Source organism: Rhipicephalus sanguineus, chromosome 5 (genome assembly GCF_013339695.2).
Source record: "Rhipicephalus sanguineus isolate Rsan-2018 chromosome 5, BIME_Rsan_1.4, whole genome shotgun sequence".
Taxonomy (NCBI): domain Eukaryota; kingdom Metazoa; phylum Arthropoda; class Arachnida; order Ixodida; family Ixodidae; genus Rhipicephalus; species Rhipicephalus sanguineus.
In genome coordinates this window covers 145,447,472-145,519,560 of record NC_051180.1, presented here as the reverse complement: position 1 = coordinate 145,519,560, position 72,089 = coordinate 145,447,472, and the positions used below count along the sequence as shown (strand labels likewise).

The window sequence follows — 72,089 nt, the reverse complement described above, 5'->3', positions numbered from 1 at the left end:
GGACTGGGACTTAGGACGGTTGCGATGACGAAGGTGCCGTCGGGTCGCCGAGGTATGTTCGTGTTCGGAACGAACTCCGTGGGACAGCACACGCCGATGTGGTCATTGTCAATGGCACACGTGTACTTTAGGAACACGTCCAGACTGTCTAGGAACACGGGCAACACGCACAGTCTGACGGGCGTGCAGCAGCCCTTGCTTCCGTTGGGCATCAGACAGGCGTGGTAGTCGGCGCGGCTTGTGAACTGCGTTGAACGCTCTAGAGATCGCTGCAGCTTGTCGACAAACCTGGCGACGATGTGGCTTTCTGTGATTGGAGCCTGCCGGTGGCTGTTGACAGTGGTGGTGCGGCTTGGAGCACGAGCGTAATTTGCTTGCTCCGGCTGGTCCAGAGTCGTCGAGGCCCGATCTATACAAAGAAATACCAGGGTGTTAAGTACAAACTCAAGTTATAACGAATAAAATTCCTGAACTCTTACAGGTGAATAGCCGATAAAGTCCAAGGAAGCATAACCTAACGTTGAAATAGGCCTGTAACGTCGACAGCTTTGTACTTGTAAAACGGATTAAAGCCCGCGGAATACACGAATGATTTTAGGTGAAGAAAACGACGGGACTAGCGGGACTTCATTGGAATCCCGCATATAATACCGTCTACATAACTCGTCATTTCATGATAAAATTTAGGAAGCACACTTAGCTTCATGATGACAACTATAGCACATACTTTTCTTTTTCTTTACGATTTAACTAAGCATATGTTTCCTCGGAGAAGCACCGACGAAATACGGCTCCTTTTCGGAAGTATTGACAAAACAGAGGTATTAAAAAGAAATGAAGGCGAGTACCGTTGAATAGGACTGACGAGTATTAAGGTGAAAGCCTTAGATGCCTCATCAAACGCGGAACGCGGATTGACCATCGACCGCGCCAACACTCGTGACGCAAAAAATAGTCATCACCTGATGACGTCTTGAAAGACATCACCCTGACGTCACACATCGCCAAAATGTGCAACGTCACGATGACGCCACTATGACGGCACATAACGTGACGGTACATCATGACATCATTGCATGGCATCACATGGTTTTTAGTTCAGCAAAACGTTTATATACTGGTTCATTAGCACAGAGCAAATCGAATTTTCTATGAACAATCAACTGCCGTGCGCAGGCTACAGTTGCGCGAAGTTCGCTTGCGCAGTTAGGGGCGGTCGAAGGCAATTGTGCTAAAATTTATAAGCGCTAGCTAGCTACACTCATAATGATGGCCCTAAGGGCCTTGGAGACGCTAGTGGTAATAGTACCTCCTAAAAACGGTATGGAGTTGCAATGGTGAGCTAGAGGTGGTAAGCTCGGTCCTGCATGCCGCTACCGCATGTTTATGCAGTGGAAACGTAAAAACATTCGGTTACATTAATTTAGCGCCATGTTAATTAAACCATCTCGGGAGGTCAAAATGAACTGTAAAAGTGAAATCCCAGCATTTAACTTCACTAGTGTTTCAGCTGCGCAGACCGACAAGGATGGGGTCAATAACAAGTCGCCGCATGTAGTTCAGCAAGACGTTAGAGCTAGGTATAGAATGGTGCAAACGCACTCCAGCGCTCAGATATTTTAGCTGTAGAAGAGTGGGAGCGCGAGGTTGTTCGATGCAGTAGGCACAGCAGTGCCGGGCACTGCGTACTTTTTTTTTCTTGTCTTTGACAAATGTAGGGCCACCCGTCTCTTAGACTGGCGCCCCGGACTCTCCGTGCCACTCAGCCTTATCTTCTGTCATTAGCCGCGTCCAGCTTTCTGGTCGATGTGGCCGCGCCGCCCAGTCCGCTGTACGTAAACAAAAGAAGCGTCGCGTTGACGTCTGCAACGCCTGAGCCAAACCGGCAAGAGATTTCAGGAATGCCGTCGTTACAACTTTGTTTTCGAGGAGGCGACCACTTACTGTCCGTGACGGGGGCTGTCGCCTGTCGCGCCTTCTCGTCAAAGACCACGTGGCGCGCTCGTCAAACGATCTATATCTAGGCCACTTGTCGCAGCCTAAGGCAAGGCATAGTTGAGTAATTCGACACGCACCTTCCGATGGTTCTTTCGGCCAGCTGGAAACAATCTCGACGCGGTGCTCCAATTGCTCCGGGTCATCTTCCGTTCTGCCATCTCGTCCAAAGCGTTCTTGGAAGAGTCGGTAGAAGGGGTGGCGTGCGTGAAGAAACAAGACGCGACAGATGACGAACGAGAACACAGACCCGTCATCCGTACTACAGTTATGCGGACGCTCTGTTCAAGCTTAAAATTTTTCCACTTTGTAGGTTCGGTTCGCCGCTGTTGCGTGCCCTTCGGAACAGCGGCAATATCAAAGCGAAGGCACTGGCATTGGCCTTAGCCTACATTCGGCTTGAAACCTGTTGGCTTACGTGGCTCTGTTGACATCATTTTGTAAATTGTGTGTTTTAGGTGTAGGAACTCTAGGAACTCTAGAAGACGCCCTATTGATATTTTGCTTACAATATGCAGCTATCCACGACACCAATATGTTTGCATTTCAGACTACAGTAGGAAAAAATAGACGGGGTTTCGTGATGCAAAAAATAAGCAACCGTAACATTTATTACGCATTTTAGAACCTGCAAGCCATGTAAGTTTCTTAAATGTGACATTCGCTTTAGCGCTGAAATATAGTTGTAAGATTATTGCTCAGGCAAGCTTGTCCGTAGGCCAGCTGATGTAATAGTTGGCAAGCTAACGTAAAGATAACGCTTACCTATCCACAAATTGAAACAATTAATGAAATCATAGGAACATTTGTTAATAATAGGACAAACACTTAAGGTACACACTGCCGAAACAAACACCGGTGACAGGAATTATTCACACCGTTATACATTGAACATGCTTCTTGTAGCTGTTCCAGCAGCAGCACCATAATAAAAGTCGCGGCGTTTCAGTAACCGCAGTATGTGATGCTCTGTTTTTTGTTATTCTTGAAATGTTTTAATAAAAAGATAAGGCTAAAGTCTAGCCTGCAGGAACGGAAGCTCAAATGTTATAACCGATTGCATTACGTTTCATTGTGATGTGTACAGAAATGGTCGAAAATTATATGGCTGTATTATAGCGAATTCTATATCTACGCTGTATAAAATGAAATCAGTACCTCTAGACGTGCAGTTATTCTGTGTTATACAATGACATGTAGCCCTTGTTCTGTTTAATTCAGCTAGCTCACAGGTAAGTGCTTAATAGCTATCACGTTGGACCATGGACTTCAAAACTGCACGTCGCAATTTTGAGGTACACTTATATACGAAGGTCTATGACATTCTTCTCACCGCTGTCATTTTTCTTCGCTGAACAGCAAGTACACAGTCACCGTTCCTACTAAACAAACCGCATCCAATCACATAATTTGATTTTGTACCGGTCAACATGAGCATAAACATTTTGAAGACAACACTACGCTGGATGAAATAATGGTGAGTAATCAGTATTTACAGATTATCAAAATCCTGCATATAAGTGCTCACTCGCATTTACAGTGCCTTGTCTGACCCTCGAGCTCAACCACTGGACGAATATATAAATAAAGGAACAGGGAAAAAAATGCAGAAAACAAAAAAATATGTCCTCACGCGTGGTTAACACGGAGGTGATCTAAAGTAATCAGAGAATAAGAAAACAGCGGATCAAAAAGAAAAATAGCAGAGCATCTTCATAATTCCTTACCATGCGTGTACGTCGGCTCGTTCTCCGATTGGTTCCACACGTATCCAAACGCACAATGTCCACACGCGACGAGTCCACATAACACGAAGACGGCCAGGAAGACAGCACGGGTCATAGCGAGCGTTTTCTTTCGTCCACGTTAAAATCCACTCGTGACCGAGCGACCTCTAGTTTATCTGTAACACGGATTACAGTCGTCACCTCGTTGCGTCGGGCGTGGATCCGGCCGAGTGGTCCACATCCAAACTTCGCGGCATCTTCTTGGGCGGCGCGCGCGAGCAGTCCTGGTTTCGGCGTCGAGCGCGACCTGTAGCCTCTGGCATCGGCCGCTTGCTCTCCGGATGGATGGTCCGCGCGACCGACCGGTCAAGTCCGGCGAGCACCCCGCGCTCGGTAGGGTGCCTTTCTGCCAAGGTCGCCGGAGGATATCCCTCGCCGTGGCGCGCTGCGTCGCGCTCGCCTGTCTGTACGTTGTATGTGTACGCGCGTGCGAGTACGCTGCGCTCCCGGAGCACGGTTTCCTCTGGCGGAGGCCTCTTCCTGCGTTGCTGCCTGCCGCTACTTGCTGCTGGTGTGCCTTCCCCACGTGGCTTGAGGCGCCTCTTTTATCGTTTAGGGCTTGTTTGTGTCTCGGTGATTCTCTCTCTCTTTCAGCGTGTACGGATAGACTCGTGGTGCTGGGGAAATTGCCCCGTGCACGCGCTCACCAGGCGAGATGTTTTTCTCATTTTTGTCGCAACCAGCGCGAGCCGCCTCGTGCGTGCTGGTGGGAGTATAACGCAAGTTTGAGCGGAAGTACGTCACTGGCTTACACCCTCGTCGCAAGAAAGGGAAGGGTCTGGACGTGCCTTAGCGTAGCGATAGGGGCTGGTGGGTTTAATGAGCACCGTTTCCGTGTCGAGTGACATGCCCCGGAACGGAACTTGGCGATTGGGGGAAGGACAGGAAATATTTCGTGTCGTAGCGGAAATCAGAGATGCATTGCACAGCGTCGGAACGCCTGTACGTATAGGGACTGGGCGCAGTGTGCGGAGATCTGACAGAAAGAGTGACAGGGGAATCGTTCCTTCGTTTTACACGCCTCTTGCAATCACTGGCTCTGAGAGAGGCAGCACAGAGCAGGTGTGTGGGATTCTTCTGGCGACATTGCACCTTAGTCTGACCACGACCTAAAAATTTTTGCTTGAAGCCACGTGCCAAGCCGGTCTCCCAAGCTATGGCTAACTTCGTGGCGGTTCGTGAAGTTGGTGTGCCATCAGAGTGTGAATGACCTTAGATACAGCACAAGTTCAGATGCTGGGCCTGCTAAGGAGTAGATAAAATACCAATTAAGCACTCAACCGCCTCTCGTTTGAAAAGATATACATGCGATCATTCGAGAGTAAAGAATTTTTGGTATCGTTATGGTCAAGTGGCTGATGATAAATATCTGGTGTATTAACAATACGTGTTGATTGGCGAGTTGATTGATAATGCTTAATATCTTAGCAGAGCACGAAAAGTGGCATGAATTTTACAGATATTAATTATTTATTTTATTATTATTTACAATAACTCAAAAGCGACGAGGTTAATATTTACAATAACTCAAAGGTGACGAGGTCTTACATGAGCGGTGGGTTATTACAATAGGCCTAAATGTGTAGAAGCCCGATCACTGCTTTGAAATTGATGATAATGGAGTGGCGCATAACGTCAGAAGGAAGGCCATTCCAATCTTGTACTCTCGTGGCGAAATGACCCGAAGGTCGCGGGATCGAATCCCGGCCGCGGCGGCTGCATTTTCGATGCAGACGAAAATGTTTGGGGCGCGTGTACTTAGATTTAGGTGCACGTTAAAGAACACCAGGTGGTCGAGATTTCCGGAGCCCTCCACTACGGCGTCTCTCATGATCACATCGTGGTTTTGGGACGTTAAATCCCGGCTAATATTATTGTTATGTTCCGGCAAAAAAATATGAAAGGTACGCAGCGGTGTTAGCAGTTGGCGAGTACACAGCTTTCCCATGGTTTATGCCTTCGGAATGACGACCAGTTAGCTTGATAACGGGAGTACAAGGTGATGCGGGATAGAATTTGAAGAACAGGCATAGATTAGCTATATGCGGGGGCGTGATGAAAGGCTAACAAGATTAGCGTACGATTTCAGTTCAGCTGCACTAATCTGGAAATATCAATCTTGCTGCATGGTTTTGCACAGTTTCTAATGTTTTAGGGGTGTTGCATTGGCGATGGTCCCAAACAACGCATGCGTATTCAAGTTCGGTTCTGATTATTGTCTGATAGGTGAGAAGTTTCACGGGGGTAGGAGCTAGAGAATGTTTTCGACGTAGACAGCCGAGAGTGCGGTTACCTCCGTTAGCAACGTGCGTTGTGTGAAGAGACCATGCTAAATCGGAAGACAAATTGACACCCAGATATGTATGCACTTGTATGCACATACAGACAAAATTTCCGAGTCGTGAATGAGGTGTCTTGGCGTTGAGTAGCGCTGCCGTCGATGAAAGCAGACTAGCGATTTTTTCTTTGTGTTTGTGCGCATTAACCATTTGTGATATGTGGTAGGTTCCATAGTTTCGCAATAAATATAGCCCAAATCATTACAGCATATTTTCCCGACACATTTTTTATAAATGTCAAGGTTTAAAGAGTTGCTCACCGAAGGAACTTCGAATGGATTTCGTAAGCATGTGACGATTCTGCATATCTTTTTCTTATCGTTTCAGTGTTACATTTATCAGTGACAATTGTGTATGATATTTTTGTAACCCTTGCACATAGTTTTCTTCTGATGTATCGAATATGTTTTCATTAGTGTTCATATAATTTTTGTCTTGTTCTGTGCACTTGTGTAAATAATTTATCTTGAGTGTCTAACAATGTTACTATCCTTCCATGCAACCATTCTGTATGCCTTGTAACGGACTATCGGCCCAGTCAAGCTGTTTTTCTAACAACTTTTAGGCAATGGTGTCCCCCAGAACTCTTGTATTTCTGGAAATAAGCCTGTTTTGTTGTATTGTTACACCAGATTTCGATTTAATGAAGGTCAGGCTGAAGTACATGAGCATCTGGTATGCTCTTAATTGGGTGATAATTCACGCAATCATATGCGAAAAGTCTGATGTTAGATGGCAGGTTATCCGGCAAGTCCTTAATATATATAAGAAAATTCAACGGACCTAGGACGGTGCCCTGAGGCACGTCTGAATTAACAGGGCGTAAGGAAGAAGATATATTATTGGCTTAAACGGTGGTTCTTTAAAAACTTACAAATCCATTCATAAACAAGGGGGTCGACATTGAGAGAGAACATTTTTAAAACCAGCGCTTATGAGGAACTTTGTAAAAAGCTTTCTCGTAGTCTACAAAAAAGTGCGTCGACCGGTATATGTACAGAAGGGTCCACTGTTAAAGGGAACACTTGCGTTTCGGGATGTCCAGATTTCGCTCTCCTACAAAAACACAACGGCTTAGATTTGCATAACACTACTGGTCGTTGACAGTTCCGAAACCTTATGATAGACTAGTAACGTCCAGGAACAATCTTTCCTCATCCACTAGCAGTTAGGGGGCCAAAAAGTGAAAGTTGCTCATTCGAATGTTCCTTTTCACAGTGGACTTTACTGTACATCAATGCTACAGCTAATATAATTATTAAACAGAGCTAGTAGATTATCGCAGGAAACGTCTTTCTGGAAACCATGTTGATTTTTAATGAAGATATTAAGAGGTGCGACGAATTCGACTTCGGGGAAACAGCTGACGTGTTCCATTATTTTTTACTAGATACTCGAGAGGGACGATAATTTTTCGGTGACGTGAGTTACCTTTTTTTATGGATTGGTAGGACCTTGCCTACCTTCTAGTTGTGTGGCACCACTCCTGATGAGAGTGACGGCTGATATATATGGGACGAAATCACGGCTGTTACAATTTTGGGGTTCTTCAGTAGGTTAGAGTTAGTGCCATCTATACCAGTGGAGGAAGTCAGGTTTATTGATTCGACGATTTTGGCAGTGCCGCTGGCATCAAATTTGATTTCTGGAAAATCGTGTGGTCAACAGGAAGAGCATCGGAAAGTTCGTCGTCTCGTTCTGCGGTAAATACAGAACAAAGCGCATAATTTAATACCTGTGCTACGTAGGGCTCTGGATTTCGAAGGTTCTGTTCGTCTCGTAGCATAATGTTTGACGATAGATTAACGGTTTTCCAGAATTGTTTAGAAATCGTTATACAATAGAGTACCAGTCCTGTTCTCATCTCGTGCGTGTGGCTATTTCGTGATGTGTTATACAATTAGGAATAATTAGGTGGAATTCAATTTCTTATACTGCCGCTATCTTTTTACCTCTCCACGTACCATGGCGGATAAGCGTTAAACAAACACCCGATGGTCAGTTCTAAAGGAAAATTCAGCAGGACCACGTTTCGTTGTGTATTTTGCATGCACAATACGCAACGAAACACATCCTCAATGTGCACGGTATCAGTTTCCTTGCTCCTTCTCATGCACATTCGCAGCCAACAGCTAAGCGGCTGTATCTGCTGTGTTTGTTCAAGCTAAGGTTCTGGAGCATTCACAGGACAGTGAACACTCAGAACGTAGCGCTGAACTAGCTCACCTAAGAACTCTTTTGCATTACATTTCTCGAGCACTTTCACTCACATAGCGGCGACACACATCGCGCGGCAAAAACGGGTTTCCTTTCTTGATTGGTGTCTAGTAGTAAGGCTTGGTCAATAAGACGTTCGTGTACTTTTTTTTTCCGATGACTGTTTCTAGACGTGCAGAACTATAATTAGGGTCTTTGCGCATCAATGTGCTGCCCTTCATTAGTCGGCGTTGACCTTCAGTGTGTGGGGCAACCAACCGGGAATAAACTATCGCCGACGGCTGAACGTATCCTTGAACTGTACGGCTAGTCATCGCCTTTAGCTCGTGCAAACATCCACGTGGCTGCCGCCGCGTTTCGACTAGCGGACTGCTTAGCCATGTCGATGCACTTTCATACTTTCAGAGAAGCGGTCGCTCTCCCTCTATGGCCGCCTGAAAGGTTCGCACGGTGTCATTTGGTGTGCACATTGTTTAATCTTTGACGATACCATTTATTTGCGATGCTACGGGTTCATTATCATGACCAGCCCACCGTTGTGTCCACTGCAGAACGGAGACCTTTCGCAAGGTTTATCTGTTTGTATATATTTGTTTTGAGTCCATGGACTCCAGTTTGTTCCTAGGGATTTCCTTATTCCACGCGCCACGGTAGATTAGTGGTTATACAGTGGTGCTGCAGCTGAGCACTGCGTCGAGGGTTCGATTCCCGCTTACACGGTCGAATTTCCATGGGGAGAAGTGCAAAAACGACTGCGTACATAGACTTAAGTGCACTTTAATATTCACAAGTGGTCAAATTTAATCCGGAGCACCCCCTTTTCTTTGTTATACGGCGTTCATCTCGTATCGTCGTTTTGGCAAGTAGACGTTTGTCAGATTAACTTTGCGCGATTTACTCTTTCTTTGTTAAAATTGCGGTGGGCAAGGAATAAGCTACATAGTAGAGTTTGAGAAATCAGTGAATAATTGTTGTAGTCCCGCGTTTACAAAATGCCAAGCGGCATCAGAGGAACTAATTCTTGGCCTGAGCAAAGTGCCCATATCTCCTAACTAATTCACCTTTGGGGCTTGCTGACTATGTTCAAGATTGTTCACTTACCCGATCAAGTTGACTCGGTTCGCCAATATCATAGAACCAACATTCAAAGAAATCAGACAAGTAACTGATAATCTAAAAATTGACAGTCTCCCGGAACTCAAGTTTTCCTATATGCTGCACCATTATGGGTGTCAATTTTTCTTGAGATACTTGGTCCTTTGTCTTCCCTTTGAAAGCAACTTCGAAATTCCTGTTCCTTCGAGACAATAGCTTAATTGATGAGTCACCTTAGCTTTATTGATTATTGAAACAGCAATAATGCAGACTTTTTAGCCATTAGCTCGGAACCAGCACAACTTCACGGACATTTTCGCCAGTCCGCTCTTTACAGAACTGTCATCGATAAATGAATTTTGTTCCAGCAGCAAATTCATACTTTAATATATAAATATGTTCCTCTGGTATGCACCCACGGTGGCGAAGACAAAGCCTGTGGGGATGCTTGCATCTACTGAGTTGTTTTCACCGCATGGCGCCCACGTGTCCCGGTGGATGGCTTTTCCACAGGACATGAGCATTGCCGAGGTCGACGTAGTCACCGCCATGCGACCGATGGCGCTGTGCTTAAAGGGACACTAAAGGCAAATATTAAGTCGACGTTGATTGTTGAAATAGCGGTCCAGAAACCTCGTAGTGCAGCTTTTGTGCCAAGGAAGTGCTTATTTTGAAATAAAATCACGTTTTTAGTGGTCCGCATCGCGTTAGCGCGCTTCAAATCTCCCGCTTGAAAATACGACTTTCATACGTCACTGCTGCCGTGCCCAACGTTGCCCGCTTTTACTGCGCGGCCGCCGACACTAGTAGCAGCCGAGCGGAAGTAGCGGGACCCACAGTAGCAACAACGGCGCTGCGGCAAAGACTTGCTCGGATGGGCACATTCAAAGCCTTTTCACCAAGTTGCGGTTGGTCTCGTAATCCTCAGTACGAAAGTGCAGCGAGCACACACGCAGAGGTTTTGACTGTTTAGCACACTGGCGCAATGGCATGACACTAAGCCACTTCGAGCGTAAGGGTTCATTCCGCGGCACCCAGTGAAAAGACACACCGGTTTCCTTGCTGCAGCACTGGCGTTGTGCACCATTCGGGCATCCGGCAATATCACACGCATGCGGCATTTTGTCGAACTTTCTGTCAGAGCGACTTTCACGAGCGCGCAAAACACGCACGGCAGTACGCGATCCCGAAACTACCACTGAGACTGGCGAGGCGCAGTTCGGCGAAAACGGAACCTTTGAACCACGCGCGCCGTTCCCCATGGCAACGCCACGGAGGTTTTGTTTTCCATGAATCAAGCAGAAACGAACAAACAGCATTTTATTACGTCTTTTGATGCTCGGAATGTTCTTTTTTTACTGCTGCTAGTTTGATTACTAGTGATTTATTGTAGGCCGACTTCCATACGTCATCGGGATCACTTCGAAAATGTCCCACTCGTGGCGCTCATCATGTGATACATTTAGCTTAATTTCTCGGCAAGTAGGGCACTGCTGTTGATAATATTGCCGTTTTAGAAGTTGTCATACATTGGGCTTTCACTCTGACATAAATTGTTATTTGCCTTTAGTGTCCCTTTAAAGCCACTGTGCTCCCGCGGTGGCGCCAACTGGCGGCGAGGATACGCGGCGCCATTAGCAACGGCGCTCTCTCTCACGGTCCTTGGTGCTGGTCGCGGACGGTCGACTCTCGCGCGCGATGCGGAACACCGTAGGGGACGATTCCGCGGATCGCCCCAAGGACTGCCTTCCGTGCTGAATCGAACATCGTCAATTCCGCATCGCGTCCCATTTGCATGCTATTGGTTGTATAATTCGGCTAGACGGCTCACTATGTAAATACCTTGGCACGTTACGATTTGAATATTTAAGCTGGTGGGCTTGTTATTTAGTAAGCGCAAATTCCGTTTCGGGGATTTGCACTGCGACCTACTGCGTTCTCTGTTCCTTGAGCGATATTAACCCCACAACCGTGTTATTCTAACTGACTGAAAAGGCTATCTCTAATGAAAAGTGGGTTATTTGGTGCTGCTCGTCATTCGTCCTCAGCAGTGAAGTGGGAGAAATATTCAAATTTCTTGCGTGATTCTGCCGGTCGTCTGAAAAAATCGAAACGTAAAATTACGCGTGAAGGTATAAATATTATTATGTCTTCAAAGCCCAACAAATTTCGGAAAATTCCGTGACCTAAAGCCCAGTTTCCCAACATCACAGACCGCTTACCCGAATGGCTCAGATCTTCCGCTATACCAGCGAGCTAATCTCATGAACGCTTATTTCTCCTATTTTTACCGCCGAGGTCTCCCACAATGTCCCAATACTACCTAAAGAATGTTTCTGTGTAATGCCATTGATTTGTCATCTCAACCCAGGGAATAGCTACCTCATTGACAATCTCAAAACTTCAGGTGTCCCAGGACCCGAAAACAATACGACCAAGTTTCTCGGAAGCACTAAGATTGTGTTGGGTAGCATCTTGCATGTAATTTTCACCATCTTTCCAGAAAACCAAATCCATGATGACTGTAATATTTCTGACTTCACTTCGGTTTACAAAAAATGTAACCGTTCTGACCTTTCCAATTATCGGTCCATATCATTGACATGCGTTTCATGTAAACAGTTAGAGCACAATTTATACTCCCACTTTGCCCGTCATCTTGAAGAAAACGTGTCTATTTTTAAATTGCGGAGCAATTTAGGTGCCCGGGCTGTCGTCTTATGTCATCTCATGTCATCTCCTGTCATATCACGTCGTCGCTTGGCCTCACGCAGACAGAACCATGTATAGACCTCGAGAGCTGGTATGGTGGCGCTAGAGTTACTGCATATGCTATCTTTAGGTAGCAGAGTCGCGCCAAGGTACGCCATCTTGGGCTCTGAAGTTCTGCGGGAAAGCCACTCACCACCCGCGTAGGAGCCGCGCTCGCGTGACATAGTAACAGTGTTGGTTTATTTTTTGCTTTCTTTCTATTTTTTTCTTATGCTGAGAGCAAAGCTCAATTAAGAAGCTCAACGCTTACAAGCCTTGATTTTACGCTTACGTTCCTCGTATGTAATACGGTACGAAGAACTTTATTTAAGGATCCGGAGAAGTGCCACCCCTTAGGGTGACACCGCGGGCCGCTCCCACGTGGGGACAGTTAGACCTAGCCTAACCGCCGCCTCGCAGGCTCTCTGGACAGCCCAAAGTTGATGCTGATATTCCGAGCTCTTGAGGGCCGAGCTCCATTTCTGCTCTGTGAGGTCCTTATCCCCACGTAACGAGGGGCACCGCCAAAGCATGTGCTCTAAATCGCACGTTCCCCCGCAGCAAGGGTATTGCGAGCTGAAGTCACTTGGGAATAGACAGTGCATGAAAGCGAGATTCGGATAAGAATTAGTTTGTAGCATCCTAAGGGTCATCGCCTGTGGTCTCGTGAGCTTTTTGTGTGGTGGAGGAAATACTCTTCTTTCCAGATAAAAATGCTTCGTGAATTCATTAAATGTGAATAAAGTGTATCGGAACTCGTGAACCCTGCTCTGTGACAAAGCTTCTCCTCCCACGCGGAGAGTTAGTACGCGCGCTTGGGAGTGGGCGATGTCGTTAAGGTTGGTGAGCGAGTCCAAAGTTTGACCTAGGTGTGCCGGGAACCAAATGATTGTGTGCATAGTTATGGTCCGGTTCTTAAGAACGTCATGTGCCTCTTTTGCTATGGAGCCCGAGGCAAACGCCCTGACTGCCGATCTAGAATCCGAGTAGATTTGCGTCCTCTTATCATCCAAGAGCGCCAAAGCAATAGCAACCTGCTCCGCTTTAGAAGAAGTGGTCCCACTCAGGGAGGCCGACGAGATGATTTCACCTCTGTTATCTATTGCGACCACGGCATAATGAGATGAGCGACCACATTGTGCATCTACGAAGCAGACCGATTGAGGATCATCCTTGATCTTCTTCGGGATCGCAATCGCTCTTGCTCTACGCCTTCCCTCATTATGCTGCGGATACATATTGCGAGGGATCGGTGCGACAAGAATATTCTCTCGTTGCTCCTAGGTGATTGGATGGCTTCTCTCCTCTGCCAGCACTGGATTGAGGCCCAGAATGGCTAAGATTCTTCTCCCTGCCAAAGAGCAGGATAGTCGATCAAGCTGGGCTGATTCTTGTGCTTCATGAAATAAAATGCATCGTGTGACGAACACATACACCGGCGATATGAAATAGCAGAAATGTGATTGGTTGAGCTAGTTGGTCACACATTTGCTTCGTCTCCTTTTCCGCTGTTTTTCCCTTTTGCAGATATGAAATTATTTTTGCACTTTGGATCGCGATCGAGCCAGTTAGGGACGGAATTTCTCTGTCGCGTTTGGCTCCTTCACGTTAACTGTGGAAGGAAGCCAGCTGTAATCTAGTTTTCAACTGAATAGGGCTCGATAGCGATCGAAAGTGGCAGTGCGACACCCGTATTATGCGCGCATGCTTACAATCACAGCCCGCTGCAGCGACAGGGCAGTTAAACAGCCCTGTCGCTTGCAACATTCTTTTCGCTCAAGGTTTTAAAGCTGCATTAAATTTCAACTTGTCTCAGCTGCATGACACTCTACTTCTTCCGCTCTTTCGTACCTCTCGTCCCTGCTTAAATCCAAAAGCGTCCAACGTCTTCATGGCTCTACACTTGCACGTAAATGTTTCCTCCCGTCGGCTGTTGAAGACTGGAACAGTCTCCCCAACGCTGTCGTTCTCTAGCGCAACGCACCAAATTTATGGTGTCTTTAGCATCACTTTTCGTTTTTTCCTTACACTAACTAGCTAATCCATAAAAGCTTGTATACCTCTCACTCTTTAATAACATGAATACAGTGTCGGGTTTAAAGAATTGTAATTTTGTTCCTCACTGTACGCGCTTTACATCTCATTGCTGTAATAGTGTCTACACGATTATTATCGTACGTTATTTTTATTATTTCCATGATCTGATTCGTTAATATCTACCACAAGTGTCATTACTCCCACTGATACCACTGACAGCAATTGTGGTGTTTTTTTTTTTCTAAAAGAGCCAAATCCTGTTACCAAAACAGGGCAAAATCTCTCGACCCGCCACGGTGGCCTAGTGTTTATGGTGCTCGATTGCTCACCCGAAGGTCGCAGTCGAGCGGGTCGCGGGTTTACTCCCGGCAACGGCGGCAGCACTTTCGATGGAGGCGAAAACGCGTGAGGCTTGTGTACTTAGATTTAGCTGCACGTTAAAGAACCCCAAGTGGTCGAAATTGCCGGAGCCCTCCAGTACGGTGTCCCTCATAATCATATCATGGTTTTGGAACGTTAAACCCCACTAATAATAAATAAATATTACGGGAACGAAAGCACACCTAAGTGCCTTTCACTTTTGAAGCATTTGTAATCAAAATGCGGCAATTTGTGACTCTTACATGGACTCAAAAAAATAGTTGCGAATACAAAATGAGCCGAATCCTTCACATGTGTTGATCAAGCTGAGCCAGATTCATCAGACCAGCGCTTCGTCAACAATCGTGACCAAAACAACCAACTTGGCAGCAAGCAATCTGTCTCATTTGTGACCTAGTTGTGACCTATCGTGTTTTCGCCCCACAATTACTTTTTCTTGGGCCAGTTGGCGCTTACTGAAGGACATAAAAATGCAGGGCAAAACTCGAATGGAAAAAGCAAGAGGCCGACTCTCCTACTTTTTTCTGCCTCTTAGTGTTTCTTTTCGAATTTAGCGCTACAGTATCATGTCCTTCTGTCGCTCCAAGACGGTATATATGAAATGGAAGACAACGAAAATGATATCGGGCACCGATTCATTCCCTGAAGAAGACGAAGAAAGAGCGATCCTAAACGTCGCGTCATAAAACCGTGTATAAAATAAGCTAAGAACTGCAGCATTTTTGGAGGCCTTTTATAGATGCCAGGAACAAGAAAACGCTGCCTACAGTCCAGAATGGTGTGCTTGTTGCTAGGAAGGGCCACTCGCTCTTCAAGTCTATTCATCTCCATTACACCCATGCAACAAAGAACGAAACCGACGAAAAAACAAGGATGGCTTTAATTTTGTCGCAAAAATTTTCTATACCAATTGTTGAATGCCATTTAGGATTCTTTTGCGCAGCCCATTCAAGCTGAAATGAAATGTTCCAATCTATAAGAGCCAAATACAAATTTTACTCCTGAATATCGACGTTTGTGGGCTATATAGATTTTAGCCTCAATATAGGTTTGAGATATTTTGGTGACATGAGCACACTGGCAAAAATTGTTGGGGCAGACGCGATAATATTCTCAGTACTAAACAACTGCGTCTTTCTCAGTTTCACTAAAATTCGCTTCGCTCTTTTCGAGAAAACGTCACACTCGTATTATCTCATTTCGGATTAATTTATTCAGTTGTTCTGTCAAATATTGGATTCGTGTTATGGCATATCCTTTTTGTTATTACTTAGCCCGCCTTATATAATGCCTTGTTAAAGGCCCTTAAGGATACAATAAATGATGATAATGAGCTCTTACTATGTCTGTATCACAACCATTGTAGTTATCCCACCTATAAATACCATTACTGCATATTTTCTTTCTTTTGACGCCTTCCTGCTCCTAGGGCTTTTTTATCCACCGTCGTCTTCTCTTTGCAGAGTAGCGCACAGGTGCCTTTATTGCGTCGGCAGAATTACTATTTGCACTTCAACAAATAGCATTTTTCTCTTTCCCTCTGTTCTTCCTTTAAAATTCAAGTTGTTTGAGGCATACTTATGCTCTAGTCATGTGATGAACGCACACCGAGTGTTATGCATAGTAAGCCTTCACATAAAAATATCATCGGTACGCAGGTCTCCAAAAGTTTGGAAATCAATGTTGTTGGAAGCATTTGGCAGGTAACTTCGATGAATCATTGTTTGGGGTTTCTCTAGGTACTGCCTCGTTGATCAACGTAAAACTACTGGTTTTGTGTGCGACACAAACACATGTGTGACGATATCATCAAGACCACCACGACTTTTCCAGCGATTGTATGACGGAGCAGCGTGATTGATACTCATGTCGTTCCACGAATGTTTACAACATGCCGATTGCTCATTTCCTTATTTCCTGCATAGGGGGCGTAAGCTAGAGAAACATGGATTGCTGTACTGACTGCAACAAAGTGTTACACAAGTGCTTGTACGTGCTTGCTCCTGGGTGAACCCCGTGATTCGTTGATTTCATTGCCGGCGTCTAGACGGCACCCGGTGCGATGCCTTCATTGAGGACATCCGAGGGTTTATTTGTTAGCAGCTAGTTCGTAACATTGCGCACCAGATGATGCAATCGGTCGAAATATTTAGAAAAAATGCCCGTCCTTCGCGGAACACGCAGCACTGCCACAACGAAAGCTGCAGGAGCAGCCTTTCGAGAGCCTGTTGCAAACTCTCTTGGGGCTACTAATACAACTACACTTGCAAGGTACCAGCTACGCCATAAATCATCACAATTTTACGAAGATTGGAAGTGCCGATGAGGGCATTATTCATCATTCTGCGGAGAAGCAAGGTGCCCGCTACATATATTAACAATGTGCCTATAATGCCCTACATATATGTAAGGCATTATGTGCACATTGTTGTTGCTGTTGCTGATGACAACGAATAATTATAGCTAAGTCCTTTGTAATGGGTAGGGCGCTTTAAACAACCCACTCATTACGCAAGTGAGAGTATGTCACACAGGGTGATTATTGTGCTCTTCTACCACAGTATATCGCATCTGGTGCGCAGCGTCAGCATAAATGGCGGGCAGCGGAAGTGGCGTGCTAGCAATACATTTACTGGATGGCAGCTATGGAGAAAAAACCGGCTCTGAGTAATTGCCGAAAGGGCAAACATGCAATAAGGAGGGAGGCATTTTACGATAATTCAAGGGGAAGCGCTTTACTGTTTGAAGCGAGATCGGGTTGCCTTAGAACGCGTAGTTATAAAGCGAGATTCAGTAAAGAAGAAGCACAATGCACGCTGTCGGGAAGATAAGAAAATCGGCGGAGCATGTTCTGATTAAATATGGAGATATCCACTCACTTGTATGTTTGGGCACGAGTCCTGCATGAAGCCTTGGGTTTTAGGGACAGCAATGGAAAGCTGAACACGTCCGCGATAGAAATAAGTAAGAGACGGTTAGGGGGTTGGTGGCAGAAAATTAGAGCGAAATGATAAAAATGATGGTTGATCTCTCCGTCATAGGAATCGGAACAACACGAAAATAATGCGTGCCCTTCCAGAAGTAACTGAATGTTTACTGTACATTGATATAAGAGAGTTTCTACAATGTATATTGACGTCTGGGAGCTATAGCACCGTTTAACGTGGATGCACCCACTTTGATGATTGGTGGTACATCTCCATCCCGACGACTAACGTCCATGTGAAATGCTTAAACAAACCCTTGTGGTAGCTGTAGCAGTTAACGGTGAAAGCGCAACCAGAGAACGAAGTGTGGTAGCCAGAAGAGCGTCGCATATTGGACGCAGAACTTGGTCGCCATCCCGCAGCATGTTAAAATGTGATTGAAGACCACGGCCGGACTAGAGGGAAACGCAAAGCGCGTCGTGCCGCCTAGGTCCGGTAGCCCGGCGGCGATTTTTCTCGGGGCGAGCGCGTGAGCGGAGAACGCGGTGTTACAGCCAGGAGAGGCAGGCGCGCGTCGCAGAGCTATTTTTGGTTTGAATTAGCGTGATGCTATGAGCGAAGCGGACGCTTTTACGACGCTTGGACTAAGATCGCCACCTCGTGGTGTGTTAAGGCATTGACAAAATTGAACTTCTGTTGAAAACGCGCCGAATGGGACGAACGCGTAACGCGTTGCAGGTGCTAATCGCGGAGGCCACAGTAATGTAGAATTACTTTACTTTACCACTCCCAGAGGGCGACACCACCCCACCGACCGGGAAAGTGGTAGATATAAAAGGCGCGTTTATAAAGGCTCTGGAGTCTGTGACCGTGGTGCAGTGGATGGCGTGCCCGGCATCTTTTCTTGCGGAACGAGCGGTCATAGGTTCGATGCCCGTTGACGCAACTTTTTTCCTTTGCAATCTGATCGAGTAAATTTTTTCAACGTCATTTCCGTGACGGAAATACGTCGCTAAAGTCTTGGTGGACCCCGGCATAAAACACTTTCGTGTTAAAATAAGTAGTGGGAAAAAATAAGGACATTCTGTCGTAAAGGGCAGAGAACTGGGCTGTGAATTTACGTATTTCTTTCTGTAGGAAGATAGATTTGATGGAAGTAGAGGCATTAGGGCAACATGAAAAAACAAAGGTTGCGGGCCTGGTGGCACACTTGTCACCGCCCCATTATAAAGGGGACGCTCATAGCATCCATCCATCCATCGTTACCTACATGCACGAGAGTCACCCCATATTTTGCAGTCGCGCCGCGCGTTGGGTGCCTCGATGTTCACCAACCCGGTGGCGGGGAGGAAAACATGCGCGCGCATCGGCGAACAAGGCGGAAAAGCTTGGAAACAAAGAGAGTTCTCGACGCTTGCTTGCTATTTTATCCGCAAATGATAAGAAAATGGGCTTGTAAATGCGCCAAATTGAAGTTCAGTGCCAATTTGAAATGGCGCCAATTTGAAATTTTCATAGATACAGTCGGACACAACTTAAGAAGTCCGGAGAGGCCCCGCCCAGGCGACCGAAGCGCGGCAGCCGAGCGCTTACGCGACTGAAGAAATAGTCCCTCTCATGCACTTGGCAATGCTTTCCGAAGGCGGGGTCACCGGCCGTCTGGCTCATGACGTCAGACTGGAGTGCGCGCCCATTGGTGAAAGCTATTGTGTGCATGCGCCTTTGAGGAAGAAATGCCACGTACTTCTAAAGTTGCACCCGACTAGACTATAGGCAGGCTTCTAAAGCAGCCAATTCGGCGCATTGTAGCCTCCAACGGCAGCCCCGCCTTACTTAGTCCTGCAGATCTCGATCGGCGTTTTTTTTTTCTGTAGTGGGCTTAGGCGTGCGCAGAAGGGGGGCGACCCCCCCCCCTGATCAGCTAAAGGGGGGCGCTAATTCTGCCCCATACCTTTACTCAATCGAACCTTTCACGCCATATTTTATGCCTAGCGCTACGCTTACGATAATGGCGACGCAGGATCCCTGATGGTGACCCAAATAACTGTTTACATCATGAAAGCCAGGGACTAAAGGCAGGCCATTCGGAGAGGTACCGCATCGCTTTATTTTCATTTTCATTGTTGCATCCATTGCGGAGCTCGTTTTATTTCGGACTCGTCCAGGGGGGGGGGGGCACGGTGAAACTGCCCCCCCCCCCCCCCAAATGGAGAACCATGCGTGCGCCTATGGTAGTGGGAGCTCCGCTGTAGAGCTGCTCTCAGCGAGCCCGAACGACGCCTGACCTTCCCATTGCAACTCATTCTCAGCAACACCCAACTAAGTTATTTACGGAGCCGCAGGATAGCCTTGACAAAAAAACGCACTCCGTCATCTCACAGAGGGCGGCATATGTAAGATGTGTTGTACTGGGTGTTTTCCCAGCTTTCCTCTTGATACGCCACATGTCAGCACATGCCTTACTGGTTTTGCTCTGGCTCCTCATAGGGAACGGCATCTGCACACCTGGGAGCCCCGTAAGTTTTTGGGTGCGGACATGAAAATTATATGGTCCCGAGCCATATACAGCTCCGCCGTGAAGCAACAATAACGCCCCCTCATGTGCTTCTCTTAGCGTCTGCACCTGTTGTCCAACAGAAACGGTGCCCTCGATCCATTCCTTTTCTTGCGTCTAAATTTGGTTCCTGTTGTTAGTGTTAACACGACAAAGTCATTTGTACTACACCGAAGAGATGTTAAAATCTTGTATAGTCGCGAACTCATGATTATGAAACTGGTGAGCTTAGCGTTAGCGTTAGCTTCTTTGATTAGCTGCTTTCACGAAAAGACTCGAAACGACTGCTTGAAAGCGATATAGTTGTCTCAAGGATGGAATGCGAGAGACTGGCACGTTACGCCCCGCGTGAAACATATGGCTGGAGTAGTTCGCTTGCGATCGCGGTATAATCACTGACAAAAAAAAGATTCAAAATGAATAGAACCAGAGGAGTTGGATTCCTGTTCTTCCGCGCCATAGTTCGTGCGGAAGCCGCACAAATCATGCATCCATTGAAGCCCACGATATCAATAAGTCATTATTGCGATCGAAATTCGGTATTTTAATTGCGCACGATTGGTTCCTTGAGCATGATCAATATTTTTCCCTCATTCATTTCAGCAATATGATCCACGCTTTAACCATAATGCAGGAGGTAATTAGGGCTACCTGAGACTGGTGGCCCGGTCAAAGCCTGCTCCTCTTCCTCCTATCCCGCTCAAAGAAAAATTTAGAGAGGAAATAGGAGTGGAAGGAAGCGCAGCTCTGCTTCCCCGTAACTCGTAACTCGCGTACATGGCTACAGCCTTCATTTGCTGCGCTCGTACAGGGCACTAGAATGAGCGCACCATCGGTCATTAATGTCTTTTACTGTAAAGATCCAAATTTATTTACGTGACGCCCATACGCTTGCCTGAAAATAAGTTTACAAAATAATAAATATTGTTACGGGGAGAAAAAGGCGTCAAAGGTTATATTTACAAGGTATATACAGAGCACAGAGCCAGCCAGACATCATCATCATCATCATCAGCCTGTCTACGCCCACTGCAGGGCAAAGGCCTCTCCCATGTTCCGCAAATCAACCCGGTCCTGTGCTTTCTGTTGCCACGTTATACCTACAAACTTCTTAATCTCATCTACCCACCTAATTTTCTGTCTTCCCCTCACGAGTTTGCCCTCTCTTGGAATCCAGTCAGTTACCCTTAATGACCACCGGTTATCCTGCCGACGTGCTACGTGCCCGGCCCATATCCATTTCTTCTTCTTAATTTCAACTATGATTTCAATTCCAACTTAATTTCAACCAGCCAGACAACATCGAGCCAAGTCCGCGCGGAATCAAGGAACGTCGTCCTCTTTCATGTCGTCTCCTTCTTCATCTTCAGTAGCGCTTTGTAGCATCACCCTCGGCGGCGAAGGCACCGACCCGGTGCTTGATTGGTCCGAGTGATACCGCTTAAGTCGAGTGACGTGAACAATTTCAGGGGGTCGCGCTATGGTAGTGTCCAGAGGTTTGACTTCGTACGTGACGTCGGTGACTTGGCGCAAGACAAGGTACAGACCAGAGTACGGAGAGGTCAGCTCCTCGCACAGGCCAACTTGCCGTGACGGCGTCCAAAGAAGGACCATGTCACCAGGATTGAAGTGGATATCGCGGTGGCAGGCGTTGTAGATGCGTCGTTGTTTCTCCTGCGAAGTGCTAAGACGAAGGCGGGCAACCTCCCGTGCCTCTGCAGCTCTAGCGATGGCATCACGAGCGTACTCTGATGTCGTATCAAGAACGGGAGGAAGGAGCGTGTCGAAAGGCAGCGTGGGTTCTCGTCCGTAGAGGAGAAAAAATGGAGAGAAACCTGCGGAATGATGCCGAGACGTGTTGTAGGCAAACGTTGCGAACGCCAGAGCTTCGTCCCAGTCACGATGATCTGGAGAAACATGCATGGCGAGCATGTCTGTTATAGTTCTGTTCAGCCGCTCAGTTAGGCCGTTGGTCTGAGGGCCGCAGTGGCGAACTTGTGTTTTGTAGCGCAAGAGTGCAAGATGTTTTGGACTACCTTGGATAGAAAGTATCGACCCCGGTCTGTAATGAGCTGTCGAGGAGCGCCGTGACGAAGGATGACGTCTTCGAGGAGAAAGTCAGCGACGTCGGTTGCACAACTATAGGATAGCCCGTGTGATCGCATACCGAGTGCTGTGATCTGTCGCAACAGCTATCCACTTGTTTCCACTGATGGATAGAGGAAAGGGGCCGAGGATGTCAAGACCAACCCTGTAAAACGGTTCGGTTGGTATCTCGATACTGTGCTGCATCTACAAGAAGAACGGCCTTAGACAAAAAGGTTTGTGAAACCACCGCAAAGTGTCATTTGTGACTGAACTCGAGACCTGAACATCCTGCTCGTTAGATATTAAGGTAGGCGTGTTACAGAACACTCAAACAATGCACATTTAAATGTTTCTTGTTTTGTTACACTGTCGGCGAAAAGCGTAGGGATCAATTCTGAGTACATGATGTGGTCGCGCGTTGGTAATATGCACCAGCTATGTAGGCAGCCAAAATCCTGCCACCTAGGGCCGAATACGAAAAGCCATTTCTTTGCACCGTCTATTTGCTATCGGCCGCTTACCTTCGTTAATCAGTTCTTCAGCATGAAAAATGGCTGACTTTCTATTTTTCGTTGTAGACGTTTTTTTTAATACAAGCTCCAGTGACGTGATACTGATGTAAGCAAATCTAGCATACTCCTGGACTTTGTGACAGCTGATAAGCGTTTATTGAGGGGCGGACATCCAGTCCATCGCAAACCGTTTATTCACGTCTTTCTCTCAAATGAACATCTTGCATTGATGCCATGATATGCCATACTACTTTCGTCACATAGCTACGCGACCAGTAATGTAAGCAGTGAAAATGGAACAACAAGGGACGCTGCACTCGGATGGCCCCTGATTAAAGGTCCTGAAGGGAGAGTTAACAGTAGAAAGAGCGCCACTGCCAAAAGCCTCGCGAATGTGCAGATGAACTTTTCATTCACTAGTGCCTTGGTAGGGATGTCACTATACGCCGAAGCGATGGATGACACTGTAGACTACTGAGTTACGCTGAGCGGTGTTCAAGTAATAGAGCATCTGCCTTCGGCGGGAGTGGTATTGGGCTCGGTCACCTGTGCTCTCGGGCACCAACCGCTTTCACAGCGAAAGCTGTTATGAGATCATTTCACCAGCCGTTTTTGGCGCCGTAGTTGTCCGCCACCGCCGCCGCCGCCGGTGTCCGTAACCAGTATCGCTCGAAATAAGAAAAAAAAACGAAATAAGAAAAAAATTCCAGGATTGAACGAGGTTCGAACCTGGGCCCTCTGCGTGGGAGCCCAGTATTCAACCTCTGAGCCATGCCGGTGCTTGACACTGCTTTGCAAAAAGGTCCTATACAGGCTTCATGTCGGGAAGGAACCACATTAGCATATGCAATATAGCGTGGTAGAAGAGTAAAATAAGCACCAAGCGTCGCACAACGCGAATTCTGTAACCAGGCGTCACACAATGCGAATTGCGCGACGAGTAGGTTTTTGAATGCTTCCAACCCATTACAAAGGGCTCTGCCATAATTGTTCATCGTCATCAGGCACAGCATCAACAAAGTGCGCATAATGCCTTACATGCGTTTAGCACGTACCAACGCTCTCCGTAGAGTGGCGAAAAATGGCACAGTGCCTGCTGCCCTACTTCTCAAAAATTACAATGATTTATAGCGTAGAGGGTTCCTCGCAAGTGCACTTGTATTGGCTGCCAAGGAAGCCCATAAGCGCATGATCCACTTCCTCGGGGCCTCAGTAAAATTACAATGATTTATGGCGTAGTGGGTTCCTCTCAAGTGCACTTGTATTGGTTGCCAGGGAAGCCCATAAGCGCATGATCCATTTCCTCGGGGTCTCAGTAAAGTTCTTCGCCTCCCCCCCCCCGTCTCTCTCCCACGTCAACGTATGTTATACAGCATGACGGGAGAGGGAAATAGCAACCGGGCGTCACCCAATGCAAATTACATTACTGGTGGGTTGTTCAAAGATTCCAACCCATTAAAAAGAGCTGAGCCATGATCCTTCATCGTCATCAGTCGTCGCGTCAGCTAAGTGCACATAATACCTTACAGACGTGTAGCTGGTGCCTCACTTCTCCGCAGAATGACGAATAATGGCTTAGTAGGTGCTTCCCAACTTCACAAAAATTGTGATTTATGGCGTAGTGGGTACCTTTCTAGTGTACTTGTATTGTAGCCCCAAGAGAGCTTAACGGGCTCTAGAAACGCCGCTCTTCCAGCTTTCGCTGTGACTGTGCTGCGGTTTCAGCGCAGGCCTGGCGTTTTTTTCTAGCTAAGAGAGAGGTACTTCTGCCTGGCGCTCGGTGGTGTGGAAACACATCTCAACCCCTCCCTCCCACTCCCTTATTTCATTCTCTTTCCTCCTCCCTCTGAAAACGTTCAGCCGTGCTCCCTTATGTGTTGCAGAAGTAGATGTCTTTCCTACACTCAAAACCACCACTACTACTACTACTACTACTCAATTCGAGCAGGTGACCCCTCCGTTAAAGCTGTCTTATGCTTAGCAGTTGTAGTGTATAGATTTAGCATTGGCCACTAACCTTTTAAGGTTGTAATTGAAACAATGAATGTATATCACACAAAACAAAAAAAAACCTATCGTCACTACCAAGAAGAAACGTTGAAAAAAGTCAGTTTCGTGGCAGGAGCGAAGCAACAAGTGTGATGGCAACAAGTTGGAATGTTATTACGAAGGAACGCTAGCAGCTCACTCCAGTAGGAAACGAGGACGCTGCCGGAAGCGAAGTGGCCTTCGTGCCGTCCATGGCTTCAACGCAAACTTTTTGATGGGAGCACAACACGTACAAAGCTATGAGTTGTCTGCTGATACCGTATAAATATACGGGATACGGCGAGCGTGACCACGGGTGTCATCGTCGTTCGGTAAAAGTATGCATGTCCTGCCGGAATAGCGCAGCCGCAGCCACCCCCTCCCCCCTCCGGCTTTTATGTTCTTGCACCTTTGGCGCGATGGAGACGGCCGGCTCTGTCTGAGCAGCGTTCGTCAGAATCGCTCTCGCGCTTTCACTAGCACATAGAAGTAGCTAGGCGCGGGACAATGCTATTAAAATGGCCTTTATGCAGAACATGAAGATCGCGTTGACGGCAAAAATGCACCCGGAATGTCCATAATTTCTATAGGAATAGAAAATAGTTAAATGAATCTGCACTTGTATAACCCTGTGTGATGTGCCGCAGCTACGCTGGTCATCCACCTTCACATAGGCGCACGACTCCTCTAAGTTTTTAAAGCAAGCCCACTTTTTCTTTGTTATTCTATGCTAATTATTTGATTCGTTACTAGTGTAAGTGGCGCCAATCTTGTATACCTTTTATTTTTTTATTCTTCCAGTTCTCCTGTTGAGAACATCAGAGAACCGAAGAACATAAATGTGTTATTTCCGAGGCATAATTTTTTTCCATTTGTGTATTAAAAATATGAAGGAGACTCATATCCAGGCGCTCGCTCGATTTGGAAGACCACTGAACAGTAGCTGCCTGATGCAATTGTCATAATTTAGTAGCGCACACATCGGTAGGTGAACTTGCTACTAAATTTTTTTTTAAATAGGCGAACCTATATTGTTCATACGTTTTTTTTTTGCTTTGTCCTTTGTATTGTCGCATATGCCACCATGCCTCCACTGTCTCGGAGATCGGCACTTCTGCTAGACGGTATTTAAGAACGCACATATTATGGTAGTTGGTAAACTATGAAAGACATGAATTTGCTATCGAACCATTTAAGTATGGTTGGATGGGTCACAGTATCTGCTTACTGGTGCTCTTGAACCGTTTTTTATTAAGTGAAAACGACACGTTACGTGTTCTAAAAAAATGAAGGCAAGCTACAAAATAGTTGCTTCAATTCATTTCTTGTATTCTCTGAAGACTGCTTTCAAAAGGCATGATACATTACAAAGTAGTAGTTACAAAGTTCATGAGCTATGTGATAAATGGTCCCCGTGGTCTTTCACTCTCGAAACTCTTTCCTACGTTCGCTCCTTTGCAGATGAGCTGTATGAAGATGACTGAGCATGAGTTGATTCCCTGTGAATGGTGGTGTCTTTGCCGATTTTTTATCACACAGCGTTCTCGTAGATCCAGCCGAGAAACTCTGTTATCCGTGTGTATACTCCCGGCAGGCCCTTTTCGGCACACTTTATGCCCCACGACACAACTCCTATCAATGTCCACTGAGTACTGTCATCCTCAACCATGAGAGGTCCTCCGGAATCTCCCTGCAAAATACAAAACATCAGTTATTCCTTTGATTAGGACAGGCGTTTTTTCAGCGCAGATATATCTTGGCAAATCAACACCAGCTCGTCAAGAGAAATCACATTTGATAAGAAAGGTGTTCAAGAAGATATTGGTGCTTAAGTGTGCACCTTAGAGATAGCAGGTACGGAAATCTTTGCTCTCAAAGATATTTGCTTTCCTCCTAATGTTGATAACAAATACATAAGTTGAGAAAACAACAAAAACATGAACATCCGCACTGTTCAGTCATATAATAATGATGTTGATACAGCAAAGAGGTTCACAGACCGAGAATGTTGTCAAATTATAAGCTCTGTTCGGCACTTGCGGATAACGACCCGCTTGAATTCCGCTTTCCAAGCATAGAAGCCGTGTACTGAGGCACAAAAGGCCATATGAGCACCCCATAAACTTGAAAATACAATACAGCGCGCGAAAAAGAATCCCTGCCATTTTTCACACGCTCAGTAATAACTGTGCCAGCCGGAATGGTTTTCTTATTTAGTATTTTAACATTTCTAATTCGTCCATGAAATAAACCAATGCACGTACAGTGATCTGTGCAATTTTTCCGATGACTGTTTGCAAAAATTTGTTTGTAATGATGTTGGCCGACTTCATTTAACATGGCCCAATGTTCGCACACTCAAAGCTCGTATATTGCATGTCGCTCACATCGAATGCTTACGCAAGCATTGCGAGACATAACGATCATCTCAAAGCGATCAGAAAGCAGTATGCCACAGAGAGCAACCCGGAAATTATTCGAGTCGCTCCTCTGCAATGACAGTTTCCTCGAGTTTTCACAACGTCAGCTGAATGAAATCATAGCCGCTCTGTCGTAAATAATCGTTAGGCGGTCCATTGAGAAATATGGCCGAGGAAAAGCGGACCATGAACACGTGCGCTGCTGATTATGTTTATGCCGATTCTTGCTCACAAGATTATGTCACGGTTTCCAACATTACAAATGAAGCTTCCCACCAAGGAGGTCACGGCCTTTAGCGTCTTCGCAGGAGTGTTTAGTTTTCGTAAGTACATCACATTTTAGCAATTACAGATTGCACTTTCGTGTGCTGATGCACTGGACTCGGGATAAATAAAATTATTTTGTATGAAATGCATGTATGTATGTATGCAGGGGTTGTGGATCTTCTAACACGGACGATCACCATCAATGCACGCCAAAATGCAAGTTGTGCGGAGGTCCGCACATAACGGCAGACAAGATCTGCAGGCAACGGTACCAGATTCCCTACGTTGTGAGAAGAAGGAGATGGGAGAAGGCGGCAGAAGCTTCTGGAAGCAAGGACGGTGATGACATGGCCTGGAGCCCACTCACACAAGAATGCAAGGGGCGCTCTAGCTCTAAAGGGCGCTCCCACTCTAGGGGACGTTCCCGCACCAAAGCCGGATACAGATCCTGGTCCAGGGGACGCTCTCGTTCCAGAGGGATCTCCCGCAACACAGCCAGGTCCAGATCCCGGTCTAGGGGGCGCTCCGGTTCCCGGCGCCGAGAAGGAGAGGTGCGGTTCGAGACGAGGAGGTCGCGCTCCAGGGATCGCCAACACGGGGGCCAGCCATCATGGGCCGACCGAGTCCGTCAAGGTGCAGCGGAAAAGGTAACGCGGGGTTCACCGCCAGAGTGTGACAGGGATAATGAGAGGCTAGCGCAACTCGAACGCGAAAATAAGGAGATGAGAGACACGATAGCTAGACTTATGGCTGAGATATCTGAGATTAGGAGTGGAGGAGGCCAACAGCCGGTCGAGGTCGTCAGGGAATCGATTCAGTCAACGGAGGTGCCCGTAGTCGAAGAATGCGAGAGGCCTGCCAAAAAGAGGGCCATAGTTAGCGAGCAGGATAAGGCCTCGGGTAGAGCTAGGTCGGAGATTCGCGAAATGCTGTCTTCACTCAGCGAGAGCATAAAACAGCTAAGCGAGACGGTCTCGCGCATCCAGGGTAGCATGCTTGCCACGGAGGAAGGATACAATCAGAGGTTTTGCAAGATAGAGTCGTTTTTGGAAAACGTCGTTGCACCCGTCATGGGTCCGAGAGCGCTGCCACTTCCGGCGACGGATAATTCAACGACGCAATCGCAACAGCAACACGATGGCCGCACAAACTAGTGCATTCACAATGTGGCAATGGAACTGCAGGGGGTTCCTTCACAAGAGGGCCCCTCTGCAGCAATTTATTCGTTCACATTCGGAGAAACCGCACGTCATAATCTTACAAGAAACACTAACCGATAACGTCACGCTACCCTGTTACCGCTCTGTCGTGAAGAACAAAGAAGGAAGAGGTGTTGGCGCGCTAATAAGCAACAAGCTGACCCACGTCGTCCACGACCTTAACATGGCTTCGAGCAAAATCGAGCATGTCATGATAGAAATCATCCCAGGACCCACAAACAGAGAGAGCATATTTCTTCTGAACGTATACAGCAGTCCTAAGGACTTGAGACAGCGCTTCAAGACTCTCCTATCCAAGGCCGTACAACTCTCCAGAGGAGCCCCCCTTATTATAGCGGGTGACTTTAATGCTCCTCACCACACTTGGGGTTACTCGTACGACACTCGCAAAGGGGAGGACCTCTGGCGGGAAACGATGAACCAAGACCTGATGCTCGTAACGGACCCTGCGTTTCCCACCAGATGTGGTACTTCGTCCAGCAGGGACACAACACCGGACCTCACCTTTGTCCGGAACGTGGCGGAAGTCAATTGGACCAACCTCAACGTCGACTTTGGTAGCGACCACTACCTCTTGGCCACTGTCCTGCGGGTTGGACGGACAAGACAACACAAGTTCCGAGTGACCGATTGGGACAAGTTCCGCAAGTTAAGAGAGGAGAGGTCTGAGGGCGAGGAGAAGCTCGACCTTGAACGCTGGACGGCGCAGATCGGTGAGGACATCCAGGCTACCACTAAGGAAATCACCACGGACCTCCCCGTAGAAAAGATGGACAGCAGATTAGCTCATCTTCTCGAGGCCAAACAGTCCCTCCTGACCCGGTGGAAGGGGCAGCGCCTCAATCGCAGGCTTCGCAAGAAGATAGCCGAGGTCAACAGAAGCATTGAGGAACACTGTAAGGTCCTTTCTAAGCAGCAATGGGACGAGGTCTGCAATTCGGTAGACGGACAGATGCGGAGGGGAGGCCCTTGGAACCTCCTAAAGCACCTGCTGAACGAGAACAACACCAAATCGAACAGAGATGTACACTGACTCGCATACTTCATGCAGCTAGGCAAGGATCCTCGGACAATCAGGTACTGGCAGAACTGGTTGGGAAGTACCTACCAATCGCCTCCGGCCCGCCACCTCCCGCCCCTGACTATGCGGGGGGCGCTAACCGGAACTGGACGCGGAATTTGGAATCGAGGAGATCCGACAGGCCATGCACGACCTAAACGGCAGGTCGGCCCCGGGTCCAGATAAGATCACGAACAAGGCCTTGAGAAACTTGGATGACAGGTCGGTGGAGTACCTGACGGATGCCATCAACCAGGCGTGGAGGAGTGGTAGAGTCCCGGAGATGTGGAAGACGGCCACCACTATCCTCATCCCGAAACCGGGCAAACCTCCCAGCCTCGACAACCTCCGGCCCATCTCGCTCACGTCGTGCGTGGTAAGGTGGCTGAACATGCCATCCTGAACAGGGTTTCCCGATACCTGGAGGACCGCGACATTTACCCCCACAATATGATCGGCTTCAGGCCGGGCCTCTCGACGCAAGACGCCATGAAGCTCATCAAAGACCAAGTCATCGATCGCAACACAAGGGACGTAAGAGCAATACTGGGACTGGACTTGGAGAGGGCATTTGACAACGTTCTCCACCATTTCGTGCTGAGTCAGATCTCGTGTATCGGGCTTGGCAAGTGCTTCCACGACTACACGAAATCATTCCTGACAGACAGAGAGGCTATTCTCAAAATGGGCGACCTAGTTTCTGACCCGGTCCGGCTTGGCTTAGAGGGACGCCACAAGGGTCAGTCTATCCCCGACCCTCTTTAATCTCGCCATGATCGGTCTGTCTAAAAGACTGTCCGAAGTCGACGGAATTAACCACACGATCTATGCCGACGACATTACCATATGGTGTACTGGAGGCAGCGATGGACGAATAGAGGCGGTGCTACAGGAAGCTATTGAAGTCACGGAAGACTACCTAAAACCGACTGGTCTTCGGTGCTCGTCGCGGAAATCGGAACTCCTGCTGTACAGGCCTAAGCGCAGGGGCTCCAAACCGAAAGGTTGGAAGCCAGTAGAGGACGTCAGCATAACTCTTAGAACCGGTGAAGGCTGCATCATCCCCAGGGTGGACTCCCTCCGGGTTCTGGGTATGACTATAGAATCGAACGGCTCCAATAACCTGACGGTAACAAGACTCGCCAGGAAAACGGACAATGCCATCAGACTTATAAGGAGGGTTGCCAACCGGCAACAGGGACTTGTGGAAGATAATCTCGTAAGGCTGGTGCACGCCTTTGTGATGTGCCACTTTACCTACGTTGCAGCCATGCACAACTGGCAGAGAGCGGAGCGTGACAAGCTCAACACGTTAATCAGGAAGGCCATCAAGAGAGCTCTCGGGCTCCCTATGTACACAAGCTCGGAGAGACTGTTTCGTCTCGGAATGCACAACACGCTGGAAGAAATTGCGGAGGCTCAGGAGAGGGCGCAATTCGCCAGGCTGTCCACCACGCGTTCCGGTAGGGACATTCTGCGAGAGTTGGGGACTCCAGCGATGGAAATTGAGTCTCGCTTCTGCAGCATTCCTCGTGAACAGCGAGGACGAATCACCGTTGTCCCCATCCCGCGAAACGTCCACCCTGAGCATAACGATGGTAGGAGACGGGCCAGGGCAAAGGCTCTTTTAGAAAGGGCTCACGATCAGGCCGGGGACTGTTGCTTCGTCGACGCGGCCCGGTATCCCGAGGGGAAGGCGTATGTGGCAGTGAGCATCAACCACGAAGGGATAATCACGAACTCGACAACGGTCCGGACGACAGCAGCCGAAATAGCGGAGCAAGCTGCGATTGCGTTAGCCTTGCTGGACAACAAGAGGTCCACGATTTACAGCGACTCGAGATCAGCGATTAGAGCATTTGCCAAGGGCACCATCTCGGAACCGGCCTTGCGGATCCTCCGGGACAAGAACATCGAGCCACACACACTCGTCTGGTTCCCAGCTCACATGGGACAGATCAAGGGAGCCCCGCCCATCTCAATGAGTCGGCCCACATAGCTGCGCGAGGACTAGTAGACCGCGTAGCTACCGGAGGGCGCGCTGAGGTTTTGGAGAATCGGGACCCGCCCACCTCGTATAACGAAATTACCAAACATTTTTACCTGGGGCGGAGACAGTACCCTCCACCACACAGAAATTAAGCAGACCACAGGCTCTGACACTCAGGCTACTTCAAGTCGGGGCGTACCCTAACCCCGCGCTATTGCACAAGATCTATCCTGAAATACAGCCAACTAATGCATGTTCATTATGCGCAGATATCGCTAATCTCGAACATATGCTCTGGCGGTGCCCCGCGTTACACGGCGGCGAAGTCATCACGCCGTCAAAATGGGAAGAAGCTATTACAAGCTCCGGACTCGAAGCACAACTATGGGCAGTCCAACGGGCCCGCGACGCAGCAGAGAGACTTGGTCTTTCTGTTCCGACGTGGGAGCGGCCCGCAACGTGCTAGGGCACGTTCCGAGGGACCGAAATAAAGTTTATTCATCCATCCATTTTGTATGAAATACCACACAAGCGGAACGGGAGTGCCTACTTTAGTTTCCTGCGCCATATGGTTTCGCGATGCACTTATAAACACGTATTATTTCCGTCTTCGAATGGATGTACTACATATCTGTTTCTACGTCTGTTCCCACATCCTTACCTCCGGTGCCGAGTAGCGAGCTGAACTATCGGCTAGTTCACCTACACAACCTTTCTCCTCCCTTCCTTCCTTCTCTCTCTCTCTCTCTCTCTATCTCTCGCTTAAATGGAACTATTTGTATACGAGCCTTGCTTAAGCGGTACTGAAAACAAGACACACTTTAAGGATCGTTATAACACATGCAAAGCAAGACCAACCCAGTAACCAGTTAATCTGGTGTTGATTCCGAGATATGCAAACCAAGAGACAGTCGTGGTGTTTTGTTCTCAATTTCTTTTATGCGGTGCTTACATTATATTTCCGCGCCCTTTACCTCGTAATTACGCCAGGCAAGAAGCACAAGAGCCCACATTACATACACAGTGGTCGGCAGAATTGGCATCGTCATAAAAACGAATCGCGACTAAGTTTTCTTTACTGAAGTCCTAGTTATCGCGAAAGGAAGTTTGAAAAAAAAAAGAAAGAGACACACTATGCGGCCGAAACGGCTGCCTTCTGTCGAACCGAATGCGCATGCGTGCTTGAAAACATCAGAAAAGATGAAGAAGGCTGTAAATTACCCCAATTTGGAACAGAGCTCAGCAGCAGTTGCATCTCTATTGGCAACAATGGCTTACGCAGCAGCGATGATATTAGAGTCAGAGGTAAGTAACGGCTCTCTCTTCACTGCGTGTACAATTAACTTTCACATAAAGTGAGCGAGGGTTCACGGTCTTGTTGCCATACGCTTACATGAAACTTCAGATAAACGGAACTTTCTTTCCTTTGGAGTTTCGTTTAAAGGACTAGTAAACAGGCCCCGGACATTTCTTTTTTTTTTCCACACCTCCCGAACAGGCTCCCCCAACCGGAAGAAGACAGCGGCGATCACATCTCATATCACATATCATATATCACATATCATAGCGCTTCGCGCCACGCAGACGCCCCATTTTGAAACTTATGGCAGCTTCGCACTAGGGGTGCCAAGCCTGAAGGAAGAGCGGAGCTGGGTGGCCCTCCTTGTTCCTCTTTATTTTAGGAGCTGGCTCGCCAGGTTCGGGCAATGTCCCGCGTCGTAAGCGTAACCTTAGTTCCATAGGCGACCGCTACAGGCACAGCTCGCGCGAAAGAGAAGTCTTCTTCCTCTTCCTCTTCTTCTTCGAACGCCTTGATGATGATATTAACGCAGGCAAAGTCAACTGTAGCATGCGCACGCTCGCGCGAAAGAGAAGTCTTTTTCCTCTTGCTGATCGAGTGCCTTGATGATGACATTAACGCACGCAAAACCACATTTCTTCGATTTCCTCGACCACACGTTCGGCCACAGCTGCAAGGTTTCCGAGCGCTTGTGGTTCGACAACAACCTGACCACAATTGCTACTATAAAAACGTGCGACATCTTTATATGACAGTAGAGGAATTGTATGGAGCATTCACGGTTTACGCGATTATCTCCGAGCCAGCTCCTGAATCATCATTCACTTCGTGTATACGGCGTGATTTCTCTTTCTCGCTCTTTCCATCTTTCTTTCTCTGTCTTATTTCTCTCTCTTTATCGCTTCCTCTTTCTTTCTATGTCTTTCTCTCTCTCTCTCTCTCTCTCTATGTTTTTTTCTGTCTTTGTAGCTTTCTATGTGTATATTTCCTTCGCTTCTCTCTATCTTTCTCTTTCTCTTTCTTTCTATCGCCTTCTTTCTCTCTCTCTTTTTCTCCCTTTCTTTCTCTTTTTCTCTTTCACGTGTTCGTTTTACGTTTAACGCTCGCACCTGCTGTACTCGGTAGTGGGGCTTGCCCAATTGCTGTGGCGCATGCCCGCCCGAGGATGTTTGTTCGCGTTGGACAGATTACGGCCTGCTTATACAGCTCCGCTGTTAGAAGCAGTTCCCGCGCCCCTCTCCCGTGCCTGATCAGTCTTCTTCTATCGCGAAGTGACGTAATGTTGCCCATGGTCCACGACACGTAGCACTCACCACGTCCACTGGACCTCGGCACTACGATACGGCACCTTGCGTCTCTGTTGTCCCACTACTGTGGCACTTCCCCTGAATGTTCCCTGTGTGGTGAATCTCACGTCACCCTTTCCCATATTCTTTTCGGCTGCCCTACTGATCCTCCCCCGCGGGGACAGCCTGCCATCTACAGCTGGGAGGACTGGGAGGTCCTGCTCTCCTCTGGGGACCCGGCGTTGCAACTTGCTGCGATGACTCGGGCTGCCGATGTCATCGCGGTGAGAGGCATGACCGTGTAGGTGTGGCGTGGGACCACGCGGCGGTCCAGGGACTCGGGGGGTCCAAACACACTTGCTAATAAAGTTTTTCTGTCTGTCTGTCTGTCTGTCTGTCTGTCTGTCTGTCTGTCTGTCTGTCTGTCTGTCTGTCTGTCTGTCTGTCTGTCTGTCTGGCTGTCTGTCTGTCTGTCTGTCTGTCTGTCTGTCTGTCTGTCTGTCTGTCTGTCTGTCTGTCTGTCTGTCGACAGTGCGTGCCTCGCACCACGCTTCCTCATCGCACCGCGCTTCCTGCAAGCAACTTACGCGACCAACACGCGGAGCATAGCATTGCTTGGTCGTTGGCAGGGTGCCGATGAAGCAATGGTTTACGTCGTGTTACGTTTCCGATGTGGGCGTAGTCACGACGACGGGCTACGCCTACCCATCTCAGCGACGGAGAAGGTTGGCGAGGCCGAGCGAGAAACTGAAACCAGCCGAAATGATTGTTCTATACCCTGTAACTTGCTTATCAATGCACTTATTCGCAAAACTCTTGCAACAGCATGTTCACATCGGACAAGTGCGCAGTCATCTTTTCATCACAAATTTTGGACAGCGGAGTTGTTTACTGCCTCTTTAAGCACATTGCGCTGTATGTGTACACTGTCACTTAATTACAGTTCAGCAACAGTGTCCCTCGCCATCAAGTGCAAAGTACTATATTAGATGCGAAGTATCTTAAAGGGGCCCTGCGACACAATTTGAGCATGTCTTTTTCATCGGTTCTTCTGGCACTGTGGAATGCACCGATATTGTTGCGCAAGTGGCAACGCCGAAATCGAAGCGGTTATAATTTTAATTCACGGGATAAACTACCTTAATTTCGCACTATGGCGACACACATCGGCTATTTCTGTTACAGGAAGTGGCGTGATGTCATGTGACAGTGACGACAAAGACCGTTCGTTTTTGATTGGCTGGACGCGACACGTGACGTGCAATATTCATATGGTGGTAGCTAGGCCATACTACGGAGGTCTAAGAGGAGCAAAACCCCTTTTTATGCTTTCTCAGAAACAAATGATTCCTGTTTCTAACTGATATATTTTCAAAACAACGAACACGACGCTAGGTGCGTTGTGGAATGGTAATCAAACGATACTCTTCCGCGTTTTGTCTTTTGCGGCATCGAGCGACACCGGCCACACCGGCACCTGCGAAACACGCAATGCTCAATTCAGCGCGATGCTGTCAACGAAAAAAAAAATTCTAAACGCTTACCGGCCGACGCCTTCCGCGTCATCGGGCGTTAGCGTTTCGTCTGGGCCCATGAGCCATCCTCGCGTCGCGCAGGGCTCAGCGACGCACTTTCAATTTGCAATGGCGTGCACGACATGCAGTCAATCACTGCGTCGCAAGAGCTCGCGCTCGAGGTCTGTTAGGTCTTCCAGACTCATTTTGTGCACTACACGACAAATCATGGGAGCGTCTGCTAGCTGACGGACGTGGTTTGTCGTAAGCATGGTAACAACGCCGTCAAAATGACGTGTAGCAATGTACTGTGTGAAGGCCACCATGAGGGGACATTTCCGGTATGTCTTTATAAGACGCGTGCGGTGATTGGAGCCGGTCTTTGACGTCAGCGGGAGAGTGAAATCCGAAAAAAACGTTTCTCGTCGTCGTCTGCTTGAGTTTTGAACTTTGAGGACTAATAACTTCACTTTTCGTGCACCAATTTACATAATTCTTCTTGCGTTCGTCTCGGCATTCATAACTACACGCATTTGCGGTGCTAAATAAGGCAGTCGCAAAAGTGTCGCAGGGCCCCTTTAAGGTCGAGCTCAATCCGGCGGTGGTGGTGGTGGTGGTGTGCGGCGTCACCACCCTTACTGCGCATGCGCATACCCTCTCCACACACCTCCTCTCCCCCTCCCCTCTCCATTTTCCCTCTCCCTTTTCCCTCTCCACTTTCCCTCTCCCATACCCCTCTCCCCTCCCCATTTCCACTATTCCTCTGAAACGCGGGCTAGACATGCCGAAATTCTCTCCTGCGCAACGCCGCGATGAGCTCGAGCGCATGCGCGTCCCCTCCCCTTCTCTCTCCTCTCCTACGCTGCCCCCCTCTCGCCCGCCTGTCGACCGCGTTCCCCGCTCGCCCTGTGAGAATTAACGGCCAGGCTAGATGGAAGATACGACGCGCGTAGCGTCCCTCTTCGCGTTCCACGACGCGAGGTCGGTAGCATGCCCAACGAACGCCAACGGAACGCGATCGTGCAAGTGCTCCGGCTTCGCATCGCCTCATGGTCCCCTTTAGCGGGAGATGGTGTAATTTTTTATGCACTGCTACTTGTTCGGCTTCTACTCGTGCGGAAAATAAAACAAGGTAGGACACTGTCACAGCAAAAATAAACGAACAAATTACGCAAAATATTAATAAAGCACCTACATGGTAATTTAGCGTATGTGAATAGTTACCCGACCTACAATAGCGAATCTACACTAGTGACGTACATTTGTTGTTACGAAATACACTGTCATTGCACACTGCTGCGATAGTGGCAGTACGACGTCAAAAGAATCTTTCACCTGAGAGCCCTCCAAAGATTTACGTAATTGGTAGCCCCATTTCAAAATAGACTTCAATGGACAAGTATATATATATATATATATATATATATATATATATATATATATATATATATATATATATATATATATATATATATATATATATATATAAAAAATTGATGACTCAGGTTAAGTTGCGACCGTCAAGTCACGCTTATAATTAGTGCGGCAATCCATTCTGCAAACGTGCTAGCTGTCACTTATATAAAATAAATATTAATAATGATAGTCGTGCAAGCTACCAAGAAGCTCTACTGTGTAAGAAATTAATTTGCTAAAAGATTGGATCGTATACCTGAGGGTAATTTTATTGTAAGATTTTTTTTACTTATGCTGTTTTCAATCAGGACTACAAAGATTCACAGTGCCATGACTGTGCAATTAGTGGTGAACAACGCAATGTCTTTAGTAGAGTTACCCAAGATGCCGCAGCTGTTTCGGTTATGTCGCCCCTTAAGGCGGTCTGAATGGCAACTGTTGTCAAAAGCGTGTATTCTGATTTTGTGGCACTTTATGTTAACCATGTTAACTACTTCAAACGTTAACTACTTCAAAGGGCAGAGAAATCGCATCAGAAGCTTAAGAAATTATACAAATATTGCGTATCGCAGATGCGATGTTGAAAGAACGCACCTTTGACAAATTAAACTTGTATATACTTAAACCTCTGACTTCAATATTTGTCCCTGCCCTGTTCCCTTCTCGCGCTCTGACTTTGCCGGCGGAAAAAAAAAGCATGTGCAGCAAACGCGCACGAAATTCGGAGAGATTGTCGCGGTGCGACGCACTGTGCTGGTCGTTGCAGCAAGAGATGACGATGCGTGCCTGGGTGAGGTTCGTGTGTCTGGGGCGAAATCGTCCAATGGGCGGACGAAGTAAAAAATTCTGGCGTTAATTTTCTGTGAGCTCGCATTTGTGGACAGCGCTTTAGCGTGTCGCGGAATGACTATTTGACGTGATCGCAAAAAATGGGACGATCCTGAAGACGGTAAAATACTGGGGCCGTATTATGCGACTATAACTCTCGGCGACGGTGTCGCTTTGCGTTATGCGCCTGTCCAATGACTGAAGCGACTGCTTGTCCTTCTTCGCTCAACCAGCCAATCGGCGCACACCGAGTGCTATATTTGGCGATATCCTCAGCTCAGAATATGGTGTCTGAACTACACCTGAGGGGTGAAAGATCCAGCAAGCCCACAAGCCAAACTGAAAGCCACGAAAAGTAGTTAAACATATGTCTGGTTTATTTTTTTTAATTGCTCAGTCATTCTGACATCCGAGGCAGAGATCAGCACATCTGTGGAAATAGTTTAAATAGTGAGTTTAAAATATACGCCGATTCGAGCCTTACGCTTATACGGTTTCCTATTTTTACGTTGAACCGAAAATCTGGCGGTACTTGGAGATCGCTGGCAAAAGCATGTGTAGAGATTCCCAAAAAACGCTTGCTTGAAAGTCTTGGAATAGTTTGCCTGTGTCATAGTACTAGTCCTTCCATACATTTCAACTTTTGCAACGTGAACACAACTCAGGAGAGTCCAAGGCTTGAGCATCGTGACGGCAACGGGTAGAAGTGTATACGTTATGAGCCAAGCGAAATCTGCCTGGTAGAGTTAGGCACCTTATAAAATCGTGTTCTAGTGAGAGAATTGAACTAGCCAGAATTAAATTATAGAATTGTGTTGTGCCTAAAGAAGAAAGTATATAAGACAAACACGATAATCTAGTTCCCAAGAAATTTTCAGCAGAAGGCAAACTCGTATTAAACCTACACCTACTAATATTTCACGTTCTTGTTATTTTCGTGTTTCCACATATTCTGAATATCTTTGTGTATCGGGTTATTGATGTGTGATTAGTGCCTGCGTGTATATTTAGCTTTATGTACCAGATTTTTTGTGCCGTATCGCACGCACTTTGGATGCTCCGAAAATTAGACTAATCTACGAAAGCAGTTAAACTGAATAATTATTTGACGTTCTGCTGTACATTATTACTTCCTATGCACATTACTAAAAATAATTTTGCTTCATATGTGAGTTTACGCAAGTTTATCCCAAGCTGAGGTGATACATAAATCCCATCAATGACAATAAGAAGAGTTCCAGCCTCCCACTTCTATACTAAATAACATGTTGATCCATGTGATATTGACGACGTTCTCACTTTGAATGCAGCAAGCATAATAGACGCTGGTTCCACGAACAGTGGCAAAACGAAAACCACTTCGTGGTTCTCATAAAAGGCAGGAGCCAGGGGAAGACGGAAGCTTGTGATAAATTCTTAAACAGGGGGTGCGCTGGAGCCGACGTTTCGGCAAGCGGACTTGTCTTTGCCGTGGCTGCAACTGCAGCTCCTACATTCGCTTTCAAAATAATACTATTGACCGTGTTATTGATTTCTGAAAGTTACCGGGAAAGTTAGGAACATGGGGTTATAAATCATAAAAAATATTCCGGTTCTTGCGAAGTTTTTTTTTAAGATTATAGATCCGATATTTACCTGTGAACTTCAGAATGCATAAAATCCTACGTGTCAAATAACCTATATCCAAAGCAAGAAATGATTTTACTCGATTTATATCTCATCATGCATCGCTCATGGCCATTTGCAGCCTTGGTGAAGACAAAGCCGCTTGTGAAAACGTCGGCACCAGGATAACCCCTGTTTCCGAATGTTTCTTCATGGTTCTCATGTACTTTTAAATACTGGCTACAGAGTATAAATGCCTCTCACTCAAAATTCTGCTGCATCACGATGCGCCTTGTATTATAAGATAATGCCAAAGCTGTGGCCCTCACCTGACAGGCATCCTGACCGCCTTCCCGTGTGCCGGCGCACAGGAAGATCTTGGGGATTTGCTGCGTGAACTTGGTCTTGCACTCCGTGTTGTCCCACACCGGTAGCGATACTTGCCTCAGAATGGAGCTCGAAGGACCACCTGCATTCGAGGCACAAGGAGCACAGTCAGAGAGGAAAGGCAAGCAATGATTCGGGTTGCGCTTGATTCGTGCGCCTAATGCCGATTGCGTCGTCTGCGTGACGGCGTAGGTATAAAGCTTTGCTTGGCGATCACCCCAAACGTTTCGGAGTGGTACTGTTAAAGACAACTTGCGAAAACCAGAAGCGGAATTCACAAAGCCTTACGTGCGTTAATGCGCTTCGCCATTTGTCGATGGCCCATGAGAACAAAGTAAAGAAAAGAAAATATGTGTTCATAAGTTTGTGAGATTTACAAGATGTTACATGTTCCCGAGAACAACTTCACGATATCATGACTCTTGTAGAAGGTTTCGCCTGTTTGGAAGTGCAGCATTCGCTTTGGAAATAATACTATTGGCCGTGCTATTCTTTTTTCAAGGCTACCGGGAAAATTATGAACATTGGGTTATAAGTTAGAAAAAAATTGCGCTTTCTGTGCAGTTCTTCTTGTCAAAGATTAGATTCTATATTTACATGTGAACTTCAGAATGCATAGTACCCTGCATGCGAAATAATCTATATCCAACGCAAGTAATGATTTCAATCGATTTAATTGTTGATATGCATCACTCATGGCCAATGGCGAAGCGCGTCGGCCACTGGCGAAACGCAAGGAGAATAGCATGAAAGCAGCTGATTAATTTATATTGGCTCAGGAAAGTGAGCAATTTTTGAAGCATTTTTAATCATTTTCGATTCTTCTTCATCCTTACGTTATGCCATGGGTGAATGCTACAGTGGCACCAAGCAAGCCCTCGGCAAGATGAGGAAAAAAACAGGTTCGATATCTCGCTGTACTTGAGAGGTACCTCCACAGGCAAGACTTCCACAGAGTCATCGTTTTACAAAACTGTAAGCGGATGCAAGCTATGCACTATAAACAGGTATATGCTGTCGCACGTCTTTGTTATAAACGATAAACTCCATGCAGTTGTTTACGTCGCTGTGTCTTCGCCTCTCTAAATGTTCATATATATACCTCCATGTGCTCGTGAATGACAGTGAAACTCTTTTTGCTACGAATTATTTGCCATGATTCTCATATCTGTGTTCACTCTTCTGGCCTTGGAATGGCGCGACTCAAAAGGAACTTCCTTAGCAACTTCGCATTCGGGAAGCATTTCTATTTGGTCAATATTAACTTAAGAAATGACTGAAAGCTGTTTTTATGGGAATTGCTTTTTCCACAACAATCCTTTCGAGAACCCTCCTCATGTAAGAGATTAATAGCGTGTTCCACCACGCACCCAACCCTCCACCTTCACCCCTCCCCCACAATCAGACGAACACACAAATGAAAGAAATAATTTATCCATCATATCCCATCACGTTGACTTCTTTTGTTCAGCGCTGCCTACAGCAGCTTGGAATAAGTAGCCTTGACGTATTCATCGGTATTTTACCGTAAACTGTCACAGACGAAATAGCATGAGACCCATTCGATTATCTTAATAACTCAGAAGCTGTTATGCTATAGCGTTAAACCTACGAGGGGCTTTCCTCTTTTGCACGCTGCTTTGAATGAGAAGCTCGAGCATTTTGTTAAGGTGTCCATAACCTGACGGTTACAACATGCCCAACGAAATGTCACACAACGTGTTGTAATCTGGAGCGTATTAGTCTGAGCTAGTTGGTACAGATGAAAAGGCTAAAACAGAGGGATATATACGAGGCGCCTACACAGACACAGACAGCGTATTGTGCTTGTGTTGTCTGTGCCTTTGTAGTAGTCACGCATGGTTCGCACTGTTTCTCTCTTTTAGACGCGACATTATGGTGTGATTTTGTCATGATAGATCTGCATAGCTAACACACACACAGTGACTCTTACACGTGAGCACTGAAAGCACATATAGCTTGCATCAAGTGAACGATACCAGAGACATTGCTGCGTCTGTTTCATGTTAACCTGTAAGAGTCCTCTGTGTCACCCAAGCGGCGTAACTAACACCGAAGAAATTCGCTTCCTTATTGACCGTAGTTGCACTTCCAAGTGGGCGCAAATATTACTAACGTCCCGCTAACGCAAACGCAAAGTCTTCGTCACGTATGTGACTCACATACAAGTACCTAAGCTCTGTATTACAGCTGGTGCAGAACCGATAGAAGCTGTTTTCTTTGCTGGTGTGCACATACAGCTATGTACAGATACTGAAGACGTGCACGGATGCGCTACCCGGTTGGCGAGCACCTCTCTGCAGTACCTCGAGCAAGGAAAGCGTTAGACAAGACAAATAAGCCCCCACTCGCTTGAGTCAACACACGGAAAGCACAGCACGCACGGCACCTGCTTTTGAAACGAAGCGTGTTTACTGGGAAGTGAACGTTCGAGACTCAGGACAAAGACGTTACCGTCTTCTTTGCTAGACGCCTCGGTAGACGCCAAGATGTTTCTTCATATTTTAATCTTTAGGCTCTACTCTGAATCGTTGCGTTTGTTTTGCGACAGAGCACGTTGCAGTATCCTTGCTCCATGGTCTTAGTCAAACAGTGTCGACCTTGCCCAGCCTGCCCATGCGTGCAGTGATGGATTTCAGATGACACTGAGTACGGAAATGGCATTGCCGTGTTTGCGCACTTAAAACACGGTATTTCCTTCTGTTCTCTTTTAAATATATTCTTTCACTGCATAACGAAAACAATGGACTCAACAGGAATCGTGTACAATAACACACACGGTCCGTCTTGTCTTAGCGAGAGCTGCAACTGCTCTCCTTTGCAACGGCACTCTCGAGCCCTGCGTCGGAGGCCATGGTGGCCGCTCAATGTATAAAAGAGAATGTTACCGCTTTAAAAGAAAAGGTATTACATGGTATTTGCACTCCGATGTGATTACTAATGTATAGGTGCCCGAGTATGAGGAATATTGTACATACTGCAATGTTAATGCACCTGCCGCTTCGAAAATGCTCGCTCATTGACTTCAAAACATTTTTGCCACACTTCTCAACAACTCTATAAACTGAGGAAATGTCGATGTATTACTTCTGTTGTAAGAGGCATGAAAAGTGGCCACTGTCGCGATATTGACATCTCAGTACGAGGCAAAAAAATAAATAAATATCCAAAGTATTGGCCATGGAGACGACTAGGATAGTCAAGTACTTGATTGTGGTTTTTGATCATGTACTCAGAGACGGCCAAACGCAGCGTTTAGGGCGTTTCCTGTAGAATTACTCTGAACTTATATGAATTTATCTGAACTTATATGAAATTTATCCATAAACGGTGATAGAAACGAAACCGTTTGCCAGGCAGCCCAGACTGCCTGGCAAACACCGCCTTTACAAAGCACCCAAACCAACTAACAAGCACGGTTGCCGACGGACAGCCTGTCATGAAGCGCGCACTCACCGAAGGACAGCGTTCCCCAGCCGACAACGGTGGCCAGTTTGCCGATGAAGGACTCGTCGGGACTCTTGGGCAGGCAGATGGGCCTGATGTTCTCGGTGAAGCGCACACGTCTACTCATGCGCAGCAGAGAGATGTCGTTCTGGTAGGTGTCCTTGCGGAACTCCGGGTGCTGCCGGATGCGCGACACGTTGAAATCTCGAGGCAGCCGACTAGTCGTGTTCGTCTTGAAGTCGTACTCTCCCAGACGCACCGTGATGTTCTGCGGTCGAAGTCTGCGGGAGAGCATAAACATGTACACACAAATGAATCACTGGCGCTGACAATGACGACTGCCTTTTCTGTGCTCCTTTTTTTACTGTTTAAGCTTTCTGGCATATAATATACACTGTAGATTTTAGATTGAATTAACAAAGAGGTACGCAAATACGAAAGCGGGTGATTTCCTGACACACATTAAATAACTACCTTTCTGATCGGTTCAGCGATCGACTCGCAAAATTACTCAAGCAAAGCAATGGCGTGCGTGGAAGAAAATTGGTTAGGTATGGTGTCGAAAAACAGTTTCAAAATAGGGTACCCAAAGCTTTGCGTTTGCGTTTGTTGCCGTTGCTCATGTGTCATACTCTAACCTCTTGGGTACGCACGTCACAACTAAATAAATAGCGTGCTTAGGCAAGCAACTCAAGCCATTCGTACCCAATTCTAAAACTATAGTGACAAAAAGCTTGTTTTTCTGTATAGTCCACTGAGGTGCGAAGATTATGGCAGGTCCCACCTACGCGTGCTCATGACACTCCTATTGCATTGCATTTTATTATTATTTTACGAAGACGTGGTTGCTCTGAACGTTTTGTTGAACAAGTGCTTGGGGCGCATGTTTTATATAAGAGGAAGACAGCTTTGCGACTGCATCTCCACCTTTCTTTGTGGTTTTGCGCAATGTCTGTGGTGAACGCTTGTAGTGGAGTGACTACTCCGGCGTCAATGTTTACGCTGAGTTCGCGACAATGCGTTGCTTCGTGCAAAGAGAAGAAGCTAGCAGTAGTGTGAACGGCACTGAACGCCCACCGCATAATTCTACAATAACTTTGTGGGCATTGTATCTACTCGAAAATCAACCTTCTGGTGATAACAAATATATGAGCTATTATCACTGAAGATGAGTTTACTGGAAGTTTATCAACAACATGCTGTGACCGTTGCTAAACATTTCTCCTAGTAAAAGCAAGTGGTGCGGGGCTTTGTGATTTTATTGCAGTGTCTCAGACAGAGCAACAAGACAAATAGGCAACGTGTATAATCAATCACACTGTCGTCGCTATGGCAACCACATTGTACACTACATAACAAAGGCGTTAAAACGAAGACAGCTGTGTATAAACAATGAGGCTTAGCTGATGAGCATTACAGACATCATTGTAATTCAGTTTTACGCACTTAATCAACGTGCGGTTTTAACTGGGATGGATAAATCAGTCTACAGGGGTTCTACCTTAAGGGGATGAAAGCGAAGCGACATGATTTCCGCTACTCCACTTGACTTAATTAATAGAAATGTATACAAAACTAAAACAAAAGAAAGTAAAACAAATTGGATAGTTTGGTGCGCCGGACATTGTTGCGCGAAATATCTTTGGAGAAAAGCTGCGCAGTGCTGAACATCTGCCAAACAAACAGCCGCCAACTGTTTCATAGGCATATAAATACGAAAACAACAAAAAAAGAAATAAAACGATAAAAAAATGTACTGTTGCGCACGTGAGTAAAAGCTCTTAAATTTTCTTATAATTATCGAGTCTTACCCCTGAGTGCAATGGGCCGCTGTAATTACATATCGATCGCTGATCAAAGCACCGCCGCAGAACTGGTCATCATCCGCTTTCCGCAAAAGAGCAGCCTGTGAAATGAAAAAGATTTACAAAACGCTCGTTTGAAGTAATGAATACAGTGTACCAAAAAGAGTATGAGAGGTGTGTCAACAAACTTCCAATTAAGCGACGTTAATCCTGCAATCCCGCAGAGGTTGAAAACAAATTGTTCCTTGGCGCCGTCTGCAGCAATTCGCTGCCTATAGGCTTCCTACAGAACACTCGCCGAACCGAACACACACACAAAAAAATAATCAAAACTAGGATGGCATATGTACTAAGGTGCGGCGAGTTGGTCGTTCTAATTTAGGATACAGTGCGAAATAACACAGGACGTAGACGAGTAAAAGGCACCGCGTACACCTGGTGTTACAACAAAGTGAAGTGGCCAAAAGGAGCCATTTGTCGAATGCACAGAAAGCGCGCCAAGAAAAATATATGCCAGACACACCATTAGGCGCAACTAAGCTTAGATCACTGGCGAATGGAAGAAGTTGTCATTGCGGCTTCGTTAAGAGTAGTTGCAGATGTGGTCTGCTGCTCGAGCGCTACATTTAACGCGCAGCACTTCTTGAGACATAGTGGTTTTGGTACGATAATGATACTGATGATGCTGTACCCACTGAGTTAGCCTGGCAGACCTGGCTCGTTCTGAGGTAGTTGTAATGATGAATTAGAACGAAACGCCACGGTCTGGTTTTTATTATTTTTTTAGACACAACTGCATTTTTTTCAGCATCGGGTCATCATTACACGACGTGTCCCTGGCACATAATTACAAACGAAATGTGCATTCTTTGCATATATAATAGTGTCTGCTGAGCTTTAGCCATTTGTTAACAGGATACAATTATTCACCGGCACGTCGAAATACATTTTAGTTCAGCCGATGATGTCACCTTTTTTTTAAATATAGATATATTTTCGTTTTTATGCCAGCTCAGACAGGTTCATTACGTTGCCAATAAAGTCAAATTTGGTAACGATGGTGTTGTTACGTCCTGCACAGGAAAACAGCAGAAAAATAAAAAAGGACGATAACGAAATGCCGATGACGACTATGAAGACAATGATGATGAGGTGGAGGAGTGCGAATGACAATTGTGCTTTTTGAGCTTGCACAATATGACGTTAACGTGCAGTTATGATAAGCCTCTTCGACTGCCAAACGAACAAATACGTCTGGCATAAGTGGGAAATCCACGTAGTAAAGTACTTAATATTGTGCATGTTATTCGAGACAACATTATTAGAAACATCAGTCCCTGACTGTTTATTCGACCTTCCTCTTAATCGGTAAGGCAGCCGCCAAACACCTGACATCTAATGGCTCAGTAGTCGACGGTGACGCCTCATATAACAAGTATACATCAATTCTGAATGTTATTTCGAAGCAATATTGAAACGAAAACTTTCTGATTTTGGATATGTAATGTTAGCTACCAGTTCGATGGCGTGGGTATTGTTCTTAGCCAGTTGAAGTTAAGAGAAAACGAAGCCCCCATACACACGATAGTTTAATGGTGTTCTGGACGCCACAGTGAAACGTCTACATAATCTGAATTAAGCGGTGGAATATCGATCTCACTGGCGGTCGTGTATAATTAGGGTCACCAGAAGCCGCCACCGACTCGGCGCTACTTATCGACAACACTTTCTCGTTTTCAAAATCAATGTTTATATGAAGCAGTAATATAAATAAGGAAACCTCTTACCATCCATGTCCAGTCATCCGGCTTGGCGATAGTGCCACCCACGATCCTTGTCTTGAAGTTTAAGCCGCAAGCTATAAATAAGCATTGCAGAAAAGGGTTACCACCGCGTGCAAAAACACGCGTTGTGAATGACACGGAAAAGATCAGGCGAAACCCTAAAGTGTATCTATTTAGCTTTTTCAGCTGTCATTTGCCGTTTCAATGCTGCACGTTGTTCGACGGCAGTCTTCATTACTATTAGTTGGCAACTACGCTCAAACTTCACGACACCGTCAACATCGGCGAATGAAGCGACATCAGTGCAGGGAAGTTAGCGGCAATTGCAATGATCATCTGCTGCTACACTTCTTTTTATCACCAGAACTTTTCGCAAATAATTATGCCGAGTCCTTGTATTATCTTGTAAGAGCGATACCTTGCACGTACACGCAATTTTTGAAATCTCGCTCCTCTCTTTATTCGGCCCTGACCATATGTAAATGTAAGAAAATGAAGAAAAATAGACCCAACTATGACGCATTCTCACGCATACCGCAGAAATACAAATAATAAGAAAGCCTTACTGTACATGTCCACTCTCTCGAAACGGTTGGTCATAAATGAGCGGCTTCTGTAGTCAAGAACTATGACTCACATGTCGTCAATTGGGCCAGTCCAGGAGGCACTGGAGGTAGTGGCTTCTGACGTTCACTAGTCTGCCCACCGCTAGGCTGTGGCTGGGACGGAGGCTTCTGCGGATGTGCGGACGCATCATGGGCTTCCGCCTCCTCCTCGTCATCATCTGGAAACTGGATGGGCGCATTGGCTGTCGGCGAGTTGCTCGGTGGAGGGTTCGGCGGCTGCACGACTGGCGGCCGCGATGGTGTGGGTTGTGCTGGTGGGGGTTGCACTGGTGGAGGTTGTACTGGAGGAGGCCTTGTCGCAGGACTAGGCTGTGGCTGTGGCTGTGGCTGTGGCTGTGGCTGTGGCTGGGGCTGGGGTTGGGGCTGTGGCTGGGGCTGCACCGGCTGATTGTGGGGTGGTACACCTCCGTGCCCGTCCACTAGCTCGTCGGGCGTTAGCGGCTGGTCGACGTTGGGCAAGTTGGGCCCGCCGGGACCATCCTCGTAATCGGGATTCTGCACGGGCGGCGGGCTGGACGGTTTCTTGCCGATGTTGAGCAGACCACTCAGGATGGGAAACAAAGGTTTGCGCGGAGTCAAGAGATTGCCGAAGAATTCATCGGGACAGCACACACCGAGGTGACGATTGCTGATGACACACGAGTAACTGAGAAACAGGTCAAAATTTTCCAGAAACGCGGGAAGCACACATTCCCTGACGTATCGGCACTTCCCGGGGGTTGTGAGTGGCGTGGTGCATATTTGAAACTGTCTCAGAGCGTTGATGGCCGGTCCGAAGAAGGAGGAGCGCCTTCGCGGGACGTTGAAGTTGTGCTGCGAGCGCTGAAGATTCTCTAGAAACTTGTTCACGACATTTTTGTCTTGAATGGGCGCTCCGTGCGGATGCTCGGCGCCTTGAGGTGCCTGCTCCTGCGGCCTTGGCTTGCCAGCATCGAGGACAGGCTTGAACAGCGATCCTAAAAGCCCTGATAAAGAAAACAAGCAAGAGTGAAGTTGTTGTCATAAGTGCAGTGGAAATGACTGGGTAGGCACGTGAAAGCGTAATAATAATAATAATATCACTAATTATATTTAATCTGATAACTCACGGCCGGTATTGTAAACAATTTAGCTTATTTGATTTTAACAGCGATGCTTGTTGTTCATCTTGTTCATCGGTTTTGTTTTGGAATGCTTTCAGCAAGGAATTCTTGCTTTGCTCTTAGATTATTCTCTCAGCGAAGTGTTATGTTCTAAGTAGGTGAAGGCTACCGGAATTTCCTTCGGGTGGCGCTGAAGATGGAAACCATTATAATCGGCTGAGGATAAAAGCTTGGCTCTATAAAGCGTCACTTGTGCAGAATAAATGTCGTGTATTGAGACAGACAGTACCGTCAATTTGCTTTTGCGCTAAACGTGACGACGCTGTGCAGCAACGTAAATATGCAAGCCACGCAGCTGCAACGATCTCCGGGCATTCTTTCGCCGTGCCCGGATTCTTAATGCATCTCTCACGCGTATGTGGAGCGCTTGTATACATGAGGTCGCCTACCTGCCTGTACGCCCGCGTGTTCTAGGAGCCAGGTTTTTCCCTGCCATGAAGGTCACGTCGAAAACACGAGCTTGGAGTCTCCCAGTGAATCACGGAGTGCATTGCCGATGTTCGCCATCGACCTAGCGCCTAAAAGAAGGGAGAAGCGCCTCTCGTCGAACCCGTCAACTGACTTGGATGCCTCTGTGATTTTTTTATGCGTAAGCATTATAGTGCAACATCCTGTGGAAAATCAGCCCTGCTTCCTCCGTCCGTAACGTTATAGCAAGTAGACCGACTACTTGAGATATTGCGATGTTGGAATGGCAAGGAGATGGGAACAGAGGTCCCACAAAGGATTGCATTTGTGGACAGTGCAGCTGCCGCACTAAGTAACTGCATCATACAGTAGGAGCGAAAGCAAACAGTATACTATACTGTTCTCTACTATACTACACGAAACAACTTACTATACCATATGTTCACTAATCATTCCCAATGTTTGTTAGCGCTGGCTGAATTGTGGGTAATGTCAGCTAGTCTGGGGTAAATAGTGGCTAATGCAGTTTGGCACTGCTATGGACGGCTGTTCAATGAATAGTGTTTGTTAAATGATGGCTAATGTCATTTAACGTTGGCTAAACATTGGCTAATGTTCGCTCGTGCAGCCATATGTTGGCCAAGTGATACATTTACAAATAATGCCTGCTCACTACTCAAAAATTTTCTGTCCTAGCTGCCGTTTCCATTATCAGCGACATGGCTTTAGCTATATACTATCAAGGAGGGTGTTCCGACGACGCATAAAACAATACTGCCCCGCTTTCTCTATCTCACTTTTATTTTTCTTTGTGCTAGAGCACTCGGCCGCAGCGTTGGGGATAGCGTGAATTGTCCACCTTTATGCTCGGGGTACTAGGTTAGGTTTCCAGTACCACCGGGCACTTCGTGGTATTTTTGACGGGGAGAGCGGTACCTCAACCTGGCGCTCGGTTGTGTATAGCTGCTCATCTCGAAAGGCGGTATATCCTGTTCTCTCTCCTTTATTTAGCACTCGCATTCACTCCTGCCTTTTCACCCTCGACGCTGCCCCGCGCTTCCTCATATTTGTTGCAGAAATTGACGTCTCTCCAACCAGAAACTACTCTTTCTTTCTCTCGACCTGTTGTTGTGCCCTTCCGTGGATCGCCGAAGAAAACTGCTAACCACCACGTCGAAACGCCGTACTTGCTTCGAGTTTGGGACTACTATTCAAACGTTCATTCGCCCCTAGTAACGTTCGAAAGACTAAAGATAGCGGCTAACCAGGCGTACTTCCCCCTCGCTACACTGTACTATACAAATATATGCTATGCTTTGCTACCGTGCCTGGAGAGCCGAGTGGTCGGATCGAGGTTACGTGGGTTCGAGTCCCGCCTCGTCAAGAATTTTTTTTTCGGCAAGAATTTTTCTCTTTCTCTTTCTTTACATCTTCCTTTCCGTGTCTGCTTCTTTCTTTCTTTCCTTCTTTCTTTCTTTCTTTCTTTCTTTCTTTCTCTTTCTCTCTCTCTCTGTACTCGTTCTCAGGTAGCCGCACAGTGGCACATACCCATTAAGGTGATGGTAGTTGTCTGTGATCGACTCACAAGGAACTGTTTGCTAAACAGCTTCGCTGTTAAAATGTAATCAGAAATATGTGAAATAACAGCAAGTGAACAAAGAAGTCGTTCCATACGAGGAGCAGGGTAGTACAAAAACTAGATACTGTCTATACTTCGGTAGCCTTCTTTATAACTTGTGAGGCCCGCTGCGTGCGCCACCTACATCACCGCCATTAGTAGGCGCCGCCCGCAGCACGAGGCCGGGCCCGCCGTGGCCGGGCCTGCCAAGAGATCTGCGCTTGTAAAAGCAGCACTTCGTGCCTGAGCGCAGCGGAGTTGACGTTGTTCACCATGTTTTTCTTGCCCGGCGTCACTATATGGGAGGCTCAGCCGGCCGTTTGGCTGAGAAAGCGCGGCCCTTGAGACTACAGATTCCTTTTAAGTTGTGATGTGACGGTTTTTACAACTTGAACCGAATGTTCTAGCCAAAGCATCCTGTGTTTATAACATTTCTTTAGCAAGCACGACTGGTACCGGATGGGTGGATGGTTCAGTTTCGAATTTCACGTCATCCACCCAAAACCTACAGACCTGTGGGTAACGTCAGTGTAGCACATATATTCTCCGGGTGAACGTACATAAACGTAAAGAGATGTGTTGAAAATATTACGACGGCTGGGTCTGAGCTTCGGGCTTCCAGTACTGAAGCCAGCTGCTTAAACCAGACGTACTCCTTGTCAAGCAGAGCGGGACACCTTAACGAATGTACCACATGCACGCAAGCGGTTTCGGACACCTCTCACATTTGAACACGAGAGTGTTTTATGCCGGGGTCTACCAAGACTTTCATGACGTATTTCCGCCACGGAAATACGTCAGCAAAATGAACGCCATCACACGGCAAAGAAAAAAACTATAAGAAAAAATTCCGTTGATAGCAGTCGAACCCATGACCTCTCATTCCTTCAGAGAAGCTTCACTTGCTACATTATTGTTTCTCTTCTTCAGCCTGAACCTACCGTGTCATTTTCATTTATTTTGTATTTTATCGCTAGCGCAGTATTTCTCTTAGAAAAAAGAACAAATACTTGTTAACAACGCGACTTATCTCAAAATACCGCGTTAATCGAAATGACTGTCAACCTGTCTCTCCTGGTGTACATCTGTAAACCCATCGAAATATCAACTATTTTCAACAAACAAATCACAAAATGATAGCATAAGAAGTATTACAGAAATCGAAAACGTATACCATTTCTCAGCAATGCATATTCTTGTCAGCAGGCTATGGCGAGGTTCAATAGCCTTCCTCTTGGAGGGTGCAAGAGTATATATACCGTGTTTGCTTGGTCTGAGCTTACTATAAGGCTGAGTTTGAGCAAGCGTAGCATCAATGTATTCGATCCTCTATAACCAGCAATCTACTGTATCGATTACATTATTGATTTCCTTCTTAAGCCTAAACCTACCGCGTTAATTAGATTTATTTTGTGTTTTATCATTCACGAAGTATTTCACTTAGAGAAAAGATAAAAGACTTGTTTATAGCGCTACTTATCTCAGAATAACGCGTTAATAAAAATGAAGGTCAACCTGTCTCTTCTGGTATACATTTTTGCAAACGCATCGAAACATCAACTCTTTTCAACAACCAGAAGGCTGCGTATGTCTTCGGTTGTTGGGGGTAACCTACCTTGCCTCTTGGATCGCACGAGAATGGTCGAGTTGTCTCCAGTGACCGCAGATGTGCTCGCTAGGGAGATCACTACCAGTGCGCCCAGTAGCCCGGTGCGCATGCTCGTTGTTCTGGTACCTGCAAGTTGCGAATAGTGGACGTGATCGAGACACATGAACTTCACGGGACGAAGTGGTATGTTTTTGTGTGGCGCGCAGGACGCTGAGCGCGGAGGGTCATTCGACTTTTTACGTTGCTCAAGTTCAACGCCAAGCTCACAAGACAACGGGATACCTCCGAAAGGATAGGCCTTCTATAGAAAGCCTTCCACTCTCTGTTAAAGGATATTCAGATTGCGGGACTTGGCGCTCACAATATCCCAACCTCGCGCTCTTTGAATTCCCTATATGAGATAGTTCGGACCCTGCAGCGTGTAGCGTCTAGGTCTTCCTGACCTAGACGCTACACTTATTAAAGCGAAAGCCCTTATCAAACACGAAACGAAAATTGACCGTCGGTGTCGGCGGCGTCGGCGTCCTGCATCGGCGGCGTCAACACGAGTGAGGCAAAAAGTAATCATCGCCTGATGACGTCACAGATCGCCGAAATGTGTGACATAATGACGTCACTATGATGTCAAAATGACATCACACGATGACGTCACCACATAGCATTGTCGTTTGGTCAAACGAGGGACGATCCCGCAGGCACCGCAAAATAAGGTGAGGGGCATCTTGGAGGCATTGAAAAGCCACTTTAGGTGCATAAAGCTTTCGGAGGGAGGCGTTGGGGTATCAACACATCGGCTGAAAAGAAAAAGAATATGGCTTTCTTCTTCTAGTTGTTCTAGGCGATTGCATAAGGGTCCGTGCGAGTTTATGTTTCGCTCAAATAAGGGCGTTTCAAACGTCGCGCCTCCTACTTCTTGACAAAGTGATGTAGATTCAAGAACTTTAGCGCTGCAAATGCGACAAAAATGAGCAAAAAACGAGAGACGTCATTTCACGGTCTCGGTGAATCAGTTAAAACATCCTTTAATTATCTGTGGGAGATGTATGGTAAGGTAATCGGATTATTAATTGTTTCGCTTACATTTCGGCCTACATCTTCTTACCTGTGTAGCTATGCGCGAAACGTATGCACCTTTTCGTCTATTGCTGCCCACTGTCCACACTGTGCATGATATTTAATTGCACAATGCGGCTGTACGCTTCGCACCGTTTATTTGAGGACTTATGGTACGTAGTGCTTGCACTCTAAAAAAAAAGGGAGCGAGAATGGAGCAACGGGCTCCGTTCCTCCTTCGGAGCCGCGACTTTCTCCTTTGCGGACGATTTACTCGTCGCGCCCTCTTGCGGCAAGCGCCAAGGGAGAAACGTTTCTCCTCAACCACGTGACTTGCGCGCGCGCGCATGCGCACGCCGAGTTACATCGTGAATCCGTGCTGCGGAGAAGGGCTGCCCTTTCGCGCTCACTCGGCAGCCTCAGGCCAGACTATCCAGTGCTACCGATCTCGGCCAGCCGTGTGCAATTACTTGTACCTAGGATTGATGCGAGCAACACACGAGTGACGTTCATTGTTTTTGTTCTATGTGTTGAGTAACGTGTGTGGCGTTTTCTTTTTCTTTTTTTATAGGCTCGGCGTGTGCGCGATGCGCCGCATACTTCCGTGTGTCTCGTGTTGTTTGTATACGTTTGCGCACGATCTGCTTGTCATAAATACAGTAAGTCCTGCTTCACAAAACAGTCGTTTTAATAAACACCTTAGACTGTACACGAATAATTCAATTTTTTTCCGCGTTAACATACTTGGCTAGAGCATGCGTTTTTAGTTTTACATAGCACTTATAGCACTTATCAATACAACAAGAAATATAAAGAAGCATTAAGGGTAATTTTTACAACATTTTAGCAAACGTGATACCACTGGACAGTGCATGCGTGAAAGTACGATAACATATAATTGCTGGAGTTTGTGTCGAAACCACCGTATGATTATGAGGCACGCCGTAGTGTGGCACTGCGGATTAATTTCGATCAACTGGGGTTCTTTAACGTGTACCCGAACATAAGCACATGGGTGTTCTTTGCCTTTCGTCCCCATTGAAGTGTGGCCGCCGTGGCCGCATTTTAACGTTAACCTGCATCATAATTGCACATATCCGAAAAATAAGTCAATGACTTCTGTCAATTAAGCCAAATTTCTCAATCACATGCGTTTTGGAATACGCATGCCATCACTGAGAATTAGGACGGACTTATGCACGCGTTCAGTATGTATCTCGTTCTCAGGATTTTGCTTTGGCGTACGAAACTCAACACAAAATGCGCTTCTAATGACAGCTGTGCACAGTAGGTAATCACTAACACTCTCACTCACCTTTGTGAAAAGAGTATTCCAAATCCAACGCAAGACAAACCACCGCCACAACGACAACTACACAGTTGTCGCACAATGACCGCAATTTCACACGCCAGGCGAATACCGTGACGTAACAGTAGCAGAGCAGCATGTAGGTACAGCGTACTGAAATATTACAGAACACGTAGTGTGGGTAGCGTTTTTTCCATAATTCGCGTGGTGTAGCGCCAGTTTCTCTACTCAAGTAATCGAGCCGCCGCGACGGCGAGAGCCACTGACATCGCTCTCGAAAGACCACCGTCCGGTGCGAGGCCATCTTGTCTTGTTTCTTCGCACGACCCGCGTTGTAACGTACGCATACACAAATGAGACGGCCGTACCGCATCAGAAGCATTGTCACTGAAGGGCCAGCAGTTGAAAGAATCCATGGCCCATCGTCATACTTGTGGTCAACGCATAAATAGAATGTGAACAGATGTCAACGCCAAACCACTCAACGAAGTCGACGCGACGAAGGCGACGGAATCTGAACTCTGAACTATGTTGCCGATGTTGCGCCCTCACACAGTAACTATTGAAAATAAAGAAAGAAATCAGAGAGAGAAATTTCATCTGTGGCCGCTGTCAGAAGATGGCGCTACTTCAAAATGTCGTCGGAATGGTATGAACGGTTCTCAAATGGTCGTTTTCGCACTAACTTAATCAACTCTCTGTAATTATATTGTTCATTATTATGCGGCTTTAGATTAACTGGTGCGCTTGGCTAAGCCATAGCTACTATTTGATAATGTCGGCGTATATTGTGACGCAGCCATGAAATCGTAAAGAGTTGAAGAAGAATGACGCATCTTTGTGCCACCATGGTCCACTGTAATTCAGTGACTATATAAGGGCCAGCTCTTCATAGAGGGGTATGTGTAAGCGTGTGTACGTATGCGTCTGTAGTGAATGGTTTTATACATGCGAATGAATTGTGTATGTATTGAATTGAATGTGCGTACTATGTGTCTGCCTAGTAAACGTGTGCGTATCAACTTTCCGGTGTCCTTGAGTAATCAATGAATGGGCCTACCTCCCCGAAATGCCGTGTGCAGTATCAACGTAGGCCGCCTCAGTCAGAAACAACTTTTTTTAGTATCGTTTAATCCCTCTAGATGGCGCCAGCTACCACCTACTTCGCGGCCGCGGCGCTCTCACAGCTCCACCTACTTATAAGAAGTTGAACATCTATCTATCGAAACTATGCTCTGCTGCGTCGGGATTGTTTTGATGCGACAGAATGTACATTTTGGAGGCACAAACGCGTGGATAACGTCGCTACACCGTGTGATCGTGTGATGCTTCGACAAATAAAGAAAGCAAGCCTAACGTACAGTCTCCGGGTGAGAGCCCCTTTGCAGTATCCGTCTCTTTTAAAGTGAACGCCGTCTCGCTGGCCGATCGAAACGTACGGTTCCGTCGTTCCGTTTCGCGAGGTTTTCATCACTACAGGTTTGTCTGCTTGATTTTATTGTCATAGCGTTCGATATTAAGCTCAGAGGGACCGTTTTTTGTGACTGCCAGTGCCGCATACTCTTTATCAGTCGAGAATCGATGCGCTCGCTAGGCCTAAATCTATTGCTCGCTTCACTGGCTTGGCGTCAGCCATCTTGATTTTGACGGTTTCTCCATTGAAAAGGGAGGAACGGTTTCTCCATTTGAAGACGAACATTGGGGACATCGCCGTTTCTCCCTTAAAGGAGAGAGGGTCAATCCATTTTTTTTAAGAGTGTGGACTTATGAATTAATATTAGCATTCGCATAAGTACCGTTATGAGACTAAGAGTCGCTTTTGCATTGTATACGTTTTTTAACCAGAAAATTCGTTTTCGTCGTGCGCAAGCTACGCACAGGAAGCGCCAACTAGCTGTTTTTAACCATACCAAAAGCTCTGACACTCCTTGATTTCTATAGATCCAGAGATACGCGAACTGTATCGCTGTCCCGTGATTCCTTCGCAACACTCACTCACTCACTCACTCACTCACTCACTCACTCACTCACTCACTCACTCACTCACTCACTCACTCACTCACTCACTCACTCACTCACTCACTCACTCACTCACTCACTCACTCACTCACTCTCTTCTAGTGCAGTGCTCCTCTGTCCAAGCCTGCAATAGTCAACCAGACGCTTCCATCTGTAAAATACATCGCTTCTATCTCACTTTTCTTTCTCTAAGTTCAGAAGAGCACTCTCGTTTTTCCATTGTTTGCTGTATATATATATATATATATATTTTTTTTGGTGTGCCGTTTTCCTTTTTACTAAGTAAAATACCAAGCGCGACGCTGCAACTCGCCTCTGCATAGTGCCGCGTTAAAGAAAACATAGTCGAGAGCAGGTTTTCAAGGTGAAATCATGTGTTATTCTCAGCTTCGCCTTGGCCTACGGCCACTAAGGCGTCACGGCACAGGTTAACAATCAACGCGCTCTCAAGGACCGTCCTCGTGCTGCCGCGTTTATTCTTCGATTGTTAGGGCTTTGTTTAACGCACAAGGCAAGACGGCCGCCTCTCTTGCTCACAGCAGTGTAACGCTTAAGGGCCGCAAGTACTGCGGCCGTGGTGATGCCTTGAAAAAATAACATAGGCCGTTAAGTACAGGAATATCCGCATGAATCACAGGAATCTATTATCGCTTTGGGAGCGTTTCCTTAAGCCATTCAAGCGTGGCGGTCGTGTGCGCCGCCACAATAAGGAACGATGTCCTCCGACATTGTTATTCTTCCGCGCTTAGCACTTGATTCACAGACACATGTATCGCCGAATGAATCTGTCGCTTGGGGACCTACCATTTTAACGGCGGATCTTTTTTAAGCTTAAGGTAAGACGTTTAATGTCCGCACTAAACTCGGCGGGTATGCACCACAGAAAGCGGGTATGTGCCAAGCAGCTCCTAGCATGACATAACGATGCAGGGTATAGTATAACAAGGGCTTGGGAAAGGGAAGTTAGGGGGAGGAGGAAGGAAAACAGGAGGGAGGGCATTAGAGAAAAAGATAAAGAAAGATGAAAGAAAATAGAACATTCATTATTGCCCCATACAGCTTTTTTTTTTCTCTAGCGTTCTTTTTGTCGTAGTGTTGCCTTCTGTCATTTTTGATTTCATTTGCTTCCTTTCGCCAGAGCAGGGTAGTGATTTGTTCGCTGCAGTTACTAACACCCCGGTCTTTCCATGTATTGCTTCTCCTCCTCCTTACTAATTGGCTCAACCTCATTACCCTAGAATTTCTCGAACAAACAAAGGCTACGTGCAAGAAGAGAAGAAAGGACGCAACGTCTACCGAGATAGGTCCTGGGAATGCTACGCAGTAGTTCAGCTATGACAAGAAGTCTTGGCGGTGTCGTCAGTCTAATTCGTTCAGCGTCAAGCACAGTCGTCATGATGGCAATATTGTTCCAAATAGATTTACCTAGTTCACTTCAAGCTCTTTGGCTCAATCCCGTTAGACCACGCAGAAGTTAAATTACGAAGAATCCTGGCAGGACTCAATAACGCCAAGCATGTTTCGAGAGTAATTTCTGGGAGGGTGCCAGCGCTAGTTATAGGTCCACTAAGATGGACAATCAAGAAAAAATAAAGGAACATAATAAAAGCAGATGACTTCTATGTGATCCCAATTTCTCGGCTGCAGTTGTCAATCAGATAAGATGGGCTAGCTGGATAAAAGTACTACGGAGAACATTCTACGTCGCAAAGTGATCCATAGAATGTGGTACAGACGCCTGGTCATCCATACTCGTAAGGATGCCAGGTCGGAACACAAGGAAATACATATCTGTGACCCACTACATCTACAGCGGAAGCTAGAGTTCACGAACGGTCATCACACGGGAAGATACGTTAAGAAACATTGTCAACAAAAATTTCAACATCGCGGAAAAAAACACGAACGAACGAAAGGGAGGCGACACGGACTAGCGCTGACTACCAACTGATTCTTAAATAGGAAAAGGCACGTGTATGTAGTAGAAGAAATGGGCACAGCATATTCTGGACCAGCGTATCGTGAATCCCGCCTAAAGATGTCATCAACAAGCAGATAATAAACACTGGTACTCGATATGCACTTCTGCAAAGCGTCGTTAATTGAGGAGAGACGCGGCATGTTCTGCGCTTTCGAGTAATGGGGTAACCTACTACTGTGCTCATGCATGCACTACCACATTCGCGCTTCAGCAACACGGGAGGCAGAGATTCGTGGCTTGAGCCGCGAACGGTCGAAGGCGTTCCATGTTTCGCTGGCCTCTGTCTCGCTCTACGAAGGCACGACATTTGATCGTCGACATCGTTGCCTTTCTGCGACGCTTATTGCAGCAGTATTATTAGTTGGTGCAATCAAGCTCAAAGCGGTATGCTGCGGAGCAACACCGTTGGTGCATGTGGAAGCTGCACTACTGCACTATCCGACAACGAGCCGTCACACGCTAACACGAAGCGAAAGGCAAAGAACGTAACTGAGGCTAGGGCGTGGCCTAGGGCAACTTCCCGACGCTAGCGCGGGCAGTGTTTTGCGCTGGTACCTAGATGCTTTAACCATGGCCTGTGAGATTGCGCGCCGGCGCGCAATCGTGCCGGCGCGCCGTAAGTGTCGTGCCACATCACTTCACTTCCCCTCTCACAGACGATCGCACCGCCCCTCCCCGTCTGGCCCCGCCAACAGAAAGCACTGTGCGAGGGAGAATGTGTGAGCGATATAGGGTGCGTTTGCCGTGTGTCGTGCGTCTGCCTCGTTAGCTTAGTCGGTAAAGCGCCGCGCACTCATCGTCGCGAACCAAGAGGGCGTAAGTACGATTCCCGGCGGGGAAAGCTTTTGTTACAGTTTTTTCTGTCTCATCCGTTAGCGTCCATTTTATCAACGTCATATCCGTGACGGACATACGTCACTAAAGTCGTGGTGGATCCCGGCATAAAACACTTTCGTGTTAAAAATGAAACATGTTCGTGTTTTTGCGTGCTTTGTGCAGTCGGCTATTCTTAAGTGACATCGCCAGCCTATAGTTGAATCCCTCAACTATAACTCGGCCGAAATGCTTCAAACGTGAATCGCAAGAGATTTGGTGGTCACATGCAATTCAAGGTTAGGAAAATCGCTAAGGTATGACCGGCCGACTAACGGAATACATAAAGCTCAAGAACTCTCTCAATGTTCTTTTCCTTGTGTCGATATAAGTTCACATCTTTCCCTTCCCTTGACTTACTTGCGTTTAGGTTCATGCAGGGTGCTGAAAATAACAGAAATCATTGCTTCAACCAAATACTTAAGATGTACCTTCAACGCTGGAAGTGAAGAACGCGAGAGCAATGCCCTTAAGTCCCCCACAGCCAAAAATATAACCTAAGCAGTATTTTAATTTTTATTGGCTTACCCTAATAGCCGAAAATAAGTCATGGTTATGCTGAGAGTGATAAATCATGACATGTTATTATATAATAATTGTTGGGGTTTAACCTCCCAAAACCAACCATGACATGTTAGGCAGAAGTTCAGGAGACGATGGAAGCCTTGAAGAGATGCAAATCCTTAAAAAGGGGGCGCCACTGGAGCCAACGTTTTGACATTAGACCTGTCTTTGTCAAGGTTTCTGCCTTGACAAAGACGAGTCTGTTTGTCGAAACGCAAGCTCCAGCGACACCTCCTGTTAAAGGACTTTCTATCTCTTCAAACCCTGACATGAGCATTTCTTGGAACTTTCTTTTTCTCCCAATGGTTAAGCCTTAACGTCGAAATGCACAGATCTGCCTAGTACTATCTACCCTCCTGATTCAAGCAACCTGCTCACATCGGGGATTGTACTTTTAAAACGCGAGAAGTGATCTCAGGATATAATGAAATCGCTTCCAAAGCTTGTTTAAGAAATGCGAACTTTTTATGCGTGTATTGCCTGCCACAATGTTGTCGGGTAATGTAATCGGTGCCCGTTGAAGTTACACATTTACTCAGTAGTGGCATTTCCAAGTTTATAAAGTCATTTGTCTTGAATTGCCATCTGGAAATTTATTAGTCAAAGAAGATGCTGTTTTTGACTTTCCTTGAGCTGTTCCAGGGACGCTTGAATATTCATGACTCATTCATCTGTGTACAAAGCCTCAAGCGACGGCCTCATTCGCCGCGTCTGTGGATCACATAGCGAGAAAGTCTGCCCACCGATATCGGTTTCACCGTAAGGAAAACGAAGTGCGATTATAGGTTAAAGACATTCAGAGCTGCTTATTAAACTCGGTCACGCGCGTAAGTTCGTGTCCTTGTAAATAAGTCTGGTTACCGCGAAGACCACTGACACGGGTGAAATTCCTGTGCCATCCATACTTATTCGCTCTTCGCCCTTCTAACGCTCAATTCTCTACTCGAGCGCTCGCAGAAAACAATGTTTTTGGCACCTTTCTTCACAAATAAACAAGAAGAAAGGATATGTGAATTCTGCTTAAGAGAGCTAGAATGAACGTTTAACCACAGGTATCATATATGGCCTTTCATAAATGTATTCCGACGAGAAGTACAAACCTCTTCCATTTTACGCTTTACATATCAGCGACTATACTCACAGCGATGACTTAATGCAAACAGTTGTTGCTTTCGAACGTCATCTAGGGACAATGAAAACATTCAAGTCAAGATGACGAAACTGGACATTGTTTGCCGTTCTCAATGAAGTCAGCTATTTGTTATCTGTTTTTTTTCCAAGACACATCATCATTGAAGCGGGGGAGGCTGCTATCTCCAAGCCGGACCTAGTCGAACAGCGCTAACTCGCCGCCCGGGTCCGGCGGGCGGTCCAGGCCCGAGGGTTCCTGGAATAAGGGCTCCTCTCACCTTCATTAACTAAGCCGTTCTTCATTAAACGCCTTTTCTCACTCTCTCTTTCAGGACAATCCGCTAATTTCTAGCCTTACGACGTATTCGGTAACAGTAAAGTGCCGAACGCATTATGTATGCATCAAGGATGATCTCGGGATCACTGACAGCAATGCTACAATTGATAAAAGAATACACTCGTCCACCTCGGTGGTACAGTGGTTTCGGTTCGCGGCAGCTGATCCGAAAGTAACGGCTTCGATCCCGGCCGCGGACGTCGCATTTTGATGCAGGCGAAATGCTAGAGGCTTGTGTACAGTGAGTTGTCAGTGCACGTTAAAGAATACCAGAATGTCGAAATCTTCGAAGCCCTCCACTACGGTTCATATCATATCGCAGTTTTGGCACGTAAAACTCCAAATATTATTGGTAGCAGGCATACTTTCATTTTTGTGATTGAGAACGTAAGTTCTCATTTCTGTCTTCTTCTTTTAGAATATGAACTCTGAAATATTTACTCATTTAGAAAAAACGTGGACATAATGGTGTTCCTCCTAGCACCCAGAGCAACGTTGAGTAGTATTGCTCGAAACATTATGCGAAAATCACTTCCATAACAGCACTGCAAATTTACTCACGGCAAGCTCATCCTGAAACATTTTGCGGCACGTTTCAAATGTTTAGAAGTACATTAGTTCTGATTGTTTGTCGTCTCTTTTTCTGTGAAACAAAGCTCGCAGTGCACGTGTACAGGATAGTCTAGCCTTCGACATATAACTGCTTCCACATGTTCGTACAGACAGGAAACTGGCAGGAGGCGTGTTCCCGCGAAAGCGCCGGGAGGCTTGTACGTTCACGTTTTCCTTCGGGTGTGTTGTGCAAAGGCACTCCGCAGCAGTTTCCTCGTAAAACCCGGTACTAATCTCACGCTACAGATACTCCATTGATTGTACCTCGTGGCAAACTTGGCGCCTTCCGACCCGTTTGACATTAGCCCCACTTTTATTAGAAAAGGTACTTACTACATGATAGTCCTACCTGACGGAATCATCAAGAGTGGTGAAGGGAAATTTTATCCCCGAGTCATCACTGCTTCCCGAAAAAAAAAGTAATCGTCTTCTTAAGGGCAACGTCTTGACAGTGGTCCTTGTCAAAGTTTTGGTTTACGACTGAGGCATCGGTTTATCGGACACTGATGATTGTCATAAGTCTTCATCTTCCTGTGCATCAGTCAACCGCTTCCTACGGGCCGTAAATACGCGCAAGATGCGCCAAGCGATTGGCAATTAACAAGCAATTTCTGTAGGTGTTTGAAAACTGCAGGCGAATTTTTATGCGAATCAGTAGGGACGTACTTTTTCATGCACAACTGATAGGCAACTGATGCGCTGAAACCACAAGAAGCGTGAAACGCTTGAAAAAATAAAAACTAAAACGTACCGAGAAGGACAGTGCGGGTGATAGTAGTACCGGCCTAACTTCCAAACATCAAGAAGGACAATAAAAGCGCTCGCTTTTCAATGTCATTTCGGTCACTCTGTGTATAACGGCTGCCACTCACCTCTTGTCGGGAAAGTTAATCCTGCAGAAGCACTGCTCTTCTCTACACTTTGTACATCAACGAAGGTGTATGACACGGTTCGCCGATGCAGTCGGCCCAACTCGGCTTCGATACTCTTAACGCGTGCGTATGTGCGCCCTCTGGCACGGAGCGTTAAAAAATCGCGCGTACACCGCTAGCGACCGGCGGTTTCCCCCAGGCGTGTGTTGCGAAATGTTGTCTAGCGATTTCTCGTCGACGTCGCCGTCGTCGTCAAGGGGGCAGCTTCTGCGAAGCCGCTACTCCTCCTCTGCCGGAAAAGAAAGAGCGAAAAAAGCCCCGGCGGCTTCGCGAGGTGGCAGATTAACTCGCAAAACACGCGCTCGCTTTTCCCGTGGCGTAACGCGGCCCGCCTGACGATGCCACCAGGGGCGGACCTTTGGCGTTTCTTTTCATTTTTTTTCTACCTCGCCAAGACCACTCATTTCTTTCTGTGCCACGGCCACGCACCGACTTTCACCTGTTTACTCTTTCTTTGTTTGTTTCGCTTTTCTCTCTTTTTCAGAACGCCAAGGTGGCTCAGCTGCTACGTTGACGCGTCTGTGCCCTTCGAGACGCCAGAGCAATCGCGTGTGCGCGGTACCGGTCATAGGTATATCATGGCGGAGTTTCTGACGTCACGAAACGCGCTTACCAGATTACTGCGCGCGCGGCAACAGTGCGGCGGGGCCACGACGGACAATGCGTGTGTATGGCCAACTGTTCGCCAAACGTTGGGGGTCACGATTTTGGACGGCTTCCCGCTGCGCAACGGGTTATCCCGAGCCAGTCTGGTTTACAGTCATGGTGAACTCAGCGCTTCCTAACGCCAGGAATATTTATTGCAGCTGTACGAAAATAACCTATGAACACTTATAACGCTGACTAAACCTGTCAGCATTGGCCTTCTATAAACGTGTCCGGGCATTTATGCTTTTCTACGATTCTCGTCTAGACTCTCTCTCTCTTCATAGAATCTATTTCTCTCTCTCTCAAGGTGTGACGTTTTCTTTCGACGTCATCAGATAATCAAATTCCTCACTCTTGCCTTCAGATGAGTAAACTATTGATTACTATAATTGTGGAAGCCGCGAAGTGCAGTAAACGAAGTATAACTGGATAAAAGCTTGCCCTCCTGGTTGCTTGTTTATCGTCCATAACGTTACCTTTAGCAACTGGCCTGCACGACAAGCTTTATAAACACGTGAAAGCAGCAAGGTCCTCCTTCGTTTCTTTGAACGTTCGAAATGCATAATACTATCAAAAGAAACAACTTAACTGAACCTTCCATAGTTCGCAGGTATTCGGGATAATCTGGTCATTGTCATCAGAGAGAAATATATCCGTCAGATACAAATGAGCTTAAAAGAACTCAGCGTATTCACGTTAATACAGTGGTCTACAGTTACGTCGGCACTACTTAACGAAAATCACCGCCGAAGCACTCGATATAGATGGTTAACCAGCGAAGCTGAAATGTGCGGCCCCGGTGCTAATCGCAAGCTGAGATCTGTGGAAGTGTCATCTGTTGTAGCGCTTGATTTCTCTATCATCACTCTTGAGAGATGCGTGCTTCAAACTTTGTGTTTAGTGAAGTTAGCTTAAAAGGGTCTTAAGATCGCCTAAATGGTTTTATGTGTAACGATTCATGCTGCGGCGGCATCATCCCTAGCTATATATGCTGACAAAACCTGAAGAGAAACCAGTTTAAGAACGGAGACCGTTCGAGATGGCGTACACTATAGCATTGCTCCGTCATAGCAGCTTCTGAGCACTCCCGTACCGCAACATTTTATCACCTCCTAGCCATGCCAATCTTCGCTGTAAAACATATATTTTCGAGCTTAACCCTGGCATATCGATCTCTCAGAAATTCAAGTAAGAATCGGAGAGCATTTCGCGAGGCGCCCATTGCTTGGAGTCAGTTGATGATGCCTGTCCGCAGCACACAGTCATATGCTTTCGCAACGTCTATAGAGACGGCGAATGTGGAGAGGCTGCTATCACGGTTGCGCTCGGTGCGGCTTTATAGGTCCACACTCAGTAGTGTGCTAAATGTGGCCATACACAATAACCATCTTCTTCCTTGCTCAAGATACCAACTTAGCCTTATGCATCTTTCCATCAACTTTAACAAGCATGATGTTAGCGACACGATCCGATAAGGGACGAGGCGTGCAGGGTCTTTTCAGGACTTGAGCATTGGCACCACCCATGCTGTCATCCACGCATCTGGGATCTCACCTGTGGTCCAGACGTCCTTAAGTATGTCCTGAAGGGCACGCCTACGGTCTTATGGAACATTTGTCAGCATCTCGTTGCTGCTCAAATCGGACCCACTGCCCGGCGTCTTCTTAATTTGCTAAGCTTAGAGTCCAACTCACAAAAGGTGAATGGCCAATCCATCGTATGGAATGACTGAGACTGCAGAAGTTTCGCCGCACCTGCTAATCTGCCAGATGTGAACTCGTTTGAACAATCTTCTTCAAGCGTTTGTAAACCTTATCCTTGCTTTAAAGCTAGTGCTTCGAATGGCCGTAAGAGAAGAGCAACGCGAAGAGCGATGCCTTCACAAGAAAGTGTACTAGCTCCCTTGCTTTTTAACGTTGCAGTGTCAAGCCTTCCTGACGCTCTGAAAGAAGTAGGTGAGACGGCCGTTGAAAAGCCATCTGCACTGATGACATCTGTAGCTGGATCTCAGGGTACCAACACCAGGATAGCCCATGCAGGGCTCAATTCCCATTACCGACCGCTACTTATCAACGCTTCGCCTATGTTTATCCGCGGAAAAATCTTCTTTCATGCTTTCTTTTTCGGGAGTGAGACGGAAGCTAATATTCCTGTCTCTGAATATTAGAGACAATCCAATTCGTCGTGCCACTAGTGTCTGATTCCTGGGCAACAGAAGGCTACTATGGCGACGCGCTTTTGAAGGTGTTGTGGCTGTATCGGCTGTATCAGTGCAAGAGGTCGACGCACTTCGTCGCATATGGCGGTTGTTCATTAGGGGAGCAATCCTATGTCCATGCTTCAACTGAACGCTGCACTCATAACAAGCCCTCGGTCAGCTGCCACTGATGTCACCCTCACCGAGTCAATTGGAGCGCTTGGAGGCCGTACGCAGAAAGCGTATTCACTTAGCGATGGGAGTTCCTCAGGCTGCTTCAAACTAGAAAGTTACCAATGAAGCAGAGAACCTTACATTTCGCCTTTCACCATCTCCGGCCTTGCTGATGGAGCTACTAAGGCCGCGCAAGTCCTCCGCAGGCCCGGCGCTTCTCCGGCGCCTCAGAGCAGCAACTCCCTCCTATTTTTGTGCGGCGCTGGACACCGCTAGATATTTAGCTTGAAATGTCCTAAACGGAGTCGCCACTACCCGCAATGGTCTTTTATGTGCGGTACCTGTAGCGTCAGCGTCAGTGTTCCCAAGCTACAGGCGAAACGCACCACTCCCATTACTTGAAGCGAAATTTCTTGTGCTGGGCCACTTGAGCACAGCGTATCGAAGCCATCCGCGAGCGTGTACAGACGGGTCCGTGTGGACGTAAACAGCTGCGCAGCGGCTTTCTGCCTACCCTCTCTTGGTGTGCCATGGTCGGGTCGCCTAGTTCGCGTAGTTTTGTTTACAACGGTGGAAAGCGGCCTAATCGCCGCAGCTTTAAGAAATCGACGAACCTACTCTGCAGGCGATGTCGTGGTACAGACAGACTACAGTCGTCAGTGATACAACTACATCGTGGCCTACACTCTTAATGAGGTCCTGGTTGAATGCTGGATATATCCAGGAAACCAGACGAAAAATTTCCGGTTTCCTGGCTATATCTAACATTTTAAGCTGGACCTGATTAAGAGTAATAATAATAATATCTGGGGTTTAACGTCCCAAAACCACCATATGATTATGAGAGACGCCGTAGTGGAGGGCTCCGGAAATTTCGACCACCTGGGGTTCTTTAACGTGCACCTAAATCTAAGTACACGGGCCTCAAGCATTTTCGCCTCCATCGAAAATGCAGCCGCCGCGGCCGGGATTCGATCCCGCGACCTTCGGGTCAGCAGTCGAGCGCCATAACCACTAGACCACCGTGGCGGGGCCCTGATTAAGAGTGTACCTCAAGAATAGTTTCCAAGGCAATCTCTGGCACTGATGAAAGGTCTAATGTGCAAGTGATTAAGTGTAAAGTTTCAGTGGATCCAATACTACATTCGCATTGAAGGAAATTAACGAGCTGATACAGTTGCACATAAATAACAAACATATATCCCAAATGTGCGAGCTCCGAAGATTCGTGAAAACTCGAAGGATGTAATATGCAATCACTTGTTATGCCATTCAAGACTGGACGATGGGCTTCCCAGCCCTGTGCCTTCTGCGGTGATACCGGTCACATTCTGCATTTCATTTGGCTATGCCCCCAGTTCCACACGGATAGAGGGACGATGGTTCGCCGCCTGCAAAAGGGTGGGCTTAACACGAGAGATTTGAAGATGTCGTTTTACTCGGAGGGCCCGAGACAGTCAGTAGGAGAGTGCAGAGACTGCTGTTTACCTTCCTTCGAGACACGGGAGCGTTTATGAGGTGGTGACTCACCCTACAATAAACGCATAAAAAGGCTCAGGCGGGACCATTACCGGCTATGTATGTCAGGCTAACCCGCCTGCTGCGACGCCACCAGTGTTGCGGAATGGGCGCCTTCATTCATTTCCAATTCCATTCCGGAGATTTAGAACTTGCCGCAATTCCATTCCTTTCAATTCCTCGGAATGAAAAAAGCTTATCTCATTCCCATTCCGAGAATGGCCGGGCTGTTCAGTTCTATTCCTGTGATCCCTCAACGTAGAAAAGGCATCTTGATAGTTTTGTCGAGTTAAGAAAAAACGCCCCATAGAGCTGATGTCATCAGATGCATTAAGAAGTGCAAAAAGTACGCAAAACACGTTACCAAGGTCGAGGGATAGTAGCTTGGCGACATATCTCGTGCAGTACAACCACCCTACTAATTCCCATAGGGGCAGCTCTCCCGTTACCTATAGTATTTGCATGGTCAGCATGTTTGAAGGAATGGTGATGTTTTATTATTGTTTAAGCTTAAATGTGTTAATGCCAAAATGACAACATAGCGTATTTTGATACTGACAAAAGTAGTGTTCAAGAAGACTAAGCGTCCCGCCACGGTGGTCTAGTGGTTATGACGCTTTACTGCTGACCCGAAGGTCACAGGATCGAATCCCGGCCGTGGCGGCTGTACTTTCGATGGAGGCGAAAATGTCTGAGGCCCGTGTACTTAGATTTACGTGCACGTTAAAGAACCCCCCGTGGTCAAAATTTTCCGAGCCCTCCACTACGGCGTCCCTCATAATCATATGGTGGTTTTCGGACGTTAAACCCCAGATAATATTATTAAGAAGACTATACAGTTTTGCCACGCGTCTGGAGCGGTCGTGAATATGGAGAAAACTAAGATTTGGTTAATGGGGAGCGAAACCCTCTAGATCTGCTGGTATTAGTTGGAACAGTGCACCGCTCAGGCACCTTGTGCCTTTGCATCTAATACGGAACACTGGGCCGCACTGCTCGTCAACACTCACGCTTGTCATGCGCACCTCGCAAGCATGGATGGGGTGAGGAGAACTTTCTGTGTTCGCCTGTGCGCAGGTATGCAATGTCTTCTTTGTCGCAAAGGTTATTTACGTGTTTCAGGTACTAAACTGCTCGCGAGATAAAGATCAGGCTGTGCTGTGTTTTCGGAAAAAGGCGTTATTCCATTCCCATTCCATTCCGTGCAAAAGGCGCTTAATTCCATTCCCATTCCACTCCTCCAAGCGTTGTCCCCATTCCATTCCGGGTTCGCGAAAATGTGGAATGATTCAGGAGTCATTCCAATTCCGGAGTGGCAACTCCACAATACTGGACGCCACCACCCCTACAACCAGGCACGTAGCCAGGATTTTTTTTTCTGGAGGGGGGGGGGGGGCAAGGCCTAATTGTTCGAAAGTCTTTCCATGGCAAAAATAAAACAAAAGTTGCCCGGGAATGTAGAAGGCCGGACAAATTTCCCCCCTTGCCTACGTGCCTGCCTACAACCATTACCTAACGAAAGGAAAAAGAAATGTTTTCAACAAGTTTCATGTTTTCTATTTGCTTAACATGGCAACCAGTTCTTCACAGCTATCAACAGAATTTCTTCTACGGCAAAAGCTGTTATGAGGTCGCCGATTTTGGTGGCGAAGTTGTCTGCCGCCGCCGGTTATTGCAAACCATCTGGGGCAACCACTGCAGGTACATATGCAAGGTACCCGCCACGCGATAAATCATAACGTTGCGAAGTAGTAAAGTGCACGCTGTGTCATTATTGATCATTCTGCGCAGAAGCAAGGTACCTGCTACGAGTCTGAAAATAATTAGGGGCACTTTGTTGATGCTGTGGCTGATCACGATGAAGAATTATATCGCTGAGCCCTCTGTAATGGGTGAGAAGTTTTAAACCACCCTCCCTTTACGCAATTCCCTTTGTGTTACGCTTGGTGTTATTTTACTATTTTACTACGCTATGTTACATTTGTCAACGTGATTCTTTGCCCGACATTCCGCCTGTGTAGGGTCTTTTTAGGAAGGAGTTTCAAGCACCGGCGTGGCTCTGCGGGAGAATACTCGAGTGCCGCGCAAAGCGCCTGGGTTTAAGTCTCGCTCACTCCTGGATTGCTTTTTTTCCTTGTGCGCAATAGCTAGTACGAACACTAGCGGTGGCAGACAACTACGTCACCAAAATCGGTGTTGCCATCTCACAAAATCTTTCGCTCTAAAAACATTCACTGCCTTGTGAGCTGACGAGTGATGTGATGGCGTTCGAGTAGCCCTTTCACGCAAAGTGGCCGGCCATCCAGTCCTCGCCGTGCATCTGAGACGCCTTTCTTACTCAAATCGAGGACAATGGCATATTTAAGGCTCGATGTTTTCTTCCATATCTCGTGCAACATGGTCCGTCATTCTGAGTGTATATAGCACACGCATTTGTAAAGGCAACTCCCAGCTAAAGTTTGCGTTGCCAGCTTTCGGGTTCGGAATTTAAAAATTCTTTATTATTTTAGAACCTTCCACCGGCGTTCTAAAACTGTGAATTAACAAAGTTCGTTCCAATAAGTGTGCGCAAACCATTTGCGCCTCCCATTACAAAGCTCGCTAATGGAGCCGAACGGATTGCTGGTCATTTGGGCACGCCTATCTTGCATCTCGCCGAGGTGGCGCGATGACAGTATCGCTGCAATATTCTGACGCATGCGGTGTAGCTAACGGCCCCAACCTGTCCTCTATATCTGCGCCTCCATTTTCCACACTTGAGTTCGCGCCGCCGAACAAGGAGAGCCTTTCTTGCCGCCGATTTGCGCGTGAATGCACCGTCCTCATTTCCGCGGCCATTCTTCTTTTTATATATATAAAGCCCTGCCCGAATCCATTTCAAGACTGCGCTGCGGCCACGCAGAATATTCCAGGGGCACATGCAGTCGTAGAGGCCGTGCCCGAGTTCCGCCTTTATTTATATTACTTTAATCCTCAGTACCTCTTCGTTATCATTGTCATGACATACACTGTCGAGTATACATCCGATGTTCAAGGTAAAACACAAGACGTTTATTCTTGCTGTCGAGTGCGCTGCTGTGCGACAGACCGGTTTAGGCAACTGTGCCAAACTCGGTTGTAGAATATGCGAACTCGCCCTTAGTTTCTTCCTATATGCATTTCTCTTAAGTGTCCATATAAGCAGCTGCTTCTGTACTTCAGCACTGAAAACTTAACATCTTGGGTTTTTGTCCCCTTAGTAGACCCATTCGTAGAAGGCGTATTGACTGAAAATAGCGGCACAGCACCATGCACGCAAAGTGTCGATATGGGAAGCATTATCTTGTGGAAAGCACGTTCGATGTCTTATGAGCCAAACGAACACACCTTATTGCCTTACTTTTGCCTGTTCCTTTCTTTTTAATACAAAGTACTTCTCAATAAATTACAGAACACTGGTTCTGTACCGCACACGATGACCCCATTTTCATGACAATTATAAGTCCCTTTACGGCTGTGTAACGGTACCCTTTAAAGGTGTTCAGTCCAGTGAGCTTCAAAAAAGTCCTGTAGTCCTCTGCGCGACGTGTGCTTAACCATTAGGCTGCAGACGCCTTATTTGTACGGCCGAGTTCGCGTTTATGTATGGGGTAAATACAGTAAACCAAATCTTCAACCTTTTGAAAGCGTATTTCGGCTACCTGACAAATTCTCCGCGAGACATCGATTCCGTCAGAGGCCTTGCTCGTTTGTGCACATCGTATATTTATCGAGGGGCTTGCGGCGTTTGGAAGCAGCGTGTGATACAGAGTCAAATAAAAGGCACCCACGGCGACGCGACCCCGAAGTTGCAGCCAGGTCACTCCGAACGAATGCCAGAAAAAAAGATGGGGCGATGAAGGAGTACGAAAATTACAGACAACATGCTACGCGAGTTGCTCGGCTCCTCCTCTTATTTGCGTGTAGTAAGCGTGCGCCAATGCGTGCCGGATGAGTCTGTGAGACGTACAGGGTGCAGCGGCGAGTTCTTGTACGGTTGCCTGCTTACCCATCTGGAAAAGGCTCACCCAGTGACTTCACTGGGAAGGTTCTTAGTCGTTCGTTCGGAACTGACTCATCCATCTTTTTTCAGCATCTAGAATAAGATAAGCTTTTATGGTCACGAACCGCCGCAAAGGAATCTTGGACAAAGCGCCTAAGTTATCTCTGCATGAGTGTGCATACTCTGAAGCATGTAATCACTTGTTAGCTGCAAAAAGGCATCTTTTCAATTTGTTTGTTCTTTGTCTTTGTGTAGG

At 46.8% G+C, this 72,089-nt stretch overlaps 1 protein-coding gene across 1 annotated transcript; it reads right to left on the bottom strand.

Annotated features, from left to right (window-relative positions):
• Positions 1-26,027: 26,027 nt before the first annotated feature.
• Positions 26,028-63,456, bottom strand: LOC119394311 (serine proteinase stubble). The gene is made up of 8 exons (XM_037661597.2): positions 63,216-63,456; positions 52,471-52,590; positions 47,699-48,652; positions 47,065-47,135; positions 45,284-45,378; positions 43,482-43,753; positions 39,947-40,086; positions 26,028-26,401 (listed from the first exon to the last, which is right to left on the bottom strand). Exons 2-8 carry the CDS (start codon positions 52,571-52,573, stop codon positions 26,243-26,245), a joined length of 1,794 nt encoding a protein of 597 aa, XP_037517525.1. The 5' UTR covers positions 52,574-52,590; positions 63,216-63,456; the 3' UTR covers positions 26,028-26,242.
• Positions 63,457-72,089: the final 8,633 nt, after the last annotated feature.

What these genes read in the sequence shown, in the direction of transcription:
- LOC119394311 (XM_037661597.2), bottom strand. Translation starts at nt 52,573, where the DNA reads ATGCGCACCGGGCTACTGGGCGCACTGGTAGTGATCTCCCTAGCGAGC. An exon ending in CGGATGACTGGACATGGATG is followed by an intron (nt 45,379 to 47,064) that starts GTAAGAGGTTTC and finishes TTCATTTCACAG; the next exon opens with GCTGCTCTTTTGCGGAAAGC. An exon ending in CTGGGGAACGCTGTCCTTCG is followed by an intron (nt 40,087 to 43,481) that starts GTGAGTGCGCGC and finishes CCTCGAATGCAG; the next exon opens with GTGGTCCTTCGAGCTCCATT.